The sequence below is a fragment of the Loxodonta africana genome, chromosome 7, assembly GCF_030014295.1.
Source record: "Loxodonta africana isolate mLoxAfr1 chromosome 7, mLoxAfr1.hap2, whole genome shotgun sequence".
NCBI classification, from domain to species: domain Eukaryota; kingdom Metazoa; phylum Chordata; class Mammalia; order Proboscidea; family Elephantidae; genus Loxodonta; species Loxodonta africana.
This window is the reverse complement of record NC_087348.1, coordinates 23307146-23379234: the sequence shown is the minus strand read 5'-3', so window position 1 is coordinate 23379234 and position 72089 is coordinate 23307146. Positions and strand designations below refer to the sequence as shown.

General features: G+C 37.6%; 3 protein-coding genes and 3 pseudogenes across 3 annotated transcripts in view; all 6 read left to right on the top strand.

Moving 5' to 3' along the window:
* The window catches only part of LOC100661963 (olfactory receptor 10AG1-like), a 948-nt gene extending 747 nt beyond the window's left edge, over positions 1-201 (top strand). Inside the window, exon 1 of the mRNA XM_003422344.3 lies at positions 1-201. This exon is cut by the window's left edge and continues 747 nt beyond it. Within this exon, the coding sequence (XP_003422392.2) occupies positions 1-201 (201 nt within the window).
* Positions 202-16762: 16561 nt separating this feature from the next.
* Positions 16763-18097, top strand: LOC100661679 (olfactory receptor-like protein OLF1; annotated as a pseudogene).
* Positions 18098-19024: 927 nt separating this feature from the next.
* LOC135232049 (olfactory receptor 5W2-like) lies at positions 19025-25644 on the top strand (annotated as a pseudogene).
* A 3474-nt stretch (positions 25645-29118) lies between these two features.
* LOC100677257 (olfactory receptor 5W2-like) lies at positions 29119-30162 on the top strand. Its single transcript, XM_003423670.3, has one exon. The coding sequence runs from the start codon at positions 29141-29143 to the stop codon at positions 30071-30073; it is 933 nt and encodes a 310-aa protein (XP_003423718.3). The 5' UTR covers positions 29119-29140; the 3' UTR covers positions 30074-30162.
* A 13857-nt stretch (positions 30163-44019) lies between these two features.
* On the top strand, positions 44020-45064 carry LOC100675153 (olfactory receptor 5W2-like; annotated as a pseudogene).
* A 20776-nt stretch (positions 45065-65840) lies between these two features.
* On the top strand, positions 65841-66695 carry LOC135231830 (olfactory receptor 5W2-like). Its single transcript, XM_064289025.1, has one exon. The coding sequence runs from the start codon at positions 65841-65843 to the stop codon at positions 66693-66695; it is 855 nt and encodes a 284-aa protein (XP_064145095.1).
* The last annotated feature ends 5394 nt before the right edge of the window (positions 66696-72089 follow it).

Sequence of the window (72089 nt, the reverse complement as noted above, 5' to 3'; positions counted from 1 at the left end):
CACCTGCTGGTTGTGGTTTTATTCTTTGGATCTGCTACCATCACCTATTTAAGACCCAAGTCCTATCATTCTGCAGGAACAGGCAAACTGCTATCTCTTTTCTATACTATGGTGACTCCGATGTTTAATCCCATGATATACAGCCTGAGAAACAAAGATGTCATTGCTGTACTGAGAAAATTATTCCTTAAAAAAAAGTAGGATAGGTAGAAACAACCTAAGTGTCCATCAGCAGATGAATGTGTTACATTTAATATTGCTCAATCCTAAAGAGAAATAAAGTCCTGATACACAGCACGACGTAGATGAAACTTGAAAACTTTATGCTGAATGAAATAAATTAGTTGCACAAAGACAAATATTTTATGACCTCACTTATGGGAGTGGGGAGAAAAGGAGAATTTTTACCTAGGAGGCATTGCGTTTATGATAATGGCAGTGGAATAATTTGTAATAATGGCTGTACAACATGAATATATTTAATGTCACTCAATTATGCATGTAGAATTTGTTGAATTGGCAAATGTTCTGTTGTGTTTATTTCACTACATTTTGAAAGCAGTATGATGAGCTTAGTTATTAACATTTTAAGTGTGTGTCACACAGTTACGAAACATCTCAAATCTCTACATTTCCGCATTGACAAGTCAATCACTTCCAGCTTAGGAGGTGCTTTGAGATACCTAGCTTAAAGTTTACTGTGCTTAAGTGTATACTTGAAAAACCGATCTAACTTCACTGTTCCATATCTATACAATAATCCTGTTGTATAAATAAAAGTGTGATCTCTTCCACACTTCCTTTATTAAAACTAAGAATAAAATTCAAGCTATTAAAATTTTTAGTTTAAATATTCTTGCAAGTATACAAGATTAGTTGCCTTAATTAATTAGTTGTCTAAATTTTCATACTTGTATTTGATAGAATTCTTTTCTGATTCTATATCAGAGATATTGGACAATAGGAAAAAAACCATTGTATTGTTTCTGGCTAGGTAGTAAATGAAAAATGAGTGTTTGCTGAGTAACTAACTGAGTGCATGGATAAATGGATACTGCTATCTCCTACTTCAAACTTTTGGGTAAATCTAGAGATTTTAGAACATCATTAAGCATTGAGAGCATATTTATTAAACCTACCATGCACGCATGTGGGACTGTTGTTGTTAGCTGCTGTCCAGTCAGCCTGACTCATGGGGACCCCATACACAATGGACGGAAACACTGCCTGTTCCTATCCCATCTGTATGATCGGTTGTGTAGATCAGTCCACTCTGATCCATAGGGTTGGCATTAGCTGATTTTTCAGAAGTAGATAGCCAGGCCTTTCTTTCTAGTCCGTCTTAGTCTAGAAGCACCACTGAAACGTGCTCAGCATCGTAGTAACATTCAAACCTACCCCGACAGAAGAGTGATGGCAGTGGTGGAGGTGCACTGGCCAAGAACTGAACCCAGGTCTCCTGCGTGGAAAGCAAAAATTCTAACACCGAACCACCAATGACCCCCATGTAGAGTGATTCAAATCATATTTGCAAAAGAAAGCTTACATACACTTAATTCTCACCCTCGTAACTTCCTGCCAGAGTACACCGTGTAACAGAAGACCCCTACTCACATCAACCAGTTAAATTTCCAGATATTTCTATGTTCTTTTTAGCAATTATGGCCTAATGCTCTGGTTTATTACATCTCTTTCATCATTGCACTCCAAACAGCAACTCCTACAGCACTTCAGATTAAAAAAAAAAAAAGTCTATGAGATAAAAGCGGAGGAAAAAGTTTGAATTTATTTCTTGAATCCCCATGCTCCACACCATTATGACTATATATATTTGGCTGATGTTTGCACAATTTAGTCCTTTCTAAAGTGATTGAAATTCTTAAGCTTTTTAACTGGCATTATCAAGAAAAGTGACCATCTGTAAACAGAGCCATTAATGCCCATCCTGCCAACTCCAGATCCTCCAATCAACAACTCACATAAAGACACAATTCAGTACGTCTGTCCCTAAGAATTTCTATTAGCAGCTCTCTTGATAATTGTGACATTCTGTAAGTTAGTTATGATTGTACACATGTATACAAGACAATTTTAGTTCCTCTATTGTTATATTTCTACTTCCTCAAGCTATTTACATCTTCTGCCATCTGACACGAAGTCCTACATTGAGGCACTTCTTTGTTTCCTTATGAAAGTAAAATGTATATATTAAACACCTTATATGCATATACCAAACACCTCAGAGGACTTGGTTTCTTGGTATGGAGTTATAGGCTCATGATTTCATGGGACATCCCAGTTAACTGGCCTAAAAGCATGTTCAGTGCATCTGTTCTACTTTGTAGTTCATTGTATGGTGCCTTGGGTCTTAAAAGCTTGCAAGCCGCCATCCTAGGCACAACAATTAGTCTCTATTCACTTGGGACATCAGAGGAAAAAGAAGAGTCGAGAATAGAAGGAGGATACGGAATGTGTGGCTACTTGCCTCCATGAACAATTGCTTCCTTTCACATGAGCCCAGGAGAACTGCATGGTACCTGGCTAACATCACTGGATATTTTGATCAAAGATTCCATGGAGGAATCCTGATCAAAAGTGGGAAAATGCAGAACACACTTTCAAATTCTCATGGATTCCAGACTTCCTGGAGCCACTACTGTTGGATGAATCCATGGAAATATTACCCTGAGATAAACTTTAAACCTTAAACCAAAAATGTTCCCTGAAGTCATCTTAAAATGGAATATAGTTTTACTTAACTACTAAAAAAGGTCTGCCTTGAGCGTTTGGCTATTTCAAGAACTGTTCAAATGGGATCAAATTGATACCAGCAACTCGAAAGATTAGATAAGAATTTTCGGGGGTAGTAAGTTTTATTAATGAGGGGGGGAATAACTCAGAAAAGGAGGGTGAATGTAATCAAAGTCACTGAACTGGACATTTTGGAACTGTTGAATTCGAGTATGTTTTGCTGTGCATATTCTCAAAAAACAATAACAAAATAAATAAAATTTAGAAAAAATGTATACATCACTTTTCATTTAATATTTTATATGACACAAGTATTGGATACATAGTCTATGATGATGATGATGGTAGTGATGACAGAAATGATGATTATGGTGGCAGTTTTGTGGTAATTTTTTTAAATTTAATAAAGGTATATCACAATGTTATGAGACAATATTATCCCAGTAGTTCAGATAACTGATTTTTAACCTTTTTATTACTCATATCTTGAAAAAAAATCATTTAAGTAATTTTTCATCACATTTACAATAAGTAAAGTGACAATTATTATAACCTTTCCTGATTATGTAATTCACTGACTAGCTCATGATTGCCAGTAAGATCGCTATACGTAATTTCTTGAAGAAAAACCTATAATTTACTCTCTATACATAATTTCTTGAAGAAAAACCTATAATTTACTTTCATTTATCATATCTTTTTTTCTCTTGAATTTTATATTGTTCCAGTTTTCTGGGTGGTGTCATTCCCTGGCGACCCAGTGTTTAAGAGCTTGGCTGCAAACCAAAACATCAGCAGTTCGAATCCACCGGTCACACCTTGGAAACCCTATGTGGCCATCCTACTCTGTCATATAGGATCACTGTGAGTTGGAATCAACTTGATAGCAATGGGTCTGGTTTTGGTTTTTTTGGCCACATATGAGGAATCTAATATATAATTTGTTGGACCTTTTTTTTTTTAATATTCAGGTTCTCTCTTTCATTGTTAGGGTGGATTTAATATATTCATTCTCAGAAATACATGTTTAATAAAGAAGAAAACATGTGTCCATTCCTACCTATATCCAAATTGGATGATTGTTGATACACACACACACACACACACACACAGAATTGCTTCTTCTATTGCCTTGACAAAGACCATTTATGCATTGTCTTTTATACACCATTTATATATTAAAATTTTGGCAAACTTGTTCACATTTTGTTACTCTATAGTGCCATTACTCTCCTTCCTCTATATTGTCATTTTTTTCTGCCATTGGTGTAAGATTATACAAGATTCATATGCCTAAGATTTATCTTTCAGAGTTAATGGGATTTTAACTTCCAAGGCACCTCTGGGTGGGTTTGAATTGACTACCTTTAAGCTAGTATTGGAGCACTGAACATCCAAGAACTCCTATATATACACTTACATATACAAATAATATAATAAACAAAAATTAAAAATAATATAATTATGTGAGTTTTGTTGTCATTTTTTCTTGCAATCTGTATATGAATTAACACGTTTCTGAAATGTTAAAAGTGCTAGATTTTTTCAGGTAGGTCAGAGTCTCTTACATTCCTAGAAGAGGTGGCTTCACAGACATATGTGCAAATTCTGTAGCAATATTCAAATATTAAAAAGTCCTCGGGGAGTGCAAACATGTAAGAGCTCAACTACTAGCCAAAAGGTTGGTGGTTTGAACCTACCCAGAGATGCCACAGAAGACTTGACTGGCGATCTGCTTCTGAAAGATCACAGCCTTGAAAACTCTATGTGCAGTTCTATTTGGCACACATGAGGTTGCCGTGAGTCAGAATCTACTTGATGGTAATGGTAATGGGTTTGATTTTTTTGTACATTTCTTTTTTGATGTTGTTCAAAGTCCTTCTCAAGTTCCCTTTGAGGGTTATTTTGTCCTTCTACAAGTATTCTGTATGTCTCTATTCTCTGAACAATTTCGTATAATTTGATATAGTTTCTTCCTAAACTATTTGTAATTCACCAGTGAAGTCCTTTGTGACCTGAGGTTTGTTTGTTTGTTTATTTTTTTTAATAATTTTTATTGTGCTTTAAATGAAAGTTTACAAATCAAGTCAGTCTCTCACACAAAAACCCATATACACCTTGCTACACACTTACAATTACTCTCCCCCTAATGAGACAGTCTGCTCTCTCACTCTACTCTCTCTTTTCGTGTCCTTTTCGCCAGCTTCTAACCCCCTCCACCCTCTCATCTCCCCTCCTGGCAGGAGATGCCAACATAGTCTCAAGAGTCCACCTGATCCAAGAAGCTCACTCCTCACCAGCATCCCTCTCCAACCCATTGTCCAGTCCAATCCATGTCTGAAGAGTTGGCTTCGGGAATGGTTCCTGTCCTGGGCCAACAGAAGGTCTAGGGGCAATGACCACTGGGGTCCTTCCAGTCTCAGTCCAACCATTATCTAGTCTTACGAGAATTTGGTGTCTGCATCCCACTGCTCTCCTGCTCCCTCAGGGGTTCTCGGCTGTGTTCCCTGTCAGGACAGTCATCGGTTGTAGCCGGGCACCATTTAGTTCTTCTGGTCTCAGGATGATGTAGTCGCTGGTTCATGTGGCTCTTTCTGTCTCTTGGGCTCATAATCACCTTGTGTCCTTGGTGTTCTTCATTCTCCTTTGATCCAGGTGGGTTGAGACCAATTGATGCATCTTAGATGGCTGCTTGCTAGTGTTTAAGACCCCAGATGCCACTCTTCAAAGTGGGATGCAGAATGCTTTCTTAATAGATTTTATTATGCCAATTGACTTAGATGTCCCCTGAAACCATGGTCCCCAGACCCCTGCCCCTGCTATGCTGGCCTCCGAAGCATTCAGTTTATCCAGGAAACTTCTTTGCTTTTGGTTTAGTTCAATTGTGCTGGCCTCCCCTGTAGTGTGTGCTGTCTTTCCCTTCACCTAATGTAGTTCTTATCTACTATCTAATTAGTCAAAATCCCTCTGCCACCCTCCCTCCTTCCCCCGCTGGTAACCACAAAGGAATGTTTTCTTCTCAGTTTAAACTATTTCTCAAGTTCTTATAATAGTGGTCTTATACAGTATTTGTCCTTTTGCAGCTGACTAATTTCACTGAGGATAATGCCTTCCAGCTTCCTCCATGTTATGAAATGTTTCACAGATTCCTCACTGTTCTTTATCGATGTGTAGTTTTCCATTGTATGATTATACCATAATTTATTTATCCATTCATCCGTTGATGGGCACCATGGTTGCTTCCATGTTTTTGCTATTGTAAGCAGTGCTGCAATAAACATGGGTGTGCATATATCTGTTCGTGTAAAGGCTCTTTTCTCTAGGATATTCTCCAAGGAGTGGGATTGCTGGATCCTACGGTAGTTCTATTTCTAGCTTTTTAAGGAAGTTCAAAATCGATTTCCAAAATGGTTGTACCATTTTACATTCCCACCAGCAGTGTAGAAGTGTTCCAATCTCTCCACAGCCTCTCCAACATTTATTATTTTGTGTTTTTTGGATTAATGCCAGCCTTGTTGGAGTGAAATGAAATCTCATTGTAGTTTTGATCTGTATTTCTCTAATGGCTAATAATCGTGAACATTTCCTCATATATCTGTTAGCTACCTGAATGTCTTCTTTAGTGAAGTGTCTATTCATATCTTTTGCCCATTTTTTAATTGGGTTATTTGTCTTTTTGCAGTTGAGTTTTTGCAGTATTATGTACATTTTAGAGATCAGGCGCTGATCAGAAATGTCCTAGCTAAAAAATTTTCCCAGTCTGTAGGTAGTCTTTTTACTCTTTTGGTGAAGTCTTTGGATGAGCATAGGTGTTTGATTTTTAGGAGCTCCCAGTTATCTAGTTTTTCTTCTATGTTCTTTATAATGTTTTCTATACTGTTTATGCCATGTAATAGGGCTCCTAACATTGTCCCTATTTTTTCTTCCATGATCTTTATCGTTTTAGATTTTGTATTTAGATCTTTGATCCATTTTGAGTTAGTTTTTGTGCATGGAGTGAGGTATGGGGTCTTGTTTTACTTTTTTGCAGCTGAATATCCAGTTCTGCCAGCACCGTTTGTTAAAAAGACTGTCTTTTCCCCATTTAACTGTTTTGCCGCCTTTGTCAAATATCAGCTGCTCATATGTGGATGGATTTGTGTCTGGATTCTCAATTCTGTTCCATTGGTCCATGTATCTGTTGTTGTACCAGTACCAGGCTGTTTTGACTACTGTGGCAGTATAATAGGTTCTAAAATCAGGTAAGGTAAGGCCTCCTACTTTGTTCTTCTTTTTCAGTAATGCCTTATTTATCCTGGGCCTCTTCCCCTTCCATGTGAAATTGATGATTTGTTTCTTCATCTCATTAAAGAATGTCGTTGGGATTTGGATCGGAATTGCATTAAATGTATAGATGGCTTTTGGTAGAATAGACATTTTTATAAATTCTTCCTATCCATGAGCAAGGTATGTTCTTCCACTTATGTAAGTCTCTTTCAGAGGTATACTCTAGTTTTCTTGGTTTAAGTCTTTTACATCTCTGGTAAGATTTATTCCTAAATATTTTATCTTCTTGGGGGCTACTGTAAATGGCATTGGTTTGATGATTTCCTCTTTGATGTTCTTTTTGTTGGTGTGGAGAAACCCAACCGATTTTTGTATGTTTATCTTGTATCCCGAACTCTGCTGAACTCCTCTATTAGTTTCAATAGCTTTCTGGAGGATTCCTTAGAGCTTTCTGAGTATAAGATCATGTCATCTTCAAATAGAGATACTTTGACTTCTTCCTTGCCAATCTGGATGCCCTTTATTTCTTTATCTAGCCTAGTTGCTCTGGCTAGGGCTTCCAGCACAATGTTGAATAAGAGTGGTGTTAAAGGGCATCCTTGTCTGGTTCCCGATCTCAGTGGGAATGTTTTCAGGCTCTCTCCATTTAGGATGATGTTGGCTGTTGGCTCTGTATAAATGCTGTTTATTATGTTGAGAAATTTTCCTTCTATTCCTATTTTGCTGGGTGTTTTTATCATGAATGAGTATTGAACTTTGTCAAATGCCTTTTCTGCATCAATTGATAAAATCATGTGATTCTTATCTTTTGTTTTATTTATGTGGTGGATTACATTAATTATTTTTCTAATGTTGAACCATCCCTGCATACCTGGTATGAATCCCACTTGGTCATGGTGAATTATTTTTTTGATATGTTGTTGAATTCTATTGGCTAGAATTTTGTTGAGGAAAGATATAGGTCTATAATTTTCTTTTCTTGTGGTGTCTTTACCTGGTTTTGGTATCAGGGATATGGTGGTTTCATCGAATGAATTTGGTAGTATTCCTTCCTTTTCTATGCTCTGAAATACCTTTAGTAGTAGTGGTGTTAACTCTTCTCTGAAAGTTTGGTAGAACTCTGCAGTGAAGCCATCTGGACCAGGGTTTTTTTTGTTGGGAGTTTTTTGATTATCTTTTCAATCTCTTCTTTTGTTATGGGTCTATTTAGTTGTTCTACCTCTGTTTGTGTTAGTTTAGGTAGGCAGTGTGTTCCTAGGAATTCATCCATTTCTTCTAGGTTTTCAAATTTGTTTGAGTATAGTTTTTCATAGTAATCTGATATGATTCTTTTAATTTCGTTTGGGTCTGTTGTAATATCGCCCATCTCATTTCTTATTCAGATTATTTGCTTCCTCTCCTGTTTTTCTTTTGTCAGTTTAGCAATGGTTTATCAATTTTGCTGAGTTTCTCAAAAACACAGCTTGTGGTCTTGTTAATTCTTTCAATCATTTTTCTGCTTTCTATTTCATTTAGTTCAGCTCTAATTTTTATTATTTGTTGCTCTCTTTCTAGTTGTTCAACTTGTAGGGATATTTCTTTGATTTTGGCCATTTCTTCTTTTTGGATGTGTGCATTTATTGATAAAAATTGACCTCTGAGCACCACTTTTGCTGTGTCCCAAAGGTTTTGATAGGAAGTGATTTCTTTCTCATTGGATTCTATGAATTTCTTTATTCCATCCTTAATGTCTTCTATAATCCAGTCTTTTTTGAGCAGGGTATTGTTCAGTTTCCAAGTGCTTGATTTCTTTTCTGTAATTGATTTCCACTTTTATGGCCTTATGGTCAGAGAAGATGCTTTGTAATATTTCAGCGTTTTGGATTCTGCTAAGGCTTGCTTTATGACCTAATATGTGGTCTATTCTAGAGAATGTTCCATGGGCACTAGAAAAGAAAGCATATTTGGCTGCTGTTCGGTGGAGTGTTCTGTATATGTCTACGAGGTCAAGTTGTTTGATTGCGGCATTTAGATCTTCTGTGTCTTTATTGAGCTTCTTTCTGGATGTCCTGACCTTCACCGAAAGTGGTGTGTTGAAGTCTTCTACTGTTATTGTGGAGCTGTCTCACTTTTCAATGCTGACAGAGTTTATGTATCTTGCAGCCCTGTCATTGGGTGCATAAATATTTAATATGGTTATATCTTCTTGGTGTATTGTCCCTTTAATCATTATGTAGTGTCCTTACTTATCCTTTCTGATGGATTTAACTTTAAAGTCTATTTTGTCAGAAATTAATCTTGCCACTCCTGCTCTTTTTTGATTGTTGTTTGCTTGATACATTTTTTTCCATCCTTTGAGTTTCAGTTTGTTTGTGTCTCTAAGTCTAAGGTGTGTCTCTTGCAGGCAGCATATAGACGGATCTGTTTTTTTTTAATCCATTCTGCCACTCTCTGTCTCTTCTTTGGTGCATTTAGTCCATTTACATTCAGGGATAATTATGGATAGGTTTTTATGAATTTAGTGCTATCATTTTGATGTCTTCTTTTTGTGTGTTGACAGCTTCTTTTTCCAAATTGATTTTATATGCTGAGTAGATTTTCTTTATATATTGTCCTTTCCCCATATTTGTTGTGGATACGGTTTCTGCTGAGTCTGTATTTTTCCCTTGTATTTTATTTTGATGAGTAGGATAGTTTGCCTCCTTTGTGGTTAGCTTATTATTTACCCTTATTTTTCTAAATTTATAACTTTTATTTATTTTTATCGCCATATCTTCCTCTCCATATGGGAGGTGTATGATTACATTTCTTACTCCCTCTTTATTATTTTAATGTTGTCTTCTTTTATACAATAACATCGCCATTACCCTGTGTTGGGCTTTTTTTTTTTTTTAATCTTGCTTTGTTTTCCTTTTTTTTTTTTTTGATTTCCCTATCTGGGTTGACTTCTGGTTGCTCTGCCCAGTGTTCTAGTCTTGGGTTGATACCTGATATTATTGATTTTCTAACCAAAGAACTCCCTTTATTATTTCTTGTAATTTGGTTTGGTTTTTACAAATTCCCTCAACTTGTGTTTATCTGGAAATGTCTTAATTTCACCTTCATATTCAAGAAACAATTTTGATGGATATATGATTCTTGGCGATTTTTTTCCTTCAGTTTTTTAAATATGTCATCCTATTGCTTCTTGCCTGCATGGTTTCTGCCGAGTGTCTGAGCTTATTCTTATTGGCTCTCCCTTGTAGGTGACTTTTCTTTTATCCCTCGCTGCTCTTATAACTGTCTCTTTATCTTTGGTTTTGGCAAGCTTGATTATAATATGTCTTGGTGACTTTCTTTTAAGATCTACCTTATGTGGAGTTCGATGAGCATCTTGGACAGATATCTTCTTATCTTTCACAATATCAGGGAAGTTTTCTGCCAACAAATCTTCAACAATTTTCTCTGTATTTTCTGTTATCCCTCCCTGTTCTGGTAGTCCAATCACTCGTAAGTTATTTCTCTTGATAGAGTTCCACACGATTCTTAAGGTTTCTTCATTTTTTTAAATTCTTTTATCTGATTTTTCTTCAAATATATTAGTGCCAAGTGATTTATCTTCAAGTTCAGAAATTCTAGCTTCTACTTGCTCAATTCTGCTCCTCTGACTTTCTATTGAGTTATCTAATTCTGTAATTTTATTGTTAATCTTCTGAATTTCTGATTGCTGCCTGTCTATGGATTTTTCCAGCTTATTCAACTTTTCATTGTGTTTCTGAATAATCTTTCTGAGTTCTTCAGTTGCTTTATCTGTGTGTTCCTTGGCTTGTTCTGTGTATTGCTTCTTTTCCTTGCTGATGTCTTGAAGAGTTCTGTATGTTAAACTATTGTAGTCTGTATCTGGTAATTCCAGGAATGCACTTTCATCTAAAAGATCCCTGGATTCTTTGTTTTGAAAGCCTGTTGAGGTGATCATGGCCTCTTTCTTTGTATGACTTGATATTGACTGTTGTCTCCGAGCCACCTATAAGTTATTGTATTAGTTTGTGCTTGCTTACCGTGTCATAGCTGCTTGCTTTGTTTTGTGTTGGTATACCCCTATGGGTTGCTTGAGTGAGCTAGCTTGATTATTTTCACCTTTGGAGCTCTGGTGTCTTGTCTCCAGCTGGCTAGAGCTGTTATCAGGTATATCAGTCTAGGAATCCATTTGGTTTTCTTGTATGAATTCAGCTCAGGTTTCTAGGTAGCTGCTATGAGTTGGAATCGACTCGACGGCACTGGGTTGGGGATATCAAGTGTGTGGTACAGACTCTGTCCTACAGTCTTAGAGGGGCAGGGGTGATTGGCATATATACCCGTATCTGATTACAGCAGGGGTCACACTCAGAACAAGGCAGGGGGCTGAGAACCGACCCCCAAGTGTCTCTGAGGAAAACACATCTCTGTTCCCTAGAGCATGCTGGTGGGTAGGCTCTGCAGAGGGACCATGGGCATCCAAAGATTTTGTTATAAGGACTGGGAGGTACCAGTCTTCTCTGGGCCCCTCTCACGGGTGGCCGGGTGACCCAACTGGAGCCACCAGTTCTTAGGTCCCTGTTGTGGGTAGGTGAGGACCTTGTTTAATAGACAAAGCAATGTCAAATGTCAAACACTCACCTTCCACCACACTGCTGAAATGGTTGGAGTTTGCCAACAAGGGCCTATTCTCCCGAAATAGGCCCACACAGGTCCATGCAGAAGGGAAAGGTGCTCAAGGTCCACAGACGGTTTACGCCTGGACAGAAACCACTTCTGTCCTGAGCTCCCCCAGTTAATAGAGCTAGCAAATTATCTTTTCCCTCCAGTTGCAAATTTTTTCCTTCCCCAAGGCAGGGAGGACTGCTCCAGGTACTCACCAGGGTCTATCTCAGGCCTGGGGATTCAGCCGCTGAAGCTGGGTTGGGAGTGGGGGGTGCGGTAAAATATACGCAAGTACTTAGCTTTTGCAGAGATCACCCTTCTCCTCAGGTTCTGGAGGTGTGAGTGGGCTGTGTGGCTGCCTGCTCCTCCCTGAGGAAACTGCGACAGAACTCTAGGACCAGCCCGCCTCCGCTGCTGCTGCCGCCGCAGCTGCTCCAGGAATGGCGCCTGAGGGCTCCCCGCTATTCAGGTTGGTAACTCCTCTCTACTTCTGAATGGTCTCTTCCTTCCCCTGCCCCTCAGTTCGTTGTCTAAGCTTTCCTTTGATGCTCAGGGCTCCCAGCTTGTCATAAATATACTCGTTTCATTTGTTTTTTTGGGTCTTTGTTGTAAAGAGGGCTTGAGAAAACATCTGTCTTTTCTGCCATCTTGGGTCCGCCTTGAGGTTTTTTTTTTTTTTTTTTGTAACAAAGTTTTGAGTTTTTTTTTTTTTTTTCTGGATACAAGATAATGTTGTTAGGCACCATTGAGTTGGTTCTGACTCATATTGACATTATGCACAACAAAATAACACTGCCCCATCCTGCACCATCCTCACAATCGTTATGTTTGAGCCCATTGTTGTAGCCACTGTGTCAATCCAACTCACTGAGGGTCTTCTTTATTGCTGACCCTCTATTTTACCAAACATGATGTCCTTCTCCAATGACTGGTCCCTCCGTATACCATGTCCAAAGTATGAGAGTCAAAGTCTCACCATCATTGCTTCTAAGGAGCAGTCTAGCTTTACTTCCAAGACAGATTTGTAGCTGAGCTGGTTCTGGGTTTTTTGCAATGTTCGTTAGATTGATTTTAACTTATGGCTCCAAATATTTGTATTATTTAGACATTGAAAAGTGATGAGAATATTGATCCTTGATCCTTGCTCTAATGGCAACTAAATAACTTGTCAGTTCACTTATGTTTTTGAGTGGATTTAAAGTAACTTTCTGCATTATGTTATTATTTTCCAGTAAGGAAGTTGGTCTAAATATCTTAACCAGCTATAAACCCAAAAAGAGAACCCCTCCTCTTTCAAAGTTTTTTGCTAATTCCTAGAAATGTCATTTTTTCTCTAACTTTTACAGTTTCTCGGGTATTTATTTATTGGAAAATTACCATTAGCCTTTCCTGGTTTGATACTTGTCAAAAACATGAGTTTAATATTAATTCAATTTTATTTTAATTAATTAGAAAACCAATTCAACCTACTGAGGTATTGACACCAAGGGAAGTGAAATTCAGAGGTCAGGGCTTTTTGTTTGATGTTGGTTTACTTGGATTTGAAGTGTAAGAATATCATGTGCATACGGACATGTGATATCAACCTATCAAAGTAACAGAAGAGTGGCTTAAAGGAAAATAAGCAAATTTGAAAAAGATATTTACAGAGTGAGAAGCAGAGCATTGTCTAGCCTCATGAAAGATCTGGGTTGTACCAAAGATCTCTAAGAACTCTGAAAGATTAGGGAATTTTTAATGATTTGAAGAGACTTGCTTACTAATTTTGTGTTTGGATAATTTTCCCTGGTACCATCTAGTGTGTGAAAGATGTAAAACTTTGTAGGTTCTGTGATAAAAAGAAAGCATTTTGAAATTATTCAGCTAAGCATCTTCTAAGTGAAGGAGTAGTACCCAGGAAACTCTGATTTTTAAGGTTCAAGATGGATATTCAAGATATTTTGGTGATAGCAACATATATTTTTCCTGATGATTTCCTATATCACGTCAGTTGCAAACTTCAAGAAAATCCTTAACACAGACTCTTCTGACACTACTTGTCCACCCAATCTCCTGATCCCTAGTATTCAAAGTGATGTTAAAATCCATTCAGTAAGTTGTCAAGTGTATTTTATTTTTCCAATTTTAGAATGTTGATTTGATTCTTTTTTATGAATTCTAATTTGAATTGGATGAAAAAAATGTCCACTGTTTTTATTAATAGCTAACATTTTATCATTTTATTTAATAAAATATTATTTTTAAGTTTTTACTTGCCAAATTTAAAAGACAATCATCACATTTTTAATATTTGAACTATTTTCAAAGAACCTCTTAAAGTAGGTCTCTTGTAGAATTCTAAGTATCATTAAAAATCATCTCAAAATTAGTAAGAATTAAAATTAGCTATTCAAATCGATGCTAACAGTGGTTAGTTAATAAGTAATTATGCAACTAATTAAAAAAAAAAAAAACCTAACACAATGTCAGTAATCCTGCTAATTATTCCTTAGGTTTCCCTTTAAAATGAGCATTTTTGAAACCCTTCAATTGTTAGATCCCCAATGCCATGAGAATATATTTAAAAGCCCTGGGATCTATTGACAAAAGCATTCATCCAGGTTCTTGGAAAACAGTTCTTTCCTTGGTAAGTAACTTCTGTGGCTACTAGACTGGTTTTAATGGTGCATAAATTGACTTTCATGGATCTAAGAGAAAGAACCATTGATTTATGTTCAAAAATGTGGAAAAGCACCTTTATCTGTCAGTACTGTACCCACAAGATAATGCATCTTATATCACCTTTTCTGATACAACTTCTTTGTAAATGTAAAACGTCATTTGTTTAAGAAAGCTTTTACATATGTATTACAGATAAGAGAGCTGAAGCATGACTGGTTCCCTGATATTTTGAATTAATTTAAATTTATTATCTATCCTAAGATTGTGTTGCTATACATTCGGGAAAAAAAAAAGTGAATCCTAGCATATTGATTGGATCTTTTTGTTAATTTCTGTTTAAAACAAGAATTTCAGGACTGCTGTCTTCTCCTACTTCTATCCTTATTCCTCTTTACTTCCCTCTCACCTTTGTGTAAATGAATTTTTTTAAGACTATTAGAAGGAATGATCAATGTGAAGTTCCCAGAAGTACATGCTCTGTTCAGTAAATATGTAAACTACTTATTCCTTCCTTCAGCTTCCCTATGTCCCGCATCCTGTCTCATGGTGACCACATTATTCATAATCCAATCATCCTCAAGGTTACTGTCACAGGCCTTGACTTTGGACACATACGAATATTAATTTGCAGCTGCCAACTACAAGACCTTATATTATGCTAAGCTTTAAGTTTTCATCCAAAATGAATAATGACGATCTACCAACTAAAGAGCCTGTCTATGTATCATAAGGCTTTGGATTCAGGCTCTTAGATTCCAATGCTGTCTCTATTACACCCTAGCTCTCAAATCCCAAGTGTCTTAGTTCCCTTATTTGTAAGAGAAAAATGATAATAACAGTATGTAGATCAAACCTTGGTTATTTTTGTTGTGACAATTGAATAAGATATATGCAGTCTTTAGAATATCACCTTGAAGCTAACAATCACTATATAAATGCTAGCCATTATTAATAAAACCTTGGCTTACAGCTCTAGTTATAAATATGATTAAGTGAGAGCAGTGTGGCTATTGAGACAAGTTTTTGATGTTTTCCTAACTGTGTCAGTCTCTCTAAAAAGTAACTGCATGGATGGATAGACAGATAGGTAAGTATGTAGGTAGGTAAGTAGATAAATGGATGGTTGGATGGTAGGTGGACAGGGAGATCATTTTTTTTTTTTTATTTGATCAGTACAGCAACCCTGTGAGATATTTGTTATCATTCATACATATAAATAATATAATTTTTATTAATTTGTCCAAGATCCCACAGTACTCTTGTAGTCAAGATAGAATTCCAACCATATTTTTTCTAAGTCTAAAGCAGAGGTCTTATCTTTTCTAAATAACCTGATTATACTGAAAACAGGCAAACTAAGAGTAAGTTAACTGCTGTCCTGCTGCATCTTATTCACATTCGCAGGTACAATAACATGACCACACATCGAACAAGTAATTAACCCTTCTGATTCTCAGTAGATTCTCTGTGCCTGTGCCATAGGGTGGTTTTAGTTACTGAATGAGATAAAGTTGATAGCACCGTCACTGAGTTTTTATACATGTAATGAGCTGGTGACCCAAAAACATTTTTAATTCCCTTCTTGGAATCTCTGTGGCAACACTAACATAGCTCATTGGATGCCTTGCTCATTTGTTTTCATATATTTTTCAAGTCCATCCTTCAAGGTTAGCTTCAAATTTCTTACAGTTCCAGGTTAAGTTAAAATTCTTTCTACTGTTAGAAGTATTCTGAAACCCCAGGAGAAGTGATTGACAGATTTCTCAGCATAAATACACTGAAATATAAAAACATAAAAAGTAATAGCAGCTAACTATATTTTAGTGAGAAGGCCATATAGAATGATTTTATTTCATTTGAAGTCAACTTAAAACTTTTTCTGTGTGTGTGTCTACTTACTTATTTAAATCAAAACCAAAAACAAACCCAGTGCCATCGAGTTGACTCCGACTCATAGCAACCCTATAGGAGAGAGTAGAACTGCCCCATAGAGTTTCCAAGGAGCACCTGGTGGATTCGAACTGCTGACCCTTTCATTAGCAGCTGCTGCACTTAACCAACTACACCAGCAGGATTTCTACTCACTTATTTAAAAAAAAATTAGTCAACTAATATTTATTCATTCTGTGCTCATTGGAAGCTGGGCATTGTGATTGATGGAAAGATATATATTTAACAAATTAAATCAGCTTGGCTAATATGGGATTTATAGAATTACCCTAACTTCTTTTAAAAATATACTCATGGTAAGTAATTAATGACATTGGTTTTATTTCACTAATATTACATTACTTTATATTAATAAGAAATAAGTACAAAAAACAATTAGATGGTGTATGTTTTATTATACCACTCTATCCATTGACTTTGATTTCTTGAGAGGAAAAGCAAATGCCTCCATAATTCTCCTCACTCTAAGGCATGTTCTACAAATCGTTTTGTTTAATAAATATTGATATTTCTTCTTTCCTTTATACAATCCTCAGTCCATTCATTAATCCATCTAATCTTGTATTGCAACTATAGTGTTACATTTCAGGTACAAAAAGGTAAGCAAACTCCAACATGCCCTCTGTACTATGCAGCCAACTGTTCATTGGAAGAAATAGTCATTAATGAAAGAAATTAAATAAAACTTGCAATCATGGAATTTAACAGCTATTAAATTCTGAAATATATCTCTCAAATTTTGTATTTGAAGAGAAGTTTTTTTGGTTTCTTTTTTTGACTGATGGTTTGTTGAACAATCAAACTAATTTATGATTATAACTAATTTTATTTCTCTTTCATTATTATAATGTTTTAGGATATTAGGATTCTCAAAACAGGAAAAAAAATAATAATATGGAACTGATAGCCACCTTGGTGACTGAGTTTGTTCTATTAGGGTTACCAACACGCCCTGAACTGCAGATTGTCCTATTCCTGGTGTTTCTGATGTTGTATGCTGTGATTCTAATGGGGAACACTGGCTTGATAATGTTAATCAGAATAGATTCTCGTCTTCAGACCCCCATGTATTTTTTTTCTCAGCAACCTATCCTTTGTAGACCTTTGTTATTCCTCAGTCATTGTTCCCAAAATGCTGGTCAACTTCCTCTCAGAGAACAAATCCATTTCCTAATATGGCTGTGCCCTGCAGTTCTGCATTTTCTGTACTTTTGCAGATACAGAATCCTTTATCTGGGCTGCCATGGCCTATGATCGCTATGTCGCCATCTGTAACCCTTTGCTGTATACAGTTGTGATGTCCCGGGGCATCCGTGTATGGCTCATTGTCTTGTCCTATATTGGTGGCAACATGAGCTCCCTGCTTCATACATCCTTTGCCTTTATTCTGAAATACTGTGACAAAAACGTGATTAATCACTTTTTCTGTGACCTCCCTCCACTGCTTAAGCTCTCCTGCACAGACACCTCAGTTAATGAGTGGCTCCTCTCCACGTATGGCAGCTCCGTGGAAATCATCTGCTTCACCATCATCGTTATCTCCTGCTATTTCATTCTTCTCTCGGTCTTAAAGATCCGCTCTTCCAGTAGGAGGATGAAAGCCTTCTCCACGTGTGCCTCTCACCTGACTTCTGTGGCCATTTGTCAGGGGACTGTACTGTTTATTTACTCAAGGCCCAGCTCCCTGTATTCTCCGAACACTGATAAAATCATCTCGGTGTTCTATACCATTGTCATCCCAGTGCTAAATCCACTGATTTACAGTTTGAGAAACAAAGACGTAAAAGATGCAGCTAAGAAAGCTCTAAGATCAAAGACAGATTCCTCATGAGACGTTAAGCTCTGGGGACTCACCCAATTCCCCCATTATAAATTCTGATTGGGAAACTGCAATCATTTTACCAGTACACACACAACTCCTCACACAAGGGATTTTACCAAGCAGCCAGGTGTGTTTTCTTTTATAAGCAGTCAAAAGCATTTCATAACCCCAGTATATAAGACTACATTTAAAAGTGTCACAATTGCGACCAGATAAGTCAGACTAGTGTTTAAATGTTTCTAGCTTGGGTTTCATGCTAGAATAGGTTGCATCAGCCTGTCTTAACACATACAGTAAATACATTGTTTTTTTGTGTGTGTGTGTGTGTATGTGTGTGTGGCTCTAAAAAACCATAATATCTCATATAAAAGGGTAGTTTACTGGATGACAGAAGGAGCCAGATTGCTTTGGTTTACATGTCAACTCTGTGCCCGACTAATAAATAGCACCTTGAGCAAGCTACTTAATTTATGTATGCCTGGGTTTCCTTATATGAGAAATGGGGAGAATACAGTAACCACATCATTGGTCGTTGAATGATAAAGTGCATTCATGTTGAGAGTAGCGCTTGAGCCATTTTAGGCACTGAACAGATGTTAGTTATTGTGTGTATATGTTTATATAATATGCTCACCTTCATTAATAAAGGCGTATCATGCAATGAGATAGTGAGAGGCAGGACTGCTAGGAAAACAGTAACAGAAAAATCAAATCCCAATTTGCTGAATAGCAGTTCCGCTCCTTGCAGAGAACCTTCCGTGTCCAATCCACTCCAAAGTGCTTTGGGAATTTTTCTAAGTAGCAGTGGAAAAATATAGGTTAATTACAACACAAAACATTTGTTTTTCCTTTTTTCTGTTACCTTTTTCTACAGCAAAGTATTACCGAAGGTGTAAACCATCCTCCTACAGCATCTTAGAAACAGAAGAAGCGCTGATGCCTCACAGGGTCCTGCCTGCATCCTCAGGAGGAAGTCAACCCACAGACCAGAGCAGAAAACCCAGGAAAAGTGAGTTTGACAATGTAAATTCAACCATGTGCTCATTGGGAAATGTATTTCAGGAATTGATGTTTTTCTATATGATTATTATTGCATAATAATGAATTTTATAATCCATGTTTTAGAAATGTCAGCATTGAAAGGTATGTTTAAATCCATGTACTCTTTGTTTTAAAAACCTGCAAGATGTAGCCAAAGTCAATTATCAGTTGTCAATTTCTGTCCATTATCAATTTTCCCTGGAGGTTTACTTGAGATTTCTGACCAACAATGTTTCTCCTGAGCATTTCTTTTGCTTAATTTGGAAGAGAACACACTCACATCCAGCTACAAAGACAATCGCACTGTTTAATATTAGATTAAGTTTCAGATTTACTTAGCCAAGGTTAGAGAGGATCATGCCAGCCACGGAGAGCAAGATTAGATATACTATATCTCAACACAGCTTTTCATTGCTCCAAATTGTTAACATACACAAGCATATGATAACATTTGTATTGGAAAGCATAAAGCTGCATATAAAAATCTCATTTTTGTTATACCACTGTCTTTTCGTACTCAAGAATTATACCACCAAAGATTGTATCTCTTATGGGAAAATATAAATGTTTTCAGAGAAGGGATTGACTAAAAATAGAGGGTATCAGTATTTTTTCAATGTGTTCAAGTAGAAGCACTTACACAGATGAAACCATGACTCTGGATATGAGGTGACTATCATCTTTTTAGCTTCCCACATGGCTACTTTTTCTACCAAAACCCAAACCATACCAGTTGCTGTCAATTCTGACTCATGGCAACATCATGTGTTTCAGAGTAGAACTTCACTACACAGAATTTTCAATGGTTGTGGCCTTTTGGAAGTAGATTGCCAGGTCTGTTTCCCGAGATACCTGGGTTGACCCAAGCCTCCAAGCTTTCAGTTAGCAGCAGAGCGTGTTAATCTTTTGTACCACCCAGGCATGCCATGGTGAAGAAAGCAGAATTTAAGACTATTATTGATACAAATATGCATAGCAGCAAATATTCATAATAGCCCAAAATTGTAAACAACCTAAGTATCCATTCAGTGATGGATGGGTAAACAAAATACAGTATACAATGGGATACTATTCAGCCATGAGAAAGGATGGAGTATTGATACATATTACAATATGGATGAACATTGAAAATAATATGCTAAAGAAAAAAGTCCAGCAGAAAAAGTCACATATTACATGATTCTACTGATTTTTTTTTTTTTTTTTTTACTGTTATGGCTGTTATGAAATGTCCAGAATAGACAAATGCATAGATTCACGAAATAGGTTGTGGTTTCTAAGATCTGGGGGGAGTGGTGAAAGTACAGTGTTAATGGGTATAGGCTGCTTTTGGGGATGATGAAAGATGCTATGGACTTAGATAGCTGTAGTGGTTGTACAAGCTTGTGAACACGCTAAATAACACTAAACCATACAATTTAAAGGGATGAATTTTATAGTGTGTGAAACATAAAAAAGAAAAAAAAATTACCATTGAAGAGTAATAACATTTCTAAATCAGTAAATGAATGAGAGTTCTGCAGAAATGGAAGAAACAAAAACAACAATAGAAAAGAGTTGGGAATGATGATGTAGGTAATCTATTAAGTTTCAAAAGGATTTCTGTTGACTGGAGAAAAGGAGGTATAGATTCAGGGTAGCTGAAAATCATAACATAAAAATAAGTTTCAGTCACCTTCCTAACATTAATTTGATGACAGGAGTAAAAAATTGAGAGCTTATCCTTTGCTAAATTCTTTTAGGTATTCACAGGGTGTTATGGATTGAATCGTGTCTCCCAAAAATATGTGCCTACTTGACTAGACCATGACTCCCAAGATTGTATGGTTGCCCATCATTTTGTGATCTGATGTGATTATCCTACGGGTTGTAAATCCTACCTCTATGATGTTAATGAGGTGGGATAGATGGCAGTTATCCTAATGAGGCAGGACTCAATTTATACGATTAGGCTGTATTTTGAGTCAATCTCTTTTGAAATATGGAAGGGAGAATTGAGGAAAGAGAAGAGGAATCTCATACCACCAAGAAAGAAGAGCCAGGAACAGAGCATGTCCTTTGGAGCCGGGGTCCCTGCACTGAGAAACTCCTGGAACAGAAGGTTGATGACATCACCTTCCCCTAGAGCTGACAGAGATAAAGGCTTCCCTGGGAGCTGGTGCCCTGACTTGGGACTTCCAGCCTCCTAAACTGTGAAAGAATAAATATCTGTTTGATAAAGAAATTCACTTGTGGTATTTTAGTTATAGCAGCACTAGATAACTAAGACACAAGGGAAAATACAGGACTAGAAATCTAAGTACTCATGTTTACATAACACAGAACATGAGAGCAGGAGCTTCAGAGATTTAAGTCCCACATGTTACTGAGTAAGATAAAATGCCATCTGCCTATTGCTCATCTACCAGAGGAAAGACGAGAAAGATCTGCTCATCTCAGGTAGGTTTCTGAGTCTCCAAATTTAAATAACATAGAAAGACAAAACTAACATTTTTAGGAAAAAAAAATGTGAAAGATTTGTAAATAAATCATTTGATTACTGTGCTCCTTGGAAACTCTATGGGGCAGTTCTACTCTGTCCTATAGTGTCTTTACGAGTTGGAATCAACTCGACGCCAGTGGGTTTGTTTGGTTTTTTGGTTTTATTCAGTTTAATTTTTTTTTCTTTTTTTGCAATAGCCAAAAATCAATATATTCTTCCCAGAACTGGGAAATCTGATTGAACAAATTGCTATCTCTGCTATTCCACAGTTTTTATATAATTATTTTATTTTAATCTAACTTCATAAGAAAACTATGGACTCCTTTCGTCATTGTGCTAGTGTGTACATGAGTTGAAGATAGTTTTATTTAAAGAGTATTTCAACTATCACTTTACAAATGCCAACATGTCCAAATGCAATTCCCTGTGAACCATATGACATAGTTACTTAAGCGTACAAAGACTGGACCATCATCCACATTTCAATTCTTGTGTATCAACAGTGAGAAACGCACGCACATGAATACATGTTACACACATATAAATACCCATATGCATAAGAAACAAAGTTTATATATTTCAGAAATTTTATTAGCCCTCTACTCACTTCCATTTTGTAATGAAACGGTTAATTTAAAATCCAAAGAGATGCAAAGTATGTGTTCTATTCTGTTGTTTCCATTTATTTTTGCACTTCTGTTTGAATGTCAAGACTTGTAATTTTGTACCTGAGCTCTCTACAAATCATCAGATCATCGTGGCAAAGCAGGGATACAGTTCCAGAGAAAACTTTAGTAAATACACCTCATGTCTCACCAAACAGTAAGTTGATGTAGACCAAGATTAGTAACAATGATTTTCATTATTATCAAGTCAGTGGTATGCTCACTGATTATGAATCTAAAATGCAAGCTTTTAAGCCAATCATGATTCCTGAGGAAACCCTGGTGGCGTAGTGGTTAAGTGCTACAGCTGCTAACCAAAAGGTCAGCAGTTCGAATCTGCCAGGTGCTCCTTGGAAACTGTATGGGGCAGGTCTACTCTGTCCTCTAGGGTCGCTATGAGTCAGAATCGACTCGACGGCACTGAGTTTGGTTTGGTTTTGGTTTATAATTCCTGAGGAACACATTAATTGTGATCATTTTTTTGACACTGTGAATATATGCAAGCAAACCAGGTGCTTAGTCCTGTGTCTTCCAGGTTTGTCTCTCTAACATTGGTGTTTTTTCCATATTGTTTTATTTTTCACAAGCCAATAAATACACTCTTGACAGGCATTATTCTGAAAATGGATCGAGATTTCAATTCGTACAACTTCACTTCCAGAGACAAGGAAGTAAAGCCCCTCCCCCTGCCCAAAATTAAGGAAGAAATAGGAAGTCACATGCCTCATGAAACCTGGAGGTTTAGATCAAAGTTTCTTGACTTCCTATGTGGCATATATATATTTTTTGTTATTGTCAAAAAAAAAAAAGAAACGCCTCTTTAGAGAGTAACACGCCTCAATATGGTGAGGATAAAAAAGATGTTTTACAAGAACAAATCTATTTCTGCTTTATAGCTAATATTTTGTGGATGCCCAGAAGTGTTAAACACAGATCTACCATTTTCTGGATCATTTTATCAACAGTTTAAAATAAAAACAAAGGACAGTAGAAAGGGAAAATTGTCCCTCCTTGAGTGAATTTTTTTATCTTTTAATTACTAATAGGAAGAGATCAAAGCGACCCTCTTTATCATGTTTCTAGTTATTTATGTCATTAACCTCCTGGCAGAGAAACTATTGAAACTGTCAAGATTTCATTTTACTTGGATCCATATTTAACACCCACAGAAGCAGATTACAAGAAATAAAACAATTTATTGCACTTGGAAAATCTGCTCAAAAGAGCTCTTTAAAGTGTTAGTAAGCAAAGATGTCCCCTTGGGGACTAAGGTGCGCCTGACCTGGGGCATGGTGTATTGATTTGCCTCTCATGCATGTGAAAGCTGGCTGATGAATAAGGAAGACTGAAGAAGAATTGATGCCTTTGAATTATGATGTTGGAGAAGAATATTGAATATACTGTCAGAGGAACAAACAAATCTGTCTTGGAAGAAGTACAGCCAGAATGTTCCTTAGAAGAGAAGATGGTAAGACTTTCTCTCGCTTACTCTGGGCATGTTATCAGGAGACACTAGTCTCTGGGGAAGGACGTCATGCTTGATGAAGTAGAGGGTCATTGAAAAGGAGGGAGACACTTGACGAGATGGATTGACACCGTGGCTGCAATAAAGGGCTGAAAAATTGCAACAATTTTAAGGATGTCATATGACTAGGCAGTGTTTCCTTCTGTTGTATATAGGGTCCGTATGAGTCAGAGCTGATTCAAAGGCACCTAACAACAACAACCTTCTGTCAAATCTTGGAATGATTGTTTTAATTAGAATGGACACCCAGCTTCAAACGCCAATGTACTTTTCCCTCAGCCACCTCTCCTTCTGTGGCCTCTGTTATTCCACAGCAATTGAGCCCAAGATGCTGGTGGACATATTAGCCAAAGACAAATCAATTTCCTTCTATGGCTGTGCTCTGCAATTCTTCATCTTTAGTATCTTTGGAGATTCTGAGTGTCTCCTGCTGGTGGCTCTAACCCTTGATCAGTACAAGGCCATTAGCAACCCCTTGCTCTATACAGTAAACATATCCAGTAGTGTGTGCTCCATGCTTATGGTTGGGGTTTACCTGGTAGGCATGGTGGATGCTTTGATACATACCACATTAAATTTCCATTTATTTTTCTGTGAGTCAGATGAAATTAATCATTTCTTCTGTGATTTGCCTCTAGTTCTCCTCATTTCCTGTTCTGATATTCAGGTCAACAAGCTGATATTATTCACTGTTTTTGCTTCATTGAACTGAATACTATTTCTGGTGTTCTTGTCTCTTATGGTTGCATTATCTTCTTGGTCTTAAAGATCCACTTTTCTGAGGGAAGGTTCAAAGCTTTCTCCACCTGTACCTCTCACTTAACTGCTGTTACAATTTTCCAGGGTACTATGCTCTTTATGTATTTCTGGCCAAGCTCTGCCTACTCTCCAGATGGCAATTCCTTAAAAAGCTAGAAATAGAGATACCATATGATCCAGCAATCCCATGCCTAGGAATCAACCCTAGAGGGATAAGAGCTGTCACATGGATAGATATGTGCACACCCATGTTCGTTGCAGCACTATTCACAATACCAAAAAAATGGAAACAACCTAAATGACTACCAATAAATGAATGAATAAGCAAATTATGTTATACACTTATAATGTAACACTACACAACAATAAAGAACAATGATGAATCCATGAAATATCATACAACATGAATGAATCTGGAGGAAATTATACTGAGTGAAATAAGTCAGTCTCAAAGGACAAATATTGTATGAGAACACTCTTATTAGAACTCAAGAAAAGGTTTGCACACAGAAATAAACATTTTTTGATGGAAACAAGAATAAGGAGAAAGGGAGAAGGGATATCACTAACTAGATAGTAGATAAGTGTCAACTTCAGTGAAAGGAAAGACAACACACAATTGTAGGGAAAGTCAGCACAACTGGACCAAAGCAAAAACATAGAAGTTTCTTTGACACATCCAAACACTCTGAGGGACTGAGTACCTGGGTCTGGGTTCTGGGGATCATAATCTTAGGGCATGTCTAGGTCAATTGGCATAACAGAGTTCATAAAGAAAATTTTCTGCATTCCACTTTGGAGAATGGCATCTGGGGTCTTAAAATCTTGCAAGTGGCCTTCTAAGATACAACTATTAGTCCCATCTTGTCTGAAGCAAAGGAGAATGAGGAATACCAAAGACACGAAGAAAATATTAGCCCAAAGGACTAAATGACCACATGAACTAGAGACTGCACCAGCCTGAGCCCAGAAGAACTAGATAGTGTCCAGTTACCATCATACAGTGCTCTGACAGGGATTGCAAAATAGAATCCTGTACAGAATGGGAGAAAACTGTAGAATAGAATCCAAATTAAAAAAAAAAAAAAAAGACCAGACTTACTTGTCTGACAGAGACTGAAGAAACTTCCAAGACTATGGTCTCTAGGTACTCTGCTAACTCAGAACTGAAACCCGAATTCTACTACTTTTCAGTCAAAAATTAGACAGGCCTATAAAACAAAAATAACACTCATGAGGAACATGCTTCTTAGTTCAATCAAATATACAAGACCAAATGGCCAAAAGCAAGATGAGCTGGCAGGAAGGGACAGGAACTTGTTAATGGACACAGGGAACCCAGGGTAAGGATGAGTATGCTGTCACATTGTGGGGATTGCAACCAATGTCACAAAACAGTGTGTATAAATTTTTAAATGAGAGATTAACTTGAGCTGTAAACTTTCATCTAAAGCACAGTAAAATTAAAAATACATTTTTTGGTAAAATGTATATATTTCAAAGCATATGCCAGGTAAACAGGTTTTTCATGTACAATTCGGTGACACTTATTGCATTAATTATATTGAGGAATCGTCACCAGTATCTGTTGCAAAAAGTAATTTTTTAAAATAAACAGCAGTCACCTATTCAATGTTTATTGCAGCACTTTTCACAATAGTCAAAAGGAGGAAACAACTGAAATGTTCGTCAACAAATTATTGAATAAACAAATTGTGATATATACACGCAATGGATTACTACTCAGCCATAAAGAGAAATGAAGTCCTGATGCAAGCCACAATATGGATGAACCTTGTAAACCTCAGGATGAGTGAAGTCAGTCAGTCTCAAAATAACAAATGTTGTATGATCTCATTTATGAGAAAGACACAGGTATATGGAAACCAAGGAGCCCTGGTGGCACAGTGGTTAAGAGTTCAACTACTAACCAAAAGGTTGGCAGTTCAGATTCACCAGCCACTAGTTGGAAGCCTATGGTGCATTTCTGCTCTATCCTATAGTGTTGTTATGAGTTGGAACCAACTTGGCAACAAAGAGTTATTTTTTGGTTTTATAGAAACCAAAGATGATTAGTGGTTATCAAGGGTGAGAGGGAAGGTGAAGAGGGAATTTTTGCTTAGGAGGAATTGAGTTTACATTAATGGTAGTGGAATGACTTGGAAAAAGATAGTGAGAATGGTTGTACAACTTGAAGAATGTAATTGATTTTACTGAATTATACATTTAGAAATTGTTGATCAGGTATATATTTTGTTGTGTATATTTTTGCTACTATATATAGACAGATCAGTAAAGACTATAGAGATTTTTCTTCCATGAAAGCATTACCTTAACATGTGTTTTCTTAAAGTCATTTTTTTAACCTATGAATTAAATGAGTAGAAACAGCCCTCAAAGTCTGTTTATTTCTACTCTTTGTTCATTACCCACACACAAAAAAAAAAAAAACAGAAGATAATTAAAAGCAAACATTTAATAATCTATTACTTTTAAAACATCCTTGTTCTAGAGACTAAGAATTTTGGGAGAAACAAATATGAACAGAAAAAAAAAAATTAAGATAGAGTGGGTTATGTGTAATGAATGTTGTACAGTCATAAAATCATTGGGTTGGGGGTGGTTGACATGTGGTTGAGGGAAGGGAATCAGGCCGTGATTAATGACAATAAAGGACAACCATTAAAGGGATGTCATATTTCTAAATGAGGAAGTAAAGAAAGTGGTTTTAGAAATGGAAGAAACAGGATAAGCAATGGAAAGGAGATTAGAATCATTTAGTAGAGATTCTATCTGAGCTTCATTAGATGTGTGATTTGACAGGAGAATGGTAGCCATAAAGCATGGCATTAGACTCAATTATTGTTACAGGATACTGATCATTTTGAATGAAAACTTCAGGCTTTGCTAAAATTGCTGCAGAATTCACAGGGGAAAAATACAGAATCAGAAATTTAATTAATCACATGTTTGTATAACACAGAAAAATGAGGGTAGAGACTTCAGAGATTTAAGTCCCAAATGTCACTAAGTAACAATAAAATGTGACCTTCCTTGTGCTCGCCTACCCAAAACCAGAACAGAAAGACATGCTTATTTCAGGTATGATTTTGAATTGCCAAATTAAAAGAATACAGCAAAAATTTTTTTTTGAAAAATGAGGAATCAAATATTGAGGAATTTGTAAATGAATAATTTTATACTTAATTATTCAGTTAAATAAACTCTGTAATCTAATAGCCAAACCATAATGTTTTATGGTTGAAGCTGTGTAAATTTGACTGACATCATTAGTATGAGTAAATAGATATTTTATTAATTTATATTTTAACTAAAATTCATAAGTAAATTATTAGTTTTTTTTACCGTTCGAGTGATTTCACTACATATGTGAATTTCAGATTTTTCTAGTGCTATTCACTGATGTGTCAAATTAAAAATGCCAATTTGTATAAATTCAAATTCATATGAACAAAATACTATAATACCTAAGTACAGAAAAAAAAAAACCTCAGACTACCATTCGCATTTCAATTTTTATTCACACAAACACATACATACACACACAAGAAAATGAATCCTTTATAATTCTTAAACATTTGCTATTCCTCTTTCCTTTCTTAATTTTTACAGAAAATTCAATTTAGGAATCCAAAGAGATACAAGTACATATGTTAAATTTTGTTTTTCCCACTCATATCACTTCTGTTTAGTTTGTCAGTGGACGCATCCTTCGGGTTCAGATCAGTCACGTAACTTGGTTGTAAATGCTCATCACAGAGGAAGTGTGATAGAAAAGTTGAATAAAACATGTTTCATTCATGCTTCATTATTCAGTTAAAATTCAAGGCATCGTAGACCAAAACAGTAACATGATCATTTTCATTTGTTAGTTTATATGCAATGTTATTGTTGAATCTTTCAAGTCAATTATATTTCAGGACAAATACAATGAAAGTGATTGCATTTTCCTCCAATGGGCCATTTATCTGTATAGGTCCGACGTTGAGGCCTGTGCCCTCTGGCTGTGTGTCTCTGACTACTGTGTTGTTGTGCATCACTCTCAATCTGGAATGGGCCTTAGGTTTATTTCAAACCTGCTGTCTAAGATAAGACAGTAGAGGACAATACAAATGACAGATATCATGAATGACACATGGAGTTAGAATCAAAGTTTCCAAAGTTTGTGTTCCAGACATTTTCATTATATATTTTTTTCAATAAAGTAACCCCAGACCAAAAACCCATTGCTGTCAAGTCAATTCTGACTCATAGGTACCCTAAAGGACAGAGCAGAACTGCCCCGTAGGGTTTCCAAGGAGCACTTGGTGGATTCGAACTGCAGACCTTTTGGTTAGCAGCTGTAGCTCTTAACCACTACACACACCACCAGGGTTTCCAATTACAATGCCTCTTAAAATTTACATTTATCTGGGCTTCTTTCTGTGGATAAAGAGGACAATCTACGGAAAGTGTACTGTCTTACAAGATAATATTTTGCAAATGTCCAGAAGAGTTAAACCCTGATGTATCATTCTCTTGATCATTTTTGTAGCTGTTTAAAACAAGAACAAAGGAAAATGGATGGAGAAAATTGCTCCTCCTTGACCGAATTCCACCTCTTGGGAATTACTAATAATCCTGTGATCAAAGCAGCCATATTCATAATGTTTCAGGTTGTTTATGTCATTATTCTTGTGGCAAATCTTGGAATGATCATTTTAATTAGAATGGACTCCCAGCTCCAAACACCAATGTACTTTTTCCTCAGCCACCTCTCCTTCTGTGACCTCTGCTATTCCTCAGCAATTGGGCCCAAGATGCTGGTGGACCTCTTAGCCAAAGACAAATCAATTTCCTTCTATGGCTGTGCTCTGCAATTCTTCATCTTCTGTGTCTTTGCAGATTCTGAGTGTCTCCTGCTGGCAGTAATGGCCTTTGATCGATACAAGGCCATTAGCAACCCCTTGCTCTATACAGTCGACATGTCCAGCAGGGTGTGCTCCATGCTCATGGCTGGGGTTTACCTGGTGGGCATGGTAGATGCTCTGATACATACAACCCTAACTTTCCACTTATGTTTCTGTGGGTCAAATGAAATTAATCATTTCTTCTGTGATTTACCTCCACTTTTCCTCCTTTCCTGTTCTGATATTCAGGTCAATGAGTTGGCGTTATTTACTGTTTTTGGCTTCATTGAACTGAGTACCATTTCAGGGGTTCTTGTCTCTTACTGTTACATCATTCTCTCAGTCTTAAAAATCCACTCTGCTGAGGGAAGGTTCAAAGCTTTCTCCACCTGCACCTCTCACTTAATGGCTGTTGCAGTTTTCCAGGGAACCATACTCTTTATGTATTTCCGGCCAAGTTCTGCCTACTCTCCGGATCAAGACAAAATGACCTCTTTGTTTTACACCCTTGTGATTCCCATGTTAAATCCGCTAATATACAGCCTAAGAAATAAAGACGTGAAAGGGGCTCTGGAAAAACTGAAAAATAAAAGATGGTTTTAAAACATAAAACACACAGTTGTTTTTGTAAAATCATATGGTAAAAAGCCATATAAGAAACAAAGTTGTCCCAGATACATTAATTTAATAACAAATGTATTTTACCTAAAGCCATATCATATGAAAGCTTTGCATTTCCTGAAACACGTCTTGCTTCATGATGTGTCTTAAACTGATGTATGGTACTGCCTCTTTGTGGAGAACTTCGCAGGCATTTCTTAGTGTGCTGACTTTTCTTTGCTCATTGTATCATTCATGGATTACTTCAGTTATTCTAAGATTTGTTGATATTTTTCCTAAGTGCTTATTGTGCATTTTGGTACACTGTATTTCATGGTGAATCTAGCAGTTTCTATACTAATGAATTTTATAATCTAGTGGAAGTTTTTTTTTGGTTTTTAGTGAACGTTATAAACATTAATTAAGCATTCAAATAACTTATCATAAATTACAAATCTTCATGAATTAAAAAGACTGGGCACTATTAATCCAGAGAAAAATTCTAAATCTAGTGTGCAGAAGAAAGCTTCCCTGGAATGGAAGCATTTAACCTCGATCTAGGAGTCCTGTATGGTATAAATTGGGCTTATTAGACATCAGTCAAAGGAATATTAACTGAGTGTAAAGTATGTACCTTGAATGTATTATCTTTGTAGCTCATGAGGAAGTAAACTAAATTATTGTGGTTACTAGAGATAATGAATCTATAAAGACATGTGTATTAGTGACATTGTTGTTGTTACTAGCCACGAAGTCAGTTCTGACTCACAGTGACCCTGTGCACAACAGAACAAAACTCTGCCTGGTCTCACATAATCTCACAATTTTTGCTATGCTTGAGCCTATTGTCGCAGCCACTGTGTCAATATATCTCGTTGAGGGTCTTCCTCTTTTTCGCTGACCCTCTACTTTATCAAGCATGATGTCAGTCTCCAGGGACTGACCCCTCCTGACAACATATCCAAAGTATGTGAGACATAGTCTCACTGTCTGTTTCTAAGGAGCATTCTGGTTGTACTTTTTCCAAGACAGATCTGTTCGTTCTTTTGGCAGCCCATGGTATATTCAATATTTTTGCCAACACCACAATTCAAAGGCATCAATTCTTCTTTGGGCTTCCCTATTCGTTGTCCAGTTTTCCCGTGCATACGATGCAACTGAAAACACCATGGCTTGGGTCAGGTGTACCTTAGTCCTCTAGGTAACATCTTTGCTCTTCGACACTTTAAAGAAGTCTTTTGCAACAGATTTACCCAAAGCAATGTGTCTTTTGATTTTTTTGACTGCTGCTTCCATAGCAGTTCATTGTGGATCCAAGTAAGATGAAATCCTTGACAACTTCAATCTTTTCCCCATTTATCACGATGTTGCTTTTTGGTTTAGTTGTGAAGATTTTTGTTTTCTTTATGTTGAGGCGTAATCCATACTGACGGCTGTGGTCTTTGATCTTCGTCAGTGAGTGCTTCAAATCCTCTTCACTTTCAGCAAGCAAAGTTGTGTAATTTGCATAACACAAGTTGTTATTGAGTCTTCCTCCAATCCTGAAGCCCTGTTCTTCTTCATATAGTCCAACTTCTCAGATTATTTGCTCAGCATACACCTTGAATAGGTATGGTGAAAGGATACAACCCTGACAACATACCTTTACTGACTTTAAACCATGCAGTATCCCCTCGTTCTGTCCGAATAACTGTCTCTGGATCTATGCACAGATTTCTCACGAGCATAATTAAGTGTTCTGGAATTCCCATTCTTTGCAATGTTATCCATAATTTGTTATGATCCACATAGTTAAATGTCTTTGCATAGTCAATAAAACACAGGTAAACATCTTTCTGATACTCTTTGCTTTCAGCCGTGATCCATCTGACATCAGCAATGATATCCCTGGTTCCATGTCCTCTTCTGAATCTGGTTTGAATTTCTGAAAGTTCCCTGTTGATATACTGCTGCAGCCGCTTTTGAATGATCTGCAGCAATATATTGTTTGTGTGTGATATTAATGATATTGTTCGATAATCTCTGCATTCGGTTGGATTACCTTTCTGGGGAATAGGCATAAATATGGATCTCTTCCAGTAGGTTGGCCAGGTAGCTGTCTTCCAAATTTCTTGGCGTAGACAAGAGAGCACTTCCAGCACTGCATCCGTTTGTTCAAACACCTCGATTGGTATTCTGTCAATTCCTGGAGGCTTGTTTTTCACTGATTCCTTCAGTGCAGCTTGGACCTCTCTTCCTTCAGTACCCTTGGTTCCTGATCGTATGTTACCTCCTGAAATGGTTGAATGTTGACCAGTTCTTTTTGGTATAGTGACTCTGTGTATGCCTTCCATCTTCTTTTGATGCTTCCTACATCATTTAATATTTACCCTGTAGAATCCTTCAGTATTGCAACTTGAAGTTTTTCTCCAGTTCTTTCACCTTGAGACATGTCTTCCGTGTTCTTCCCTTTTGGTTTTCTATCTCCAGATCTTTGCACTTGCCATCACAATATTTTTCTTGACAAGCGACCCTTTTAAATCTTCTGTTCAGATATTTTACTTCATTTTTTTTCTTTTGCTTTAGTTACTCAATATTCAAGAACAAGTTTCAGAGTCTCTTCTGACATCCATGTAGGTCTTTTCTTTCTCTCCTGTCTTTTTAATGACCTCGCGCTTTGTTCATATATGATGTCCTTGATGTCATCCCACAACTGGCTTAGGTTATTAGTGTTCAATGCATCAAATCTATTCTTCAGATGGTCACTAAATTCAGGTAGAATGTACACAAAGTCATACTTTGATTCTTGTGGACTTGTTCTAATTTTCTTGTTTCAACTTGAACTTGCATATGAATAATTAAAGGTCTCATCCGCAGTCATCCCTTGCCTTGTTCTGACTAATGATATTGAGCTTTTCCATGGTCTCTTTCCACAGATGTGGTCAATTTGATTCCTGTGTATTCCATCTGGCGAGGTCCATGTGTATTGTTGCCATTTATGTTGCTGAAAAATGGTATTTGCAATGAAAAACCCATTGGTCTTGCAAAATTCAGTCATGCTATCTCCAACATCATTTCTATCACCAAGGCCATATTTTTGAACTACTGATCCTTCTTTGTTTCCAACTTCTGCATTACAATCACCAGTAATTATCAATGCATCCTCATTGCATGTTTGATCTATTTCAGACTGAAGTTGGTAGAAATCTTCAGTTTATTTTTGATCTTTGATGGGTAAATTTAAACAATATTCATATTAAGCAGTCTTCATTTTAGGCATATGGATATTATCCTACCACTGACAGCATTGTAGTTACATGATAATTAAAAATCATTCATCTAGGTAAAAAAAAGTCAAGTTGACGCTGACTCATGGAGACCCCATATGTGTAGAGAGGTACTCCATGGTGTTTTCAATAGCTAATTTTTCAGAAATATATCTCCAGGCCTTTCTTCCAAGGCACCTCTGGGGAACTCAAACTTCCAATCTTTCAGGTACCAACCAAGCACATTAACCATTTGTACTACCCAGAGAGTCCTTCATCTAAATATTTTCTTGATATTTACCTACATCATCTCTGCTCTAATTTTCTGTTGGCAAAACATTGATTCAGCTTGTTCAGAAAACATGCGTATGGTCACATATTTTAAGACTATATAAAACTCAAAGACATGGCTTTTAGAAGCCTAAAGCCATTGAATGTCTAAGCTATATAGCTGCCATGGTAAAATTCTCTTGTGAGAAAACATTTCTGAATTCTGGTAAATCCTAAAAGCCCCTCTGCTTTTCTAGGTGGCATTTCCTTGTGGAACACTGTGACATGTTAGGGGAAGATATGTTGGGAAAATCCTTGTTTTAGATGAGTTTTATGATTTTCTCCTCTACCATGTTTTCTCAATTACCCATGCTTTTGTCAAACTGGTGTTCATAAACAAGTACTCAGGGGATCGCTCCATTATCTCTACTTCAGAAGATGTAAACATGATATATAATTATCTCCTTTCCATAAGACTGTTTTATATTACAGTATCAAAAGACTGATTTTATTTGTGTAATGTCCCTTCTAATCACACCTACTGGGTGTGATCTATAGCGAAGGAAATTTTAAGCTCAATAAATGAGAAATTTGAAGTTCAATAAATGGATATCCAAAAATGTAGTAAATGAACTTAATTGCACCCTTAAATCTCCCTAAAACCACTTTCTGGGATTATAGTTTGAGGGTTTCATGGTTCTGCCATCTGGGCCAGATGGCCTGAACTGACCCTTCTATCTTGGGATTCCACACAAATGGAGAAAACAGCATAATAGACTTTTAACAATACAAATCTGTTTATTTCAGTTCTAACAAGCCCTGTGTGTAGTTAGTGAATTTTATAAGAAAATTCCTCAATCTTCCCTCCTTCCTTCATGCACAACACTGAAATTCCTAAACATAAGAATGGCATATGGTAGTAGATTAGGGTAGGCATACAACACAGTGAACATATAAATACTACTGGTGCTGTTATCTTTAACTACATCTGTATGGATAAAGCAGAAATAATGCTCAATGATCCAAAAAGATGGAGGTCATATGTTAAAGTCAAAGACAGCAATCTTTAAACTCCCTGGAAACTCCTTTCCAGATGCATGCTATGAAGAGGGAAACAAAAGCATTCTAAATCATTGGGCCTTTAAGAAGTCACTATTCTTCTTCACCAGCTCTTAGGGCCCTGTATGTAATCATCCCTGTAGGTGGATGATTAGGATGTACACAGAACCTGTCTCCCCTATTGGAGAGAATGTGAAAAAGAAAATTAGTTTTGTGGCTCGTCTTCATTCGAAAGGATTGCACTGTGTCTGTAGGCTGAATAACCTGAAATGTCAGTAACAATGATGCCGGGCTGGATATGATGAGTTTCAGAAGGCCAGATACTTGTAAGTACGGCCTTTCTGATACCCTCTTATTCACATTCAGACTCGCATAAATACTTAATAGAAATAGATATGCAACTTTATTAATGCTGAAGTAAATAAAAATTAAAACATCTGTGCATAACTCACCTACAGAATGGCCAAAAGTGGTGGACAACACCCAGTATTGGTGGGATGTGGAACAACTGTAGCTCTCATACTTTTTTATTAGAAATTGGCATTCTTTTTGGTGAACTGTATGGAAGTATCTACTACAGCTGAACATACGGTTTTATACCCAAGAGAAATGAGGGTACATTGACATTTGTATCTGTCAGGTCAGGGTACAAATATGGTGTCCAGGCATGGACCAATAACTTTAAATTTCCTTCCAAAATTGAAGGGTTCCAAGGGGCTAAAGATAGAGAAGGGCAACTCCAGTGTGGCCTTGAAAGAACTTTACTAGGCGGAGGCAGGGTCAAAGCAGATCTCCCCATCAAGCAGTAGGTGAAGGTTTTATAGTGGTCAAAGTCACAAGTGGCTACACACCAGGTAGTTACATCAGACTGCCTCAGCAAGATCACATGACAGGGGCTTGGAAAACGGCAGTGAACTAACAGACACAGTGGTGAACTAATGGAAAGCATGAGAGAAGCCATGATCGGCCACTGAAAGCCTGTTTTCCACTTAGACAACCTCTTGAGGCTGGCTCTTACAATTTGATGTGTTCCTCCTCTTCTGCAAAGTCCCTGAGGGCCCCAAAAGGAGGTGTCACTGTAGCGACAGACAGCATTGTTGTAGCTGGAGGCACAGACCATACAAGCAGTATAGGAAAACACAGCAGACAATCCCTACACCCAGGAAAATACCAAGACCCATCAAAATACCATGTCAACTACGGAGTTGCCTAATCGATTCATATCAGGACACCATTCTCAAAGGCATGCTTTTGGGGCTTGAGAAGGGGAATTTCCCATGGACCCAGCACCTCCTTTTATCCTGGACTGTGATGAATCCATGGGCCAACACTAGGAAGACCTTGGCTACCTCAAAGTGAAGAAAGCAGAGTAGGACATCTGTGTACCAGGCAGCCGCTGGCAGTGGGTCTTCTTGTCTTGGAGGAGAGAGGAGGTGGCTCTGGTGGTGCTCTAGCCTGTGCAGGGGAAGGGGAATAATCTTGATTTGTTCCTGGACCAATTACAGCCTGTAAATCTTGGGACAACAGACTGGCAGCAAGGGCACTGCCCTGTTGCAGGTGTACATGCCATCTGGTCAGCATAGCTTTCTGGGCTATAGTTGATGATGGAATGAAATACAGCCCATTGAACCACTCATTTATGGGCAAAGCTGTGCCCCTGCTACTGAGTCTACCTGGCAGAGAGTGTCATAGGCTGCTAACAATTGCTTTTTCATGGGATTGTATCAGTTTTCTGTCCCCTTCCACAGTTAGACCAAAAACCTAGGGGGACTAGTTTCATCCTGGTCTTGCCACAAGGCCCAGCAAAGGCTATCCTTGGTGCTGCTCACATCTCCAGAAGGATTAAAACTTTCCGTATTGTGCCCAGCTCTTTCACTTGTGCAACCAACACCTTTTCTTTCTCAAAAGCTTGCTGTTGTTCATTTAATCCAGTTCCAAGATGTACCCTTTTTACCAGTCGATAGAGTAGTCTCAAGCACTAGGCCAAGTGAGGAATGAATTCTTTTCAATACCCCTAAAAGACTCATGAACCCTGCACTTCCTTTGGCATTCTAGAGGTGGGGTAAGATTGTATCATATCAATTATGGCTTCAGGCAACACAAGGTTCTTACCAGACCAGACGACCCCTAGGAATTTTACTGATGTTCACGGTCCCTGCACCTTATGTGGATTTGCAGATCTTCCTCTCTCCCTTAGATGGCTAATTAGGGTGTCCACACACCCCTGTAACAGAGAAACATCTTCAGCAGTTAACACAATGTCTTCAATGCAGTGAAACTGATGGGCAGCTGTGAGGAAGGTGAAAAGAGCCAGATCTCTAGCCACCATACCAAGGCAAATGGTGGAACTATGTAAATATCCTTGACAGAGCACTTGAAATGTCCATTGCTGCCCCCTCCCAGATAAGACAAGCTGATCTTGGGCAGATAGGGCCAGAGGTATCTAAAGAATGCATTGGCCAGATCTAAACACAGCATGATACATGCCTAGGTCTCTACTAAGTGTTTCTAACAAAGAATTTATGCTTGGAACTGCAGCATATATAGGAGGGATCACTATGTTAAGTTTCTTATGATCCACAGTCACACACCAGGACCCATCTGGTTTCTTCACAGGACACACAGGGCTATTAAAACACTGTGGGCTTCCTGGAGGATACCTATACTTTTTAATTCCAAAATAGTTTCACTAAATTCATTGTCATCCCGGCAACTTATATTGCTTGATGGCTACCAAACTTCGTGGTGAGGACAGGGTCACTGGTTGCCATGACACATTTCCCTTCAGAACTGTCTTTACTATCCTCACTTGAAGTTGGAATTCTCCCACAGATGTGGTCAAAGTCGGTCCCATGATGGCATCCACCCGTAGAATGCAGTCTGGTACTGGGGAAATATAACTTATGGTGTAGGGAAATGGGTTCTACTGCAGGGTCAGAAGTACCTGTCATACATGGATGGACTTTCCTTCGTACCCATCAATTGCCAAGGGGGCTCTTGAAACCGCTCAGGTTTTCCAAAAATAAGGGTGTACTGTTCCTGAGTATCAACCAGAGCTAGCACCTGCTGTCTGTTTCTTCTTGACCAATGACCTACAGGTGATCTTAACCCCACCCCTAGTCCCAGAGGGTAGGTGAAGTCCATCTGGTGGCAAGAGGCAGTTCCCCATGTGGGGCAGTAGGACACAGAGGGTGATATTGTTGCTCAGGCTTTAGTTCCTTCCAAAGACTAACCAAAACAACATTCAGTTACTTATCTGCCTTATGCACTGCCATTCTGGCGACCACTAAGTTCACCCATATCTGCTTTTAGGTTGCTTTCAAGAAGCCCTTGGACGGTCGTCTTGCAAGTCTCTCAGTCTTTTTTTTTTTCCAAGGTTCACCCCCCCTTATCTCTAGCCTTCTCATTTTCACCCAAATCAGCCATGGCTTGTCCCACCTGGTATTACAGTGACATGTCCAAAGACCTGACAATGGAAAACCAAAAGGGGAGAACACACTCCGCATTTCTCAAACTAAAAGAAATGAAGAAAAATTCAAGCCTCGAGTTGCATTGTTGGAGAATTTTAAAGGGAAAGTATTAAACAATGCAGGAAGCATCAAAAGATGATTGAAGAAACACAGGGTCATGTACCAAAAAAAAACATTTGACATTCAACAATTTTAGGAGGTAGCACATGATCAGGAACCAATGGTACCAAAGGAAGAGGTCCAAGCTGCACTGACAGCATTGGTGAAAAACAAGGCTCCAGAAATTGACAGAATACCAATTGAGATATTTCAACAAACAGCTACAGTTCCTGCCGTGTTCAGTCCCCTAAGTCAAGAAATTTAGAAGACAGCTACCTGGACAAACGACTGGAACATATTCATATTTGTTCCCATTCCAAAGAAAGTAATCCAACAGAATGTGGAAACTATCTAACAATATCATTAATATCACCCACAAGTAAAATTTTGCTGAAGATCTTTCATAAGGGATTGTAGCAGTATGTGGACAGTAAACAGCCAGAAATTCAAGCTGGATTCAGAAGATCACACAGAATAAGGGATAGCATTGCCGATGTCAGATAGATCATGGCTGAAAGCAGAGAATACCAGAAAGATGTTTACCTGTGTTTTATTGACCATGCAAAGGCATTTGACTGTGTGGATCATAAAAAATTATGAATAACGTTGTGAAGAATGGGAATTCCAGAGCACTTAATTTTCCTCTTGAAGAAACTGTATATAGACCAAGAGGCAGCCTTTTGAACAGAACAGCAGGATACTAAGTGATTTAAGGTCAAGAAATGCATGAGTTACGGTTTTGTCCTTCCACCAGACTTACCGAATCTGTATTCTGAGCAAATAATATGAGAAGCTGGACTATATGAAGAAGAATGAGGCTTCAGGATTGGAAGAAAACTCAATCACAACCTTCGATATGCAGATGACACAACCTTGCTTGCCAAAAGTGAAGAGGAATTGAAGCACTTACAGATGAAGATCAAAAACCACAGCCTCCAGTATGGATTATACTCCAAAAAAAAAAAAAACCTCACAACTGGACCAATTAGCAACATCATTATAAACGCAGAAAAGATTGAAGTGCCAAGAATTTCATTTGACTTGAATCCACAATCAACTTTCATGGAAGCAAAAAAGAAAACAAATGGTGCATTGTATTGGGCAAATCGGTTGCAAAAGATCTCTTTAAAATGTCATTTTAAGGACTCAGGTGAGCCTGACCTAACCATGGTGTTTTTAATGGCCTCATATGCATGTGAAAGCTGGACAATGAATAAGGAAGAGGAAAGAAGACCGATGGCTTTGAATTAGATGTTGGCGAAGAACACTGATTATACCGTGGACTGCCAGAACATACAAATCCATCTTGAAAGGAGTACAACCAGGATCCTCCTTAGAAGCAAGGACAGTGAAACTACATCTCACTTACTTTGGACATATTATCAGGAGGGGCCGGTCCCTGGAGAAGGACATCATGCTGGGTAGAGGGTCAGCGAAAAAGAGGAAGACCCTCAACGAGATGGATTGATACAGTGGCTGCAACAATGGGCTCAAGGACAACAAAGATTGTGAGGATGGTGCACGACCAGGCAGTATTTTGCTCTATTGCACACAGAGCATTGCTATGAGTCAGAACTGACTTGATAGCCCCCAACAACAACAACTCGTCCCTGAGATCCACTATAATGTTTTGTTTCTATGTATTTGCTTGATTCATATTAATGAGATCATGCAGTATTTGTTCTTCTGAGAGTGACTTGTTTTTCTCAGCAGGTTTTCATTATAAAAATGTGGAAAGTGATATCCAGAGGTAATAAATAACCATGTGAATTCAAGCTTGCTCTCAATTGGTTCCTGACTACAGTGTAATAAACAAATCTTTCTTTGCTACTCATGTGGAACGTTACAGTATTTTTATGTTAAAACCAAGTTTGGAAATACACAAAAATAGCAATGCACAGATTTTCAGAGAACTTAGGTGTCATCTAAGTCCTACTTTTAAACCATGACAGGGTTCTAGCAATGCTTGAGGCCCAAGAAGAGCAAATAGAAAGTGTCAAAACACTTGAAACATAATTTGTTTTATTTATCTTAGCTGAACACTTCAACGTTATTAACTTTGATGTGAAATGGGTGACTATATTGCACAATTCCTGGGAGGCCATAGAAAATAAAAACAGTGTCACCTAAAGTTGGGAAGATGGCAGTCCTATGGACAGCTTACTATATTGGCTTTGGTCTGAGTAAAATTTGATAATTGTGAATTGTTACAGGACACTGAAAAGTACAGATTTCTATGTTTATTAAACATCTACTTTCAACTGATATTTTAGGTTGTGCATAATAATTATGCACATCCATGGTACCTTACATCTTAATGCAAATAAGGTATATGGAGCCTGTGATGGTCGGGGTAAGTGTTAGGCCAAGATTCTCAGTATTTTATAGTGTCCTCCATTTTATGTGTTATAAATCCTAACCTCTACATGTTAACGAGGCAGGATTGTTGTGGGGTATATCTTGAGTTACAGCCTTGCTGAAGGGGGTGACTCAATTTCCATGTCACGCCCTTCTCTAGGATGTGGCCTGCTTCTGATGTATATATATGGGAGCCCCAACAAGGCTCTCTCTCTCTACATCTGGATTCCATGTCCAGTTCATGATTATCTAACTTCTGGTTTGGGGGACTAGAGACAGAGGCCTGCTGTCTGACCTGCTGATGCTGGGATTTGCTAGACTTAGCAGCCCTGTGGGGCTGGGGCCTATTGTCTGACCTGATCTGTGAGCTTCTGAAGGCTTCGGAGCCAGCAGCCTATGGTCTGACCTGCCAGTTTGGGCTTACTAGCCCCTGCAACAACGTGGATTGGGAGAAGCCTAAGCCTGGCCCACGGATTTGGGACAGTGTCGTACTTCAGGATAGATCCTGAAGTGTTCTTTTTGACCATGAATGCAAAGTCATCCCTCTTCAATATGTTATTCCAGGCATAGTAAACCATATGTTTGTCTGATTCAAATTGGCCAATACTAATCCATTTCAACTCACTAATGCCTAGGATGTTGATGTTTATGCATTCCGTTTCATTTTTGATTATTTCTAATTTTCCTAGATTCATGCTTTGTATGTTCCATGTTCCGATTATTAATGTTTGTAGCTGTTTCTTTTCATTTTGAGTCTTGTGAGAGAGAAAAAGAAAGAGGGAAGGGGAAGGACAGAATTTTTGTTTAGAGGGTATCTTAGTTATCTAGTGCTGCTGTAACAGAAATACCACAAGCGGATGGCTTTAGCAAACAGAAATTTATTCTATCACAGTCTAGGAGGTATCTGGATTGAGGGTGCCGGCTTTAGCAGCAGGCTTCCTGTCTTGGTCAGCTCTAGGGGAAGGTCCTTGTCATCAATCTTCGCCTGGTCAAGGAGCTTCTCAGTGCAAGGATCCCAGGTCCAAAGAGCATACTCTGCTCCTGGCACACCCTGGTGGCTTAGTGGTTAAGTGCTATGGCTGCTAACCAAGAGGTCAGCAGTTCGAATCCACCAGGTGCTCCTTACAAACTCTATAGGGCAGCTCTGCTCTGTCCTATAGGGTCGTTATTGACTTGATGGCAGTGGGTAGTAGGTGTTAGGTCCCTCTCCTCTCTGTTCAACTCTCTTTTATATCTAAAAAGGAATTGACTCAAGATACAACTTAATTCTGTATAGAGTCCTGATTCATTAACATAACTGCCTCTAATTCTGCCTTATTAACATCACAGAGGTGAGGATTTACAATGCATGCAATAATCACATCAGATCACAAAATGGTGGACAACCACACCATACTGGGAATCAGGGGCTTGCAAAGTTGAGGAATGTTTTTGGGCAACACGATTCAGTCCAGGACAGGGGGCATTGAGTTTATGTTAATGGTGGTGGAATGATTTGGAAAAGGATAGTGACAATATTTGCGCAACTGGAAAAATGTAATTAATTTCATTATTTGAACGTGTGGAAATTGTTGACTTTTTGTATGTTTTGTTATATGCAATTTCACTACTATATATATACATAGAGTGGGAGAGAAAATAGAACTAAGTTTCCTTTTTCTTTTTATTTATTTTTATTGTGCTTTAGATGAAGGTTTACTGAGCAAATTAGTTTTTCATTAAATAATTAACACACTGTTTTGTGACATTGGTTGCCAACTTGACAACATTCTCCCCTTCTCAATATTGGGTTCTCCATTTCCATGTGTTCAGCTTTCCTGTTCTCTGCTGTCTTCTCATCCTTGCCCCTCGGCTGGGGTGCCCATTTAGTCTCGTACATGATTGAACTACCAGTATTATTGTTTGTTTTATGGGCCTGTCTAATTTTTTTAATCTCTGGCTGAAGGGTGAATCTCAGGAGTGACTTCTGTACTAATTAATCAGTACAACACAAAAAATTGAGGCCAGAGGCTTTAGAGATTTAAGTCCCAAATGTCACTAAGTAAAGATAAAATGTGACCTGCCTAGTGTTCACCTACCCAAAATCAGAAGAAGAAAAATATGCTCATCTCAGGTAGGATTCTTAATTGCCAAAGTAAAAGACTAAGAAGAAAAATATTTTTTTTGGAACCAAATATTGGTGAATTTGTAAATGAATCGTTTTATACCTACTTATTCAGTTAAATAAACTCTAAACTATAGAAAACCATAATAGTTTATGGTTGAAGCTGTGCGAATTTGACTGACTTCATTTGTTTGGGTAGATATTACATTAATTTATATTTTAACTAAAATTCATAAGTAAACATTACTTTTTATTATTCAAGTGCTATCACTATAAACATGAATTTTAGATTTGTTCTAGTGTTATTCCAACCATAACTGAGATATCATATCAAAAATACCAGTAAGTATAAATTCAAGTTCATATGAATCACATACTATAAAAACTACGTATAGGAAAAAAAAGACCATAATTGACATTTCAATTTTTACATAAAAAAAAAAAATTTTAACATAAATATTCACACACACATCCACACACACACATAAAAAATGAGCCCTTTATATTTCTCAAACAGCTATTATTTATTATTCTTCTCCCCATTTTCTTTTTCTTTTTTGGAATATTCAATTTAAAATCCAAAGAAATGCAAGTATATGCATTAAATTCTGTTTTCCCCACTTTTATCGGTTCTCTTCAGTTTGTCTACAGACTTATCTTTGGGTCTCAGATCAGCAATATAACGGGGTTACAGACAGTAGGAAAAGAAGAGGTGAAGTGTGGCAGAAAAGGTGAATAAAATGTGTTTCTTTCCTGTTTAGCTGTTCATTTAAAACTCAAGATCTCAGAGACCAAACAGTAACATGATAATTTTCATTTGTTAATTTATTTTTTTTTTATCGCTCATTGTTGCTGAATTCTTAAAATCAGTTATATTTCAGGAAGAATCCAACGATGGCGGTTTTTTCGTGTCCAGCGGAGGATTTCCCTTTACCCACCGGGAACCCAGGCCCGTGTCTTCCGGCTCTGTCTTCCCGCCCCGGATTATCGTTATTATTTTAACACCGTTTTGAATCTGGATGAGCTTTAGGTTTATTCAAACCCACTGTCTCAGGTGAGACAGACAGGAGGAGACAGTACAAATGACAGACGTTAAGGATGACAGAGATTTAGGATTAAAGTTCCTGAGCTTTGTGTTTCAAACATTTTAGTTTTTTTTCGGTAACATAACGGTGCCTCTTTAATACTGACATTTACCTGGGCTCGTTTCTGTGGATAAAGGAGACAATTTACGGAAAGTGTTCTGCCTTAAAGACAATACTTTGCGGGAGTCCCGCAGAGCTGAACCCTGATCTGTCATTGTCTTGACCACTTTTGTAGCCATTTAGAACAAGAACAAAAAGAATGGCTGGAGAAAATTGCTCCTCCTTGACTGAGTTCCACCTCCTGGGAATTACTAATAAGCCTGAGATCAAAGCCACCATATTCACCATGTTTCTGGTGGTTTATCTCATTATTCTTGTGGCAAATCTTGGAATGATCATTTTAATTAGAATGGATTCCCAGCTTCAAATACCAATATACTTTTTCCACAGCCACCTCTCCTTCTGTGACCTCTGTTATTCCACAGCAGTTGGACCCAAGATGCTGGTGGACCTCTTAGCCAAAAACAAATCAATTTCCTTCTATGGCTGTGCTCTGCATTCTTCATTTTCTGTTTCTTTGCAGATTCTGAGCGTCTCCTGCTGGCAGTGATGGCCTTTGATAGGTACAAGGCCATTAGCAACCCCTTGCTCTATAGAGTCGACATGTCCAGCAGGGTGTGCTCTGCGCTCATGGCTGGGGGTTACCTGGTGAGCATGGTGGATGCCTTGATACACACCACGTTAACTTTCCACTTACGTTTCTGTGGGTCAAATGAAATTAATCATTTCTTCTGTGATTTACCTCCACTTTTCCTCCTTTCCTGTTCTGATATTCAGGTCAATGAGTTGGCATTATTCACTGTTTTTGGCTTCATTGAACTGAGTACCATTTCAGGGGTTCTTGTCTCTTACTGTTACATCATCCTCTCAGTCGTAAAGATCCGCTCTGCCGAGGGAAGGTTCAAAGCTTTCTCCACCTGCACCTCCCACTTAACGGCTGTTGCAATTTTCCAGGGAACAGGACTTTTCATGTATTTCCGACCAAGTTCTGCCTACTCTCTAGAGCAAGACAAAATGACCTCATTGTTTTATACCCTTGTCATCCCCATGTTAAACCCTTTGATTTACAGCCTACGGAACAAGGATGTGAAAGAGGCTCTTAAGAAACTTAAAAATAAAAATTGGTTTTATTGAAAAATTATGTATGTATTTTCTCACAGTGTTTCACTATAATATGTGGAAATCAAATTTGTTTCAACTAATTTGGTATATTCTAATAAGTATTTATATTGTAACCCACATGTATACCCCCTACAGTCATCAGATACCCAGTGTACCATTACGTGCCTTGAGTTGATATATATATATATGTATATATATTCTTTCTTTTTGGAAAACTTTCATATTTTTTCTTAGTGTGTCAAGTTTTTATTTATTTAAACTTTTAGTCATGCATTAATTTACTTTTCCTAAAATTTATCAAATGTTGGCTAAATGCTTATTACACATGTATGTGATTTGAATTTTATGGTAAATTGAGTAGATTTTTATAACAATGAATCTAAGTATCTAATAGAAATTATAAACATTAATTAAATAACTTAATCATTGAAATTATTTAAGTTATTTATTAACAATAATGCCACGAAGTGGAAAGACTGGGCATTACAAATATAAAGCAGATTAATCAAATCTGGTGCACATAGTTAATAAGTCCTCCACTGAAAGGCATTTAGTCTAGTATCTGAACAATGAGTAGGCATTAACTGAGATGCTAGTGGTAGTAATAGTTGAACCAGTAATTGGACAGGTCTTGAAGTGAACAAGATTGTGCTATTTCTGCAGAAATTAAAGAAGGTCAACATAACTAGCTTACAGAGAGCGAAAGTTATGTCCTTGTACTGCTGTTCTCAACTCAGTCAGTTCCTTCAGGGAACATTTCTTACCTCTTGAATCCTCTAACCCCTGATTAAATATCCCTTTCTTTGGTTCACACACCACCATGTGCCTCAGGATATTGTTGAATCTATGACTCTATTTTCCAAATCATTATCTCCAGTTGGGGGTTATGAAAACTCTGAGGTCAAGAACCATACATTGTATCTCCTTTACTCAAGTACTAAAATAACATCTGAGTAAACATATAAATAAAACAAGAAATCACCTAATTTTTGTTGAGTGTTCATTACCTATAAGGCAAAACAGGAAATATCCCTAAGGGTCTATTATATGCCTTGAATATAGTTTTTGTGTCTCATGAGTAATTACATAAATAGGTGGTAAATACTAAAAGCAATGAAACTTTTATTGTTTTTGTCAGCTGTCAAGTCAGCTCCAAATCATGGTAACCATAAGTATAAAGAAATACAAATTATTATTTGGAAAATAAATAAAAGACCATTTAGAAGATAATTGAAAACTTCATATGGATCTACTCTATTTTTCTCATGGCAAAGCCTTAGAACATGAGGTTGTTTCATGAAGAAGGATATGGGCATGTGCTGGGAGGATTTCACAACAATCAAGGACACTTAAAATTTTGCAGCAATTATACAAGCAGAATCACATTCAGTATCTAAGACTATCTCGTTTGCACTGAAAAACGCCTTTGAGTGAAAGCATTTCAGATTTCCAGGAAAGCTCAAGAAGGACAATGTGATTCCTTTGCTCTCCAAGGTGACAGTTTTTATGCGATCCTGTGACACAGTAGGGTAAGTATAAAAGTAGAGAAAAAAAATTAGGATGGGTAGTGCTTATTTTGGACATAATCTCTTCTCAATTAATCCACGCTATTTTGGAAATTTTACCAATGAACTAGTTGCTATCTTAAATAGCAGCAAGGCAGGAGTGCATGTGAATCATATTAAACCTCAAGCAAAGAAGGTTTTAAGTGGGTTCCCATATCTCAGAAGGTACAAAGATACCACCTAGCTAACTCGTAGTTATCCCATATGGTGATTTTTATGAATTTAAGGCAAATTTGATCTGCATACCGGCCCCTATAAACAGATGTAATTATGATGATGAATTCTAATTCTAAAGAGGATATTTCAACTTCATTCATAAGCATTCAAAGCTCAGTAAAAGAGAAGAGTGCCTAAGTGGAATAAGCTGATGTATAAAATGTATAAGGCCCCTGTGCCTAAATTCATGCAAGTATAGGATGAATAACCCTTCATTAGGCTCATTGCTTGAGAGATTCGTGATTCATCTAGGGGTTTAGACTGATGACCTGTAAGAATCTTCTATCTTGGCCTTCTGTAGGGAAAGCTAACATTGAAATACTTTATACTACTCTGTCTAATTCAAACCTTCCTTTCCCTTTACTCCTGCCTCTCCAACTCATACACTTCTCATATATCCACCATGAAACTATTATTATCAAAATAAGATATTTCTCAATGTTTGTGTATATAATAAATTAATATTATAGCCCCCCTCTCTCTTTTTTTATTTTTGTTATCTCTTTCAGCCCAGGCTCTGGTATCCCTAAAGGCATGCATAACAAAGTGGTCACAGAGTAGAGTACATATATGTTAATACCAACAAGTAGCTCCATACTGTTGATAAGCTAGCTAGCAAAATCTGACAAACTGAAAAAGGTAATAATGTTCAATAGTTCAACAGTGGAATTCTTTCTTAACAAGCAGCAAATTTTAACCTCATTTTAAATCTACTCTACAAATGTGTTATGAACTAGGGAAGTAACAAGAAGGAAAAATAGGCCTGAGTCTCTACTCTAAATTTACAGTAAGTGTGACTTTAACAAATCACTTTTTTCTTTGAGCTTCAGTTCCCTCCCTGTGAATAGAGAGGCCTAACTAGATAATCTTTTTGTGCTTTCCAGCTGGCATGTTCTGTGTCTATATACACATGATTCTATTGCTGTCTAAACTTATTTTAAAGGAAAAAATAAAATAAAATAACAGATGGGTGGTATGATATTTATCCAAAGGACTGTGTTATGACTCTAGACCAGTTTTACCTGAAATGGAAGTGGCAATGATGACAGTAAGATAGCATGAGATGAATGATACCCGGTACCACTAAGATGGACTTGTCTAACTGCTCTCTTACCTGCATTTTTATTTTAATAGACACTTCATAAAATTGAGTATAAATCTCCTAAATCATGAATAAAATGACATACTCTACATAATGGCTAAAATTAGAACGACAGAGGTGGCGCCAATATGGTGCTACAAACAGAAGCACCACGCTGTTCTTCTGCAGCAAAGACAGGAAAAACTAAGTATAAGAGATACATGATGATGAATCCTAATTATAAAAATAGTATTTTAACTTCATTCATAAGCATTTTAAGCTCAAGAAAAGAGTGTCTAAATGGAATAAACTGATTTGTAAAATCACTAACCTTCCAACAGGAGACAAAGCACCACGTAGCCAAAGAAATATGGCTTCTCACCCCTCATCCTTCTGTCTTGTCCACTGCCTCCACTGCTTCCCGAAAGGGCACTATCACCCAGTCGGAGAGATAGCACTTCCCTGCTCCCCTGGGTTTTCCTACCCACACCAGCTGGCTCCTTCGGCACATTTTTTTCTCTTTCCTTTTCTTCCTTTTCTTTCTCTCTCCCATATAGCTCTCTGTACTGCTTTCACCCCATCCTTACAAGCCATGCTGCACTGCTTAGCTCGAGAAACACCAGCTTGTACCCATCCTAGATCTGCCACAACCCTACCAGCGGGCTCCCTCAGTGCCGTTTTTTTTCTCTCTGTTTCTCTTTCTTCTTTTTCGTTCTCCCCTCCACCTAACCCCATATGCCACCTATGCCCCTTCCCAATGAGCCATGTTGCACTGCCCTGCAAGACAGACACCAGCTTACAGCCACTCCAGTTCTACCACACCTTCACTGACCAGCTCGCTCCATGCTGTATTCTTTTTTTCTTTTTCTCTCTCTTTCCATTCCTTTATTTTCTTTCTCCTTCCCATCTAGCCCTGTGTGCTGCCTCTACCCCTTCTCCACAGGCTGTGCCTCACCACTCATTAAGAGAGCCACTGTCACAGGCCTCCCCGTGTATGTCCCGACCCCAGGTGCTGGCTTCCACTAAGCTGCCATTTTTATTTTATTTTATTGCTTTTTTTGCTCTCTCTTCTTTTTTTTCTTTTCTTTCTTCCACCTAGCTACACACATCAAAACTCCTCCTTTCCAACTGGCCCTCAGGCCCCCACTCCCACCAGTTATCTCCCAATGAGCCATCTTTTTTCTTTCTCTTTCTTCCTTTTCACTCTCCTTCTTACCTAGACCTATGTACCATCTCTGCCCCTTCCCAAAAAGCCACACCTCACTGTCCAGCAAGACAGACACCAGCCCACTGCCACTCAGCTTCCACCCCCCAACAAAGAATGGTTCCTTCAGCATCATATGTAAATTTTTTTCTTCTTTTTCCCTTTCTTCCCATGCATCACCTCTGAACCTTCTCAGTGGTCCGTGCTGAACTACTCAGCTAGACAGCCACCAATACATAGCCTCCCCAGGTCTTCCCCACCTCCACCCATCAGCTCCTGTCATGTCACCATTTTTTTCCTTTTCTCTATTTCTCTTTTTTCAGTTTCTTTCTTCCTCCTACCTAGCCCCATATGCCACCTCCATCCCATCCTACCAGGAGAAACCTCAGTGCCTCCCTATCACTACCCATTGTTTCCCACCACACTGTCATTTCTTTTTTCTTTCTTTAGTTTATCTCTCTTCATTCTTTTCTTTCTCCCTCCCACCTAGCTCCGCACATCACATACTCCTTCCAATCAGGCCTCGAGTACTCCCCACCCCCTGTCATTGGCCCCTACCTCACTGCCAGTTATTTAATTAATTTATTTGTTTGTTTTCAGACCTAGCTGAAATAAAAGGGATCATAACAGAGTACTATAAAAAACTATGCTCCAACAAATTTGAGAACCTAGAAGAAATGGACAAATTTCTAAAAACACACTACCTACCTAAACTAACACAAACATATAACAAGACGTATAACTGGACATATAACAAGAGATTTCAGAGGTAATGAAAAGAACAAAACAAAACAAAATCTCCCCTCCAAAAAAAGCCTGGCCTGGATGGCTTCCCTATGTTTTTTCCTATATAACATTGTGCTGAAGTCCTAGCTAGAGCACTAAGGCAAGGAAAAAAATCATAATAAAAGGCCATCCAAATTGGAAAGGAAGAAGTAAAACTATCCATATTTGCAGATGATATGATCCTATACAAAGAGAACCCCAAAGATTCCACAAGAAAACTACTGCAACTAATAAAAAGATTCAGCAGAATAGCAGGATACAAGACTAGTACACAAAAATCATTTAAATTCCTACACGCCAACAAAGAGAACTTTAAAAAAGAAGTTAAGAAAAATAATACAATTTGTAATAGCCCCACAAAAATAAAATACTTAGGAATAATTCTGACCAGGAATGTAAAAGAACTATACAAAGAAAACTACAAAAACACTATAGCAAAAACAAACAAACAAACAAAAAGACCTATACAAATGAAATAACATACCACGCTCATATATAGGAAGAGTCAACATTATGGAAATGTCAATTCTGTCCAAAGTGATTTACAGATGTAATGCATTTCCAATCTAAATACCAACAGCATTTTTTAATGAGATGGAAAAACTAATCACTAACTTTATATAGAAAGGAAAGAGGCCCTGAGAGAGCAAAGCTTTACTGGAAAAGAACAAAGTAGGAGGCTGCACACTACCTGATGTCAGAACCTACCATACAGTCACTGCTGCCAAAACAGCCTGATAGTGGTGCAATGACAGACACATAGACCAATGCAAAGAGTTGAAAGCCCAGGCATAGTGGTAAAGTGCTATGGCTGCTAACCAAAGGTCGGCAGTTTGAATTCACCAGGCACTCCTTGGAAACTGTATGGTGCAGTTCTACTCTGTCCTATAGGGTCTCTATGAGTTGACTCAATGGCAAAAGGTTTGTTTTTTCTTTATAGTTATCCCAAAGTCCATTAAATGGGGAAAAGACAACTCATTAACAAATGGTGCTGGCAAACAATTGGACGTTCATCCATAAAATTGAAACAGGACCCATATATCACATTATACACAAAAACTAACTCAAAATGGATCAAGACCTAAATATAAAACCTAAAACCATAAAGATGATGGAATAAAAAATAGGGACAATGCTAGGGGCCCCAATATATGCCATAAATAGGGTAGAAACCATAACTAAAAATGCACAAGCACTAGAAGATAAACTAGATAACTGGGAGCTTCTAAAAATTGAACACTTAGGCTCATCAAAAGGTTTCACCAAAAGAGTAAAAAGAGAATCTATTGACTGAGAAAAAAAAAAAATTGGACATATTCCATAAGGGTGTAATCTCTAAAATCAACAAGATACTGCAACACTTCAACAACAAAAAGCCAAGTAATCCAATTATAAAATGATATGAAAAACACTTCAACAAAGAAGACATTCCAATTGCTAACAGACACATGAGGAAATGATTGAGGTCAATAGCCATTAGAAAAGTGCAAGTCAAAACTCCATTGAGATACCATTTCACCCCGAAATTACTGGCATTAATCACAAAAAAAAAGAAAATAACAAGTGTTGGAGAGGTTATGGGGAGATTGGAACTCTTATTCACTGCTAGTGAGAAAGTAAAATGATCCAACCACTATGGAAAACAATATGGCACTTCCTTAAAAGCTAGAAATAGAAATATCATATGATCCAGCCATCCCATTTCTAGGAATATATCCTAGAGAAATAAGAGCCATCACACAAATAGACATGTGCACACCCATGTTCACTGCAGCATTAATCACAATAGGAAAAATGGAAACAACCTAGTTGTCCATCAATAGATGAACAGATAAATTATGGTACATGCACACAATGGAATACTATGCAATGATAAAGAACAATGATGAATATGTGAAATATCTCATAACATGGATAAATCTGGAAAGCATTATGCTGAGTGAAATAAGTGAATCACGAAAAAATAAATACTGTACGACATCACTATTAGAAAAGCTCAAGAAAAAGTTTACACACCGAAAGAAAAAATCTTTGATGATTACAAAGGAGGGAAGGGTCGAGGAAAGGAAACCATTAATTAGATAATAGATAAGTGTTGACTGTGGTGAAGGGAAAGAAGTTCACAATATAGAGGAAGTCAGCACAACCTGACCAAGGCAAAGTCATAGAAGCTTCATAGACACATCCAAATACCCTGACGGACTGAGTTACTGGGGCGGAGGGCTGGGGATCATGGTGGTGGGGGCCATTAAGTCAATTGGCATAAGAAAGTTCATAAAGACAATGTTCTACATCCAAATACAGTGAGTAGCATCTGGTCTTAAAAGCTTGCCAGAGGCCGTCTAAGATATATCTACTGGTCCTATCACTTTTGGACCAAAGGAGATGAAGAAAACCAAAGATACAGGGGAAACACTAGTCCAAAGGGCTAATGAATCATGAATACCACAAGTTCTATCAGCCTGAGCCCAGAAGAACTAGATGGTGCCTGGTTACCATCACCAACTGCTCTTACAGGGTTCACAACAGAGGGTCCCAGGCAGACCAGGAGAAACAAAATTCAAATTCACACAAAAAATTATGATCAGACTTACTGGTCTTATGGAGACCGGAAGAGCCCCCAAGAAAGACTGTGGCTCCCAGACACCCTCATAACTCAGATCTGATGCTTACAGAAGTTCACCCTTCAGCTAACCTTTATGTGTCAGAATCAGCTCAACAGCAATGGATTTGGTTTGATTTTTTGTTATAAAACAAACAGTAGCACACATGAGGAACATGTTTCTTAGTTCAACATGTATATGAGACCACAGGGCAGCACCTGCCCAAAAGCAATGATGAGAAGGCAAGAAGGGACAGGAAATGGATGAATGGAAATGGAGAACTGGGGAGTGGTAGGGGAGAGCGTTGACACATCGTGGGGATTACAACAAATGTCTCAAAACAATTTGTGTATAAATCATTGAACGAAAATCTAATTTGCTCTGTAAAGGTTCACTTAAAGCACAATTTAAGAAAGAAAAGAAAGAAACCCGTGTGGAGTAGTTCTACTCTGATACACATGGGGTCACCGTGAGTTGTAGTTGACTGGACAGCAACTGGTGCTGGTGAATATGGAGACTGGGGCAGATAATACTGTGTGTAAAACTTTTAACTCATGGAATTTGGTGCATTTTTTATCTTAAATGTTAATCTTAGATTAGCATTTTAATGAAAACCCAGCCAATTAAGTGATTTGAGTGCCACGTTTTTGTTATTCAGTTAAAGATTTAAAAAATGTTTCAATCATCTGCTTTTCATTCAACTTTCTGCTTATCCCTAAGGGTGTGCACAGGATCTGTGCTTGCTGGTGACTGGTCCTCCTCTTCTCCTGGCACATCAGAAACTGAATGAACCTCCTGGATCCCAGTGGTTAGATGCAGATATTAGACCAGTTGGAAGGTGAACAGTCTTCCAGAGCCAGAGATTTACTTGCCAGTGCAAGAGCCTTTAAAAGTTTCCTTCTTCAGGCCACAGACATTGTGGATCCACATGTAGAGAAAGACCCCAAATCTACCTGGGTCTCTGAATGACTACAATGAGCAGAGCCCACTGCCGACCCTCTCTGGACTTTTAACTAGAGGATAGACGTTGTTATTATTATTATTATTATTATTATTATTATTTTTATTTATTGTGTTTTAAGTGAAAGTCTACAATTCAAGTCAGTCTCTCATACAAAAACTTATAAACACCTTGCTATATAATCCTAGCTGCTCTTCCCCTAATGTGACAGCCCCCTTTTCCTCTCCAACCTGTATTCCCTGTGTGCATACAACCAGCTTCTGGCCCTCTTTGCCTTCTCGTCTTGCCTCCAGTCAGAAGCTGCCCACATAATCTCATGCATCTACTTGAGCCAAGAAGGTCACTCCTCACCAGTATCATTTTCTGTTTTATACTCTAGTCCAATTCCTGTCCAAAGGGTTGGCTTTGGGAATGGTTCCAGTCCTGGGCTAACAGAGGGTCTGGGGACAACGACTTCTGGGGTCCCTCACTCTCAGTCAGACGATTTAGTCTGGTCTTATTATAAGAATCTGAGGTCTGCATCCCACTGTTCTCATGCACCATCAGGGATTCTCTGTCGTGTTCCCTGTTGGGACAGTCATCAGTGTTAGCTAGGCACCATCTCGTTCTTTCAGTCTCAGGCTGATGGAGTCTCTGGTTTATGTGCCCTTTCCAGAATTTGTTATATTAAGCCATTTATATTTGGGGAATGTCTTTATAACACAGTATAACACAGGACCGTTTGGGACTCCTGGACAGTTCGTTTACACTATACAATTGGGTGATGGTTTAAAAAAAAATTAAGGATTGGTGAGAGTGCTGATCAACAAGGTGTTTCATACTTTGGTGAGATGTCTACTAACTAGGAAAACAGTTTGGCAGTACCTACTACACCTGAGGGCATATATCATTTTCCAATTCTTAGTTTACTACCAAAGAGAGATTAGTATATATCTGCACAAAAAGACATGCACAAGAAAGTTCACAGTGATATTATTGGTAATAGCAAAAGAGAAAACAACTCCACTCCCTATCAACATTAGAATAAACAAATAAATAATACATTCATACAATGGAATACCATACAACAATGAAAATTAATGCCCAGAAACTGCATACAGCTATAAGGATGGATCTCACAAATCTGTTATTGATGAAAACAGTACATCCTCTCATGTATTGGTCAAAGAAAAAAAAAAAAAAAACCACAAGTATTCACTCTTCAGAAGTATCCACTCAAGTATGGGTGAAAAAAAAATCTATAATAATAAAATTTAGTAAACCTGGTGGGTAATGGGCTTATATGTTATAAGTAGCACCTAGAAGGCTCTAAGGATTCTGGTAATATTCTATTTCTTGGTATGGATACTAGTTTCAAAGGTGTTTTTATTTTGTGAAAATTTGTTTAACAGTACACTTATTGAATATTCTCTACATACATTACACACCAAAAGGGTTTTCTAAAAATAGTCTATTCACCATTTGACTGTAGGAGATTTCAGAATTTTAATATTATAAATTTAGACTTTTAACAATGCCTTGTATAGAATAGAGTGCAACATATCTTGTGTACAATAATAGAGTTCAACATATTTTTTGTAAAATTAAAGGTGCAACTTTCATCAACTGGTCCTATCCCTTTCAGACCAAAGGAGATGAAGAAAACCAAAGATACAAGGGAAATGATAGTCCAAAGGACTGATGGATCACCAGTACCACAACTTCCATCAGCCTGAGCCCAGAAGAACTAGATGGTACCTGGCTACCATCGCCAACCACTCTTACAGAGTTCACAACAGAGGGCCCTGGACAGAGCAGGAAAAACAAAATTCAAAGTCAGACAAAAAAATATGACCAGACTAACTGGTCTTACGGAGACTGGAAGAACCCCCAAGAAAGACTATGGCCCACAGACTGTCTTATAACTCAGAACTGATGATTTTGATGAGTTATATTTCTTTTATTATTAAAATTTGCTGTCTTACAAGGAGACTTAAGGTACACTGATACCAGTAAACGCACTGAATTTATTTGGTAATAGCCCATGCCTCAAGGCAAGATAACTACTTTCTGAAGGAGATAGGTTTATAAATAGAGAGTTGTCTACATAGCATTAAATTAGAGGAACTAAAAAAGTTGTTTAGATACACACACACAAACATGTGTATATATATATATGCTTTTTTTTCCCTCACTTGTCTCTGGTGTCTTAACTTCCACATTATGACATATTTTTCCCATGCTTTAAGGAATCCATCTTTAATTAAACATGAATTCCTTTGGGAAGTTAGGGTATCCAATTTTTAATAGGAATATGGCCACCATGGCTCAGGTTTTACTGGGGAGAGTGGAAAGGAAGTTAGAATACATGGTCCAGAGGGACAGCCATGTTTTGGTAGGAATGTCTGCATCTTGCCTAATCAGAGTGTTACCAGTGAAATTTGGCATCCCAATACACAGGGAACCACTTGAGGGGAAAATTAGTTTTGAAAGAAATCAGAAGAAAGTGACCAAGAATGACATTACTGCCTTTAAACATGCAACATTTTTTTCTATATATGCAAATTTTGCAATTTTTTTTTTTTTTTTTTTTGTGTGTGTGGTAAAGAAATAAATGAACTGCATTAAGATACACCCTACTGAAGGCGGGGCCAAGATGGCAGAATAGACAGACTCTTCTGGTGAGCCCTCTTACCAAAAAGACCCCAAAAAAAAAAACAAATGAAAGCAGTATATTTATGACAAGCTAGGAGCCCTGAACATCAAAGGCAAAGTTAGAAAACGAACTGAGCAGCTGGGGAGGAAGAAACGGTTCAGAAGCAGAGAGGAGTTAACAGACCTGAGTCACCGGGAACCTTCAGGCACCATCCCCGGAAGTGGCTGCAGTGGGCCGATACTAGCGTTCAGCTGCAGTTTCCTCGGGGAGAATCAGCCAAACACACGGCCTACTCACACCTCCAGAACCAGAGAAGAACAGTGCTCTCAGCAAAAGGTAAATACTTGCATATATTTTACCACATCCCCCACCCCCAAGCAGGCTTCATTGGCTGTTGATTTCCCTGGGCCTGAGATAGACCCTGTTGAGTGCCTAGAGCCATCCTCCTGGCCTTAGAGAAGGGATAAAATCATAGTTGGGAGAAACGATAACCTGGGGAAAGGTAACCGGGGGAACTCAGGACAGAAGCGGCTCCTGTCCAGGCATAACCAGTCCATGGGCTTTTAGTACCTTTCCCCCCTGCATGGACTGTGTGGGCCTATTTCAGGAGAATAGGCCCTTGTTGGCAGACTACAACAGTTTCAGCTGTGCGGTGGAGAGGTGGGTGTTTGATATTTGACACTGATTTGCCTATTAAACTGGGTCCTCACCTACCCACATCAGGGGCCTAAGGACTGGTGGCTCCACTCAGGTCACCCAGCCACCTGCGGCAGGGATCCAGGGATAACTGGTACCTCCCAGGCCTTACAACCAAAAACATTAGGTGCCTATGCTCTGTCTGCAGAACCCACCCACTTGTACACTCTAGGGAAGAAGGACATGCTTTCCTCAGAGACATTTGGGGGACAGTTATCAGACCCATGCCTTGTTCTGAGTGTGACTCCCTGCTGCAGCCAGATACTGGTACCTACACCAATCACCCCTGCTCCTCTAAGACTATCAGACAGAGCCTGTACCACACACTTGATGAGCAGTTATCTGGACACCTGAGCTGAATCCATACAAAAAACGTGAATGGATTCCTAGACTGATATACCTGGTAACAGCTCTAGCCATCTGGGGACAGGACATCAGAGCTTCGAGGTGAAAATAATCAAGCTACCTTACTCAAACAACCCATTTGAGTATATCAAAACAAAACAAAGCAAGAAGCTAGGATAAGTAAGCAAACATAAAATAAACTAATACAATAACTTATAGATGGCTTGGAGACAACAGTCAATATCAAATAACATAAACAGACTGTGATCACTTCAACAAGCCCTCAAAACAAAGAATCAAAGGATCTTCTAGATGAAAGTACATTCCTGGAATTACCAGACGCAGAATACAAAAGATTATTATAAAGAACACTTCAAGATATCAGGAAGGAAATCAGAAAATATGCAGGACAAGCAAAGGAGCACACAGATAAAGCAGTTGAGGAAAATAAAAGGTTATTCAGGAACATAATGAAAACTTTAATAAGCTGGAAAAATTCATGGACAGAGAGCAATCAGAAATTCAGAAGATTAACAATAACATTACAGAATTAGGCAATTTGAAAGAAAGTCTGAGGAGCAGAACTGAGCAAGTGGAAGGCAGAATTTGTGAACTTGAAGATAAAGCACATGGCACCAACATTTTTGAAGAAAAATCAGATAAAAGAACTTTAAAAAATGAAGAAAACTTAAGAATCATGTGGGACCCTATCAAGAGAAATAACCTAAGAATGATTGGAGTGCCAGAACAGGAAGGGATAACAGAAAATACAGAGAGAATTGTTGAAGATTTTTTGCCAGAAAATTTTCCTGATATCGTGAAAGATGAGAAGATATCTATCCAAGATGCTAATCGAACTCCACATAAGGAGGATTTTAAAAAGAATGTCACCAAGACATATAATAATCAAACTTGCCAAAACCCAAGATAAAGAGAGAATTTTAAGAGCAGCTGGGGATAAACAAAAAAGTTACCTACAAAGGAAAGTCAATAAGAAAAACCTTGGACTACTCATCAGAAACCATGCAGGTAAGAAGACAATGGGATGACTTATGTAAAGAATTGAAGGGAAAACATTGTCAGCCAAGGATTATATATCCAGCAAAACTGTCTCTTAAATATGAAGGTGAAATTAAGACATTTCCTGATAAACAGAAGTTTAGGGAATTCATAAAAACCAAGCCAAAACTACAAGAAATACTAAAGAGAGTTATCTGGTTAGAAAATCAATATCAGGCACCGGAAGGAAACAAATAATAAAAATTAGAGCAGAACTAAATGAAATAGAAAACAGAAAAGCAATTGAAAGAATTAACAAGACCAAAAGCTGTTTTTTTGAAAAAATCAACAAAATTGATAAACCGCTGTCCAAACTGACAAAAGAAAAACAGGAGAGGAAGCAAATAACCCGAATAAGAAATAAGATGGGTGATATTACAACAGGCCCAAATGAAATTAAAAGAATCATATCAGATTAGTATTAAAAATTGTACTCTAGCAAATTTGAAAACCTAGAAGAAATAAATGAATTCCTAGAAAAACACTACTTACCTAAACTAACACAAACAGAGGTAGAACAACTAAATAGACCCATAACAATAGAAAAGATTGAAAAGGTAATCAAAAACTCCCAACAAAAAAAAACTCTGGCCTGGACAGCTTCACTGCAGAGTTCTACCAAACTTTCAAAGAAGAGTTAACACCACTACTAGTAAAGGTATTTCAGAACATAGAAAATGACGGAATACACCCAAACTCATTCTATGAAGCCAACATACCCCTGATGCCAAAACCAGGGAAAGACACCACAAAAAAAGATAATTACATACTTATATCCCTCATGAACATAAATGCAAAAATTCTCAACAAAATTCTAGCCAATAGAATTCAACTTCATATCAAAAAAAAAAAAAAATTCACCATGGCCAAGTGGGATTCATATCAACTATGCAGGGATGGTTCAACATTAGAAAAACAAGTAATGTAATCTATCATATAAATAAAACCAAAGATAGGAACCACATGATCTGATCAACTGATTCAGAAAAGGCATTTGACACAGTCCAACACCCATTCATGATAAAAACTCTCAGCAAAATGGGAATAGAAGGAAAATTCCTCAACATAAATAAAAGGCATTTATACAAAGCCAACAGCCAACACCATCCTGAGTGGAGAGAGTCTGAAAGCATTCCTCTTGGGGTCAGGAACCAGACAAGGATGCCCTTTATCACCACCGTTATTCAACACTGTGCTGGAGATCCTAACCAGAACAATTAGGCTAGATAAAGAAATAAAGGGCATCCAGATAGGCAAGGAAGAAGTAAAACAATCTCTATTTGCAGATGACATGATCTTATACACAGAAAATCCCAAAGAATCCTCAAAAAAAACTACTGAAACTAATAGAAGAGTTCAGCAGAGAATCAGAATATGAGATAAACATATAAAAATCAGTTGGATTCCTCTACACCACCAACAACCAAAAAAAATAAAAGAGGAAATCATCAAATCAATATCATTTACAGTAGCCCCCAAGAAAATAAAATGCTTAGGAACAAATCTCACCAGAGATGTTGAAAGACTTATACAAAGAAAACTACAAAATGCTACTATAAGAAACCAAAAGAGACCTATATAAGTGGAATAACATACCTCCTTCATAGACAGGAACACAACACTGTAAAAATGTCTATTCTACCAAAAGCATTCTATAGATACAATGCAATTGCAATCTGAATTCCAAGGACATTTTTTAATGAGATGGAGAAACAAATCACCAACTTCTTATGGAAGGGAAAGAGGCCCCAGATAAGCAAAGCATTACCGAAAAAGAACAAGGTGGGAGGCCTCACTGTACCTTCTCATCCAAAAAAAAAAAAGACTTCACCAAAAGAGTAAAAAGATTACCTACAGACTGAGAAAAAGCTTTTAGCTATGACATTTCCAATCTGCGTCTGATCTCTAAAATGTACATGATATTGCAAAAAATCAACTACAAAAAGACAAATAACCCTATTAAAAAAAACGGGCAAAAGATATGAACAGGCACTTCACTAAAGATGACATTGAGGTAGCTAACAGATACGTGAAAAAATGCTCATGATCATTAGCCATTACAAAACCAGAAAACCAAACCGACTGCCTTCGAGTCGATTCCGACTCATAGCGACCCTATAGGACAGAGTAGAACTGCCCAATAGAGTTTCCAAGGAGCGCCTGGCAGATTCGAACTGCCGACCTTTTGGTTAGCAGCTGTAGTACTTAACCATTACGCCACCATTAGCCATTGGAGAAATGCAAATCAAAACTACAATGAGATTCCATCTCCAACAAGGCTGGCATTAATCCAAAAAACACAAAATAATAAATGTTGGAGAGCTTGTGGAGAGACTGGAACACTTACACACTGCTGGTGGGAATGTAAAATGGTACATCCACCATGAAAATCGATTTGGCACTTCCTTAAAAAGGTAGAAATAGAACTGCCATACAATCCAGCAATCCTACCCCTTGGCATATATCCTAGAGAAACAAGATCCTTTACACGAACAGGTACATCCACACCCATGTTCATTGCAGCACTGTTTACAATAGCAAAAAGTTGGAAGCAATCAAGGTGCCCATCAACAGATGAATGGATAAATAAATTATGGTATATTCACACAATGGAATACTACGCATCAATAAAGAACAGTGATGAATCTGGGAAACATTTCATAAAATGGAGGAATCTGAAAGGCATTATGCTGAGTGAAATTATCAGTTGAAAAAAGGACAAATATTGTATAAGACCACTACTATAAGAACTCAAGAAATAGTTTAAACAGAGAAGAAAATATTCTTTGATGGTTGCGGGGGGAGGGAAGGAGGGAGATGTGTATTCACTAATTAGATGTAGATAAGAACTATTTTAGGTGAATGGAAAGGAAACACATGACATAGGAGAGGTCAGCACAACTGGACTAAACCAAAAGCAAAGAAGTTTCCTGAATAAACTGAACACTTCGAAGGCCAGTGTAGTAGGGGCAAGGGTTTGGGATCATGGTTTTGGGGAACATCTAAGTCAATTGGCATAATAAAATCTACTAAGAAAACATTCTGTATCTCACTTTGGAGAGTGGCATCTGGGGTCTTAAACTCTAGCAAGCAGCCATCTAAGATGCATCAGTGGGTCTTAACCTACCTAGAGTAATGGAGAATGAAGAACACCAAGGACACAAGGTAATTATGAACCCAAGAGACAGAAAGGGCCTCATATATCAGAGACTACATCAGCCTGAGACTAGAAGAACTAGTTGGTGCCCAGCCACAACCAATGACTGCCCTGACAGGGAACACAACAGATAACCCCTGAGGGAGCAGGAGAGCAGGGGGATACAAACCCCAAATTCTTGTAAAAAGACCAGAATTAGTGATCTGATTGAGACTAGCAGCACCCTGGTGGTCATGGTCCTCAGACCTTCTGTAAGCACAAGGCAGGAACCATTCCCTAAGCCAACTCTTCCGACAGGGATTGGGCTGGACAAGGGATAGAAAATGATACTGGTGAAGAACGAGCTTCTTGGATCAAGTAGACACATGGCACTATGTTGGCATCTCCTGTCTGGAGGGGAGATGAGAGACCAGAGGGGATCAGAAGCTGGCTGAATGGACGCTAAAAGAGAGAGATGAGAGACCGGAGGGGATCAGAAGCTGGCTGAATGGACACTAAAAGAGAGAGTGGATGAAAGTAGTGTGCTGTCTCATTAGGGGGAGAGCAATTAGGAGTATATAGCAAAATGTATATACATTTTTGTGTGAGAGAATGACTTTGATTTGTAAACTTTCACCTAAAGCACAATAAAAAAAGATACAACATACCATGAGTATGCGTAATTATTATTCGTTACCTAAAAGTATCAATAGTAGGTGTTTAATAATCACAGAAATATATTCTTGTCAGTATCCTGCAACAATTCACATTTATCAAATATCACTCAGAATGTGGCCAATGCAGTGAACTTCCACAGGTCTACCACCTTGCACAACTTCGGGTGACACCAATTTTCTTATTTTCTACGACCTCCCTGGAATTGTGCAATATAGTAGCCCATTTCACAACAAAGTTAATAATGTTCAAGTGTTTGTCTAAAATAGATAAAACAGATTATGTTTCAAATCTGTTGACACTTTCTATTTGCACACCTCTGTCCTCTATTATGGCCGGAATTCTGCCTGGCTTTAAAAGTGGAACTTTGACGATGTATAAGTTCTCTTAGATCTCTAACAATCTGTGGATTACTATTTCAGTGCATTTCCAAATTTGGTTTTAACATAAAAGCACTATAACGTTCCAAGAGAGTAGCAAAGAGATTTTATTTTTTAAAGAATGGTTTGTTTCATAAGACTGTAGTCAGGAATCAATTGAGAGCAAGTGTTCTGGAGTCAGATAACTTAATGTCCATGATCCTTCAGGTGTTTAGTTATCATTTCTGGGTCTTACTTTCCACATTTATATAATGAGATTGCTAGAGAAAACTCAGGATGCACAAGATAATACAATAAATAATGTATGGTGATAAGTTAATATGTGAAAAATACCTGCCATTTAGTAAGGAAGCTACGATGGACTATATTTAAGTTCATACTTGTGCCCCTGAAAGCCCATTCCTGAACAAAAAGGTACTTAAAACACATGGAAGGAAGACGGGATGGATATTTTTATGTTTCAGAACAAGGTGGAAGCATGATTTAACTCTGGGCCCTGATGAAGAAGTCCGATCAAGCCAAGATGGTAGACTAAATTTTAGGGAGGGTGGCGTAGTACACTGATATCTACGGGGTTAGGGGGAGGGTTGAGTGGGAAAAAAAATCACATGTCCAATATCCAGCAATTTTCAGTGTACTGCCATAAATAATTGAACATAAAAGATATGTTTTATGTATAATTTAAGTAAAATTTATTTTGGTAAAATATGTGTATAACAAAACATATGTCAATTAACTCTTTTCAGTTACAATTCAGTGACATCCGTTGCGATAATTATGTTGTGCAACCATCACCAGTGTGTGTTGCTGAAAGATTATTTTTAAAATAAACAAAATGTAGATAAACAAAATGTGGTACATACACAATGGAATACTAAACCCAGTGCCGTCAAGTTGATTCCGACTCATAGCGACCCTATAGGGCAGAGGAGAACTGCCCCGTAGAGTTTCCAAGAAGTGCCTGGTGGATTCAAACTGTCGACCCTTTGGTTAGCAGTCGTAGCACTTAACCACTACACCACCAGGGTTTCCAGTGGAATGCTAGTCACCCATAAAGAGAAATGAAATCCTGACGCATGCTACGACATGGATGAAACTTAACATCATTCTGAGCTAAATAAGTCAGTCTCAAAAGAACAAACACTGTATGATCTCATTTCTATGAAGTAAGCAAATATATAGAAACCGAAGATTATTTAGTGGCTATCAAGGGTGAGAAGGAAGGGGAGAGAGGGAATTTTTTCTTAAGGGATATTGAGTTTATGTTAATGGTAATGGAATGATTTGGAAAAGGATAGTGAAAATGGTTGCATAACTTGAATAATATAATTGCACTGAACTTTGTACATAAAGAAATTTTTGACTTGTTGCATATTTTATGCATAATTTCGGTATTAGAGAAAGAGAGAGAATAGAACTGAGCTTATTTTTTCTTGAAAGCATCCTTCTATCACATGTGTGTTCTTAAAAAGAGCATCCTCACAACTATCAATTCTATGAGAGAAACAGCCCTTGAAGTCTGATTATTTCTAGTCTTTGTTCATTTTTTCCAGACAACCAGAAGATATTTAAGACCAAACAATTAATGATCAATTACTTTTGAAAACTTTTGTTCTAGAGACTGTGAGAATGTCAACTATAAACAGAAAAACATAATAATTCATGACATAGTGGGTTATGTGTAATGAATGCTATACAGTCATAAAATCATTGGATTGGGGGTGGTTGGTATGTGGTTGGGGAGAGTGAAACAGACAATGATTAATGAAAATAAAGAGTAACCAAATAAGAAAGATTGTCTTGTTTCTAAATGCAGAAGTGAAGATCTTTGTCTCAGAAATGAAAGAAACAGGGTGAACAATAGAAACAAGATGAAAATCATACAGTAGCAAGTCTATCCGAGCTTCATTAGATGTGCGATTTGACTAGAGGAGGGTGCAGAGTCAAGGTAGCTATAAAGCATAGCGTTAGACTCAATTGTTGTTACTCAACATTGATCACTTTGAATGAAAACTTCAGGCTTTGTTAAAAAAAGGTGCAGCATTCACAGGGGAAAGATGCAGATCCAGGGATCTAATTAGTCACATGTTTGTATGACACAAAAAATGAGAGCAGAGCCTTTAGAGATTTAAGTCCCAAATGTCACTAAGAAAAATAAAGCGTGCCCTGCCTCGTGTTCACCTGCCCAAAATCAGAAGAGAAAGACATGCTCATCTCAGGTAGGATCCTGAATTGACAAATTAAAAGACTGCAGAAAAAAAATTTTTTTGAAAATTGAGGAATCAAATATTGAGGAATTTATAAATAAATCATTTTATACCTACTAATTCAATTAAATAAACTCTGCAGTCAAACAATCAAACTGTAATATTTTATGATTGAAGCTGTGTGAATTGGACTGACCTCATTTTGTATGAGTAAAGGAGATATTTTATTAATTTATATTTTTACTAAAATTCCTAAGGAAATTACTTTTTGTTACCACTCAAGTGACATCACTATACATGTGAATTTAAGCTTTCTTTTAGTGTTATTCCAACCATAACAGAGGTATCACACTAAGAATACCAATATGTATAAATTCAAGTTCATATGGACCATACAAAATAATACTGAAAAAAAAAATACTGAAGTACAGAAAAAAAAATCAGACTACCATTCACATTTCAATTTTTATACACCAACAGACATTCACACACACAGACACATAAACAAGAAAATGAACCCTTTATAAGTCTGAAACATTTATTACCCCTCTTCCCATTTGCATTTTTTATGGAAAATTCAATTCAATAATCCAAAGAGATGCAAATGTGTGTTAATTCTGTTTTTCCCTTTGTATCACTTCTCTTCAGTTTGTCAATGGACTTATCCTTTGGGTTCAGGTCAGTCATATAACTGGGTTGTAAAAGTTCAGCAAACCAAGATGAAGTGTGATAGGAAAGTGGAGTAAGACATGGTCCATTCATGTTTAATCAGTAGAATCAAAAGACATCATAGAGAAAAACAGTAGCTTAATCAATTTCATTTATTAGTTTATATGGAGTATTACTTATTGTTGTTAGATCTTAAAATCAATTATGTTTCTGGATGAATACAATAAATGTGAATTTTTTTTTTTTTTTTTGTCCAAAGGGGTATTTATTTTTACCTGTCAGACTGTTAGGTGTGTGTCTTCTGGCTTTGTGGCTCTAACTTTAGTGTTTCTTTAATATTATTTTGCATCTGGACTTAGCTTTAGATTTAATCAAAGCTACTGTCTGAGCTAAGACAGGAGAAACTAACACAAACGACATATGTCAAGACTGATATACAGATTTAGATTTAAACCTCCTGTTCCAGGCATTTATTTATTTATTTTTCAATAACATAACAATGTCTGTCTAACAATGACATTTATCTGGGCTACATTCTGAGGATAAAGAAGACAATTTACAGAGAGAAAGTGTTCTGCCTTACAGACAGTATTTTACGTATTTTTTTTTTAACATAGTTAAACCCTGATCTATAACCTTCTTGTCATTCCCGTAGCAGTTTAGAACAAGATCAAAGAAGAATGGATGGAAAAAATTGTTCTTCATTGACTGAATTCCACCTCTTGGGAATTACTAATAACCCTGAGATCAAAGCAACCATATTTGCCACATTTCTCGTCATATATCTCATTATTCTTATGGCAAATCTTGGAATGATCATTTTAATTAAAATGGACTCCCAGCTTCAAACTCCAGTGTACTTTTTCCTCAGCCACCTCTCCTTCTGTGACCTCTGTTATTCCACAGCAATTGGGTCCAAGATGCTGGTGGACCTCTTAACAAAAGACAAATCAATTTCTTTCTATGGCTGTGCTCTGCAATTCTTCATCTTCTGTGTCTTTGCAGATTCTGAGTGTCTCCTGCTGGCAGTGATGGCCTTTGATAGGTACAAGGCCATTAGCAACCCCTTGCTCTATACAGTCAACATGTCCAGCGGGGTGTGCTCCGTGCTCATGGCTGGGGTTTACCTGGTGGGCATGGTGGACGCTTTGATACACACCACGCTAACTTTCCGCTTATGTTTCTGTGGGTCAAATGAAATTAATCATTTCTTCTGTGATTTACCTCCACTTTTCCTCCTTTCCTGTTCTGATATTCAGGTCAATGAGTTGGCATTATTCACTGTTTTTGGCTTCATTGAACTGAGTACCATTTCAGGGGTTCTTGTCTCTTACTGTTACATCATCTTCTCAGTCTTAAAGATCCACTCTGCTGAGGGAAGGTTCAAAGCTTTCTCCACCTGCACCTCTCACTTAACGGCTGTTGCGATTTTCCAGGGAACTATGCTCTTTATGTATTTCCAAACAAGTTCTGCCTACTCTCTAGAGCAAGACAAAGTGACCTCATTTTTTATACCCTTGTCATCCCCATGTTAAACCCTCTGATTTATAGTCTACGGAACAAGGATGTGAAAGGTGAAAGAGGCTCTGGAAAAACTGAAAAATAAAAAGCTGTTTTAAATAGTTATACACACACATAAACAGTTGTTTTCTTCAAATCATTTAGTATAGAACAATGTGATCTCAAATACTTTAACACAATGAGTATTTATATAAATTCTCAACTATACCAGATGTTAGGTAGTTTCCTAAACATTCTATAATTTTTATGTGTTTTCAATTTAAGCACAGTACTCTCTAATTTTGCAAAGAGTTTTGTCTCCTAAGTGTGCCAAAGTCTTATTTGTTCAATGTTTCTGTCCTAGTTAACTGGTGTTGCTATAACAGAAATACCACAAGTGGATGACTATAACAAAGAAAGAATTATTCTCTCACAGCCTAGAAAGGTAAAAGTTAGAATTCAGGGTACCAGCTCCAGGAGAAGTCTTTCTCTTTGTGCTGACTCTGGAGGAAGGTCTTTGTCATCAATATTCCCCTGGTCTAGAAGCTTCTTAGCACAAGCACCCAGGGTCCAAATGACACTCTCTGCTCCTTTTTTCTTGGTGGTAGTAGTTCCCTCTCCTCTTGATTTTTATCTCAAAAGAGATTGACTGATGACACAATCTAATCCTGTAGATTGTGTCCTCCTCATTAACATCATAGAAGTTAGGATTTATAACACAGAGATAATAACATTAGATCACAAAATGGAGGACAACCACACATACTGGGAATCATGGCCTGTCCAAGCTGGTACACATTTAGGGGGATACAGTTCAAACTATAATAGTTTCTTTCTTGCATTACCTGAATTATTCTTAAAGCTGTGTGTTTATTTAGTGCCTATTGTACTTCTTGGTGATTTGTATTTTATGATCAATTCCATAGTGTCTGTACTAATGAATCCTATAACCTTGTGTAACTGACAAACAGTAATTAGATAATTATTCACAGAATTTATAACAAACTGTAAAACGTTAAGAAATAAAAAGGTAAGGTGCTCTTAATCCAGAGTAAGATGTCTAAATCTACTCTGCAAAGAAGAAAAGAGTCTTTGAAATGGGGACATGTAGTTTCTGATCTAAATTATGAATGGACATGTCAATTGGCGAGAGGAAAGTATTTGAGGAAGAAGGATTGGCAATTAGTGATGATGAAGTGTATATGACAATGTTTTTAGAGAAAATGAAGCCCCAATTTATTAGATATGAAAAAGCAAAAAGAAAGACTTGGTGAAGTTCATCCTTGTGCTGTAGCTCTTAACTCCCCCCATCCTTCATCTAGGAAGACTTCCTTTCATCCCCCCTCCCTACTCCACACCCCATCTCAGGACTGGACAAATTCCTCTAGCCTTGGTTCAGAATCTAACCTCTCCTCAAGTCATCATTTTATCTGTCATGTGGTTTGTTAAAACATTGTGTATAAACTGAGATTGAGAGTACTCTGTGATGATGAGTGTTTCATCCTTGTTATAATAAACACCTGCGTTGTATCCATGCCATAGAAGGGGAAAACATATATAATCAAGTCAACATACTCGATAACATTTTTTGAGTGATGTTTACATGGCAGTAAAAACAAAGTTAACTGAGGAAATAGTATAAGCCTTGAATGTATTTTTTATAACTCGTAAGAAAGTTCATAATATGATTGTGGTTATTAGGGATAAAGGATCTATGAAGATACCCATATTAATTACTTGAGAAACAAAAAGCTTTCATTTGGGTACTTTTTTTTTTAATTTTTATTGTGCTTTAAGTGAAAGTTTACAAATCAAGTCAGTCTCCCACACAAAAACTTATATACACTTTGCTACATACTCCCAATTGCTCTCCCTCTAATGAGACAGCCCGCTCCCCCCTCCACTCTCTCTTTTCGTGTCCATTCGGCCAGCTTCTAACCCCCTCTACCCTCTCATCTACCCTCAAGTGTCCACCAGATCCAAGAAGCTCACTCCTCCCCAGCATCCCTCTCCAACCTATTGTCCAGTACGATCCATGTCTGAGGAGTTGGCTTTGGGAATGGTTCCTGCCCTGAGGCAACAGAAGGTCTGGGGGCCATGACTACCAGGGTCCTTCTAGTCTCAGTTAGACCATTTAGTCTGGTCTTTTTATGAAAATTTGGGGTCTGCATCCCACTGCTCTCCTGCTCCCTCAGGGGTTCTCTGTTGTATTCCCTGTCAGGGCAGTCTTCGATTTAGCCACGCACCACCCAGTTCTTCTGGTCTCAGGTTGATATAGTCTCTGGTTTATGTGGCCCTTTCTGTCTCTTGGGCTCGTAATTACCATGTGTCCTTGGTGTTCTTCATTCTCCTTTGGTACAGGTGGGTTGAGACCAATTGATGCATCTTAGATAGCCGCTTGCTAACGTTTAAGACCCTAGACGCCACCCTCCAAAGTGGGATGCAGAATGTTTTCTTAACAGATTTTATTATGCCAATTGACTAAGATGTCCCATGAAACCATAGTCCCCAAACCCCCAACCCTGCTACCCTGGCCTTCAAAGCGTTCAGTTTATTCAGGAAACTTCTTTGCTTTTGGTTTAGTCCAGTTGTGCTAACCTTCCCTGTATTGTGTGTTCTCGTTCCCTTCATCTAAAGTAGTTCTTATCTACTATCTAATTGGTGAATATTAGTAACCATCAAAGAGTATTTTCTTTTCTGTTTAAACAATTTTTCAAGTTCTTATAACAGTGGTCTTATACAATATTTGTCCTTTTGCATCTGACTAATTTCACTCAGCATAATGCCTTCTAGATTCCTCCATGTTATAAATGTTTCACAGATTCATCACTGTTATTTATTGATGCATAGTAGTCCATTGTGTGAATATACCACAATTTATTTATCCATTCATCTGTTGATGGGCACCTTGGTTGCTTCCAACTTTTTGCTATTGTAAACAGTGCTGCAATGAACATGGGCGTACATATATCTGTTTGTGTAAAGGCTCTTATTTCTCTAGGATATATTCCAAGGAATGGGATTGCTGAATAGTATGGTAATTCTATTTCTAGCTTTTTTAAGGAAGCACCAAATCAATATCCAAAGTGGTTGTACCATTTTACAATCCCGCCAGCAATGTATAAGTGTTCCAGTCTCTCCACAGCCTCTCCAACATTTATTATTTCGTGTTTTTTGCATTAAGGCCAGCCTTGTTGGAGTGAGATAGAATCTCATTGTAGTTTTGATTTTCATTTCTGTAATGGCTAATGATCTGAGCATTTCCTCATGTATTTATCAGCCACCTGAATGTCTCCCGTAGTGAAGTGTCTCTTCATATCTTTTGTCCATTTTTTCATTGGGTTATTTACCTTTTTGCAGTTGAGTTTTTGCGGTATCATGTAGATTTTAGAGATCAGGCACTGATCAGAAATGTCATAGCTAAAAACTTTTTCTCAGTCTGTAGGTAATCTTTTTACTCTTTTGGTGAAGTCTTTGGATGAGTAGAGGTGTTTGAATTTTAGGAGCTCCCAGTTATCTAGTTTTTCTTCTGCATTGTTAGTAATGTTTTGTATACTGTTTATTCCATGTATTACGGCTCCAAATGTTGTCCCTACTTTTCTTCCATGATCTTTATCATTTTAGATCATATATTTAGTTCTTTGATCCATTTTGAGCTCCTTCTTGTGCATGGTGTGAGGTATGGGTATTGTTTCATTTTTTTTGCAGATGGATATCCAATTATGCCAGCACAGTTTGTTAAAAAGATTGTCTTTTCCCCATTTAGCTGCTTTGGGGCCTTTGTCAAATATCAACTGCTCATATGCGGATGCATTTATGTCTGCATTCTCAATTCTGTTCCATTGGTCTGTGTATCTGTTGTTGTGCCAGTACCAGGCTGTTTTGACTACTGTGGCAGTATAATAGGCTCTAAAATCAGGTGCAGTAGGCCTCTCACTTTGTTCTTCCATATGAAGTTGGTGATTTGTTTTTCCATCTCATTAAAAAGTGTCATTGGAATTTGGATCTCAGCTGCATTAAATGTATCGATCACTTTTGGTAGAATAGACATTTTTATAATGTTAAGTCTTCCTATCCATGAGCAAGGTATGTTTTTCCACTTGTGTAGGTCTCTTTTGGTTTCTTGCAGAAGTGTTTTGTAGTATTCTTTGTATAAGTCTTTTACATCTGTGGTAAGATTTATTCCCAAGGATTTTATCTTCTTGGGGGCTACTGTGAATGGTATTGATTTGGTGATTTCCTCTTCAATGTTCTTTTTGTTCGTGTAGAGGAATCCAGCTTATTTTTTATGTTTATCTTGTATCCTGATACAGTGCTGAACTCTTCTATCATTTTCACTTTTTTCTTGAGGATTCCTTAGGGTTTTCTGTGTATAAGATCATGTCATCTGCAAATAGAGACACTTTTACTTCTTCCTTGCCAATCTGGATGCCGTTTATTTCTTTATCGAGCCTAATTGCTCTTGGCTAGCACCTCCAGCACTATGTTGAATAAGAGCAGTGATAAAGGGTATCCTTGTCTGGTTCCTGATCTCAAGGGAATGCTTTCAGGCTCTCTCCATTTAGGATAATTTTGGGTGTTGGCTTTGTATAAATGCCCTTTATTATGCCGAGGAATTTTCCTTCTATTCTTATTTTGCTGAGAATTTTTACCATGAATGGGTGTTGAACTTTGTCAAATGCATTTTCTGCATCAATTGATAAAATCATGTGATTCTTGTCTTTTGTTTTATTTATATATGATGGATCACATTGATAGTTTTTCTAATGTTGAACCATCCCTGCATAGCTGGTATGAATCCCACATGGTCATGGTGAATTATTTTTTTGATATGCTGTTGAATTCTATTGGCTAGAATTTTGTTGAGGATTTTTGCATCTAAGTTCATGAGTGATATGTCTGTAATTTTCTTTTTTTTTGGTGTCTTTCCCTGGTTTTGGTATCAGGGATATCCTGGTTTCATAGAATGAGTTTGGGAATATTCCGTCCTTTTCTATGCTCTGAAATACCTTTAGTAGTAGTGGTGTTAACTCTTCTCTGAAAGTTTGGTAGAACTCTGCAGTGAAGCCGTCCAGGCCAGGGCTGTTTTTGTTTGGAGTTTTTTGATTACCTTTTCAATCTCTTCTTTCATTTTCGGTCTGTTTAGTTGTTCTACCTCTGTTTCTGTGAATTTAGGTAAGTAGTGTGTTTCTAGGGATTCATCTATTTCTTCTAGGTTTTCAAATTTGCTACAGTACAATTTTTCATAGTAATCTAAATATGATTCTTTTAATTTCAGTTCTGTCTGTTGTAGTATCGCACGTCTCATTTCTTATTTGGGTTATTCGCATCCTCTCCCATATTTCTTTTGTCAGTTTGGCCAGTGGTTTATCAATTTTGTTGATTTTTTCAAAGAACTAGCTTTTGGTCTTGTTAATTCTTTCAATTGT

Excerpts from the sequence above, each read along its gene's own strand:
- LOC100677257 (XM_003423670.3), top strand. The coding sequence starts at position 29,141 with ATGGATGGAGAAAATTGCTCCTCCTTGACCGAATTCCACCTCTTGGGA.
- LOC135231830 (XM_064289025.1), top strand. The coding sequence starts at position 65,841 with ATGGATGGAAAAAATTGTTCTTCATTGACTGAATTCCACCTCTTGGGA.